This window comes from Elephas maximus, chromosome 9, assembly GCF_024166365.1.
Source record: "Elephas maximus indicus isolate mEleMax1 chromosome 9, mEleMax1 primary haplotype, whole genome shotgun sequence".
Lineage (NCBI taxonomy): Eukaryota > Metazoa > Chordata > Mammalia > Proboscidea > Elephantidae > Elephas > Elephas maximus.
Genome location: NC_064827.1, coordinates 104596055 through 104668143, shown reverse-complemented (window position 1 = coordinate 104668143; position 72089 = coordinate 104596055). Strand labels below are relative to the sequence as shown.

General features: G+C 40.4%; 1 long non-coding RNA gene across 1 annotated transcript; it reads right to left on the bottom strand.

Moving 5' to 3' along the window:
- Positions 1 to 13756: 13756 nt before the first annotated feature.
- LOC126082617 (uncharacterized) lies at positions 13757 to 25234 on the bottom strand. Its single transcript, XR_007518589.1, has 3 exons — positions 24309 to 25234; positions 15162 to 15540; positions 13757 to 13806 (listed from the first exon to the last, which is right to left on the bottom strand). It is a non-coding gene; the product is annotated as an uncharacterized LOC126082617 (long non-coding RNA).
- Positions 25235 to 72089: the final 46855 nt, after the last annotated feature.

Below are 72089 nucleotides of genomic sequence, written 5' to 3'. Positions count from 1 at the left end.
AACTTTAAAATGAAAGCCTGGAGGCTGGTAGGTGCTAACATAGTAGCATAATCGTAGTGGGAAATATGGGGTGAGGGAGGTTTGTCACACTGTACCCAAAGTTATCTCATGAACCTTCTCCCAACTAACCTACCATTGCCCACCAGATGTAAGTATCCTATAGCATTATGAGGGCCCTGGTGGTGCAGTGGTTAAGAGCTTGGCTGCTAACCAAAGTGTCAGCAGTTCACATCCACCGCTGCTCCTTGGAAACCCTATGGACAGTTCTACTGTGTCCTATAGAGTCACTATAAGTTGGAATCGAGCGGATGGCAATGGGTTTTATAGCATTATGACATCCCTGAGCAGAGAAAAATTTCATCTTTTCAACACAGTATGGTATATTAATCATGATAGTATGTGAGATAGCTATGGCATTAATTGAACTAAATGGGATTTAGCTGGGATTATAGTAAAATATAGGTTACATTTTCATTTGCTCTCATAAACATCACACCTCTTTATCACAATAGAAACTGTACTGGTTTCCTAGGCCTGCTGTAACAAAATATCACAAGGTGGGTAGTTTATCGTCTCACAGTTCTGGAGGCTAGAAGCCCAAATCAGGGTATCAGTCTTGTTGGTTCCTTCAGAGGGCTCTGAGGGAGAAACTGTCCCACGCCTCTCTCCTGTCCTGCAATCCTTGGTGTTCCTGGATTTATATCTGCTTCCATCATCACATGGCTGTCCTTCCTCCTGAGTGACTCTCTAGGTGTCTCCTCTTTTTTAAGGATGCCACTTATATAGGATTAGGACTCACCCTACCCCATGTTAACCTAACTGTTAACATCTCCAAAGACACTATGTCCAAACAAGGTCAACCCACAGATATTAGAGGCTAAGACTTCAACATATCTTTTTGGAAGACTCAATTCAATCTGTAACAGACTAAATAAGCATCGTCTCATGGAAAGGTCTGCTCTCAGAACTGGTCATGTTCAACTCGTCCCCAGAAAGAGGGATTAGATGTGAGGGAAGTGTGCCTCCGATTCTACTGTAGTGACACAGAGTATGCACTTAACCCTTCTTTTAGGAATTAGATACACGGCCTTGTGGGGTAAAAAGGATGCCTTTTGCAGGATTTTTTTTTAAAAAAGCAGGTTGGGTGGTTTAAATGACCTAATGGTAATTGCAGTAGGCATGAGGCAATGCCTCCACTCTAGCCCTGACCTCCTGAGTCCCAGGCCTGGGCTCCTTCTCCTATATCACACCTCACATCATAAATCACATGGCTTCTCCCTGGCTCTCCTGCATTAAATCAGCATCCCCAGACATTTACTTGCTTCATTATATTTAATCCCTTAAACTTTCGCCTGTGGTGGGAAGCTAAATGCAACTGGATATTGCTTTTCTCTTGTAAATATTTGGAAGAACTGTGCTGGAGGGTGAGAATAAGTGTCTGTTACTATTCAGAAGAAGGAGCCTTCAGAGGTGATGAGCCAAGGGCATTTGTCACCAGAACAATCCACATGTTACTTTGCCTGTAGAACCAGCGGTACCATCTAGAGTGTATTGCTCCACTTTTTTCTAAAGAACTCAGAGTAGTACTCAGAAGGCTACTTCAAATGGAGTTTATTGTAATTGCCAAATGAGATCAATGTTACTAAATAAGAGTCCTGGTGGCACAGTGGTTAAGAGCTCAACTGCTAACCAAAAGGTCAGCAGTTCGAATTCACCAGCTGCTCCATGAAAACCCTATGGGGCAGTTCTACTGTGTCCTATAGGGTCACTATGAGTTGGAACCAACTTGACGGCAATGAGTTTTATATTTCTTTACATATGATGGTTTAATTTTAATGACCACCACCCATCTGGCAGCTCGTCATACTCTGGTGGCTTGCATTTTGCTATGATGCGGGAAGCTATGCCACTGGTATTTCAAATATTAGCAAAGTCACCTCACCCATGGTGAACAGGTTTCAGTAGAGCTTCCAGACTAACTACAGACTGGGAAAAAAGGCCTGGAGAGCTACTTCTGAAAATTAGCCAATGAAAACCTTATGTATCTCAACAGAATGTTATCCAACTCCCTTACTTTGGACACCTCATAGGGAGGGATCAATTGCTGGAGGAGGACTTCCTGTTTGGTGAAGTCAAGAGCCAATGAAGGTGAGGGAGGCCCTTGGTGAGATGGTTCGGTGCGGTAGCCACAACGATGGACTCCATCATATCAGTGATCATGAGAATGACACAGGATCTGGCAACATCGCATTCTGTTATGCATAAAGTCACCATGGGCTGGAGTCAGCTCCATGGCATCTAGCAATAATTTTAATTAACATGGGCATGTTGTTTTATAAAATGTTCTGGTTTCTGTAGCAGGATGGGAAGGGCAAAACCATCACCAGGAAGCAGAGTGTTTAGAAAGAACTCTGGCAGGCACACGAGTTCCATATCCACTATAAAAGGGAGATGAGCAGCACAAAGAGGAAGCTGGCCCTTACAGAGGAAAATAGAATGAAGGAAGGATAAACAACCGAGAGAACAAGACAAAGGTGGACACAAACAAGCTACGTGGAGAAATAAGAGGTTTGATCAGACAAATCACAAGCGTGATCAGTATGTCCTGTCAGCTGAGTAGTAAAACTGTGTTTTACCATACTTTGTTTTTAATATCAGCTGAGAATTAATATAAAGCACAAATATAAAGCAGTTGGAAGGCATGACTAATTCTAGGAATAGACATACAAAGTGACACAGAAGCATTTGTTTTACCTTTTTTTTATTATTCTGTGTATGATGTATTTATTTGTATTCAGAATTAAATGCACTAATTTATCATATCTTTATTCCACTTTTTTTTTATTCCACAAATGAAATCACCCTCTTCTTTAAACTAGTGTTTCCTCCTGTATTATCTTTTCCATCTAGGACACCCCAATCCAGTGAAGCCCCCCAACTTGAAAGCTTGAAAAATATAAAAAAAGCACACTTCACTCACTGCCTAATTCCACACCCTAAATTGTTTCTTGAATCCCCCTCTCCATCCTATCTCTCCTTGCCCACTTCAGACCTTCGTGATATCTCACCTGGACCAATAATCCACCCCTCCTTCCTTGGCTTCTTTCACTCTTGACCCTCTCAATGCAGAAGTCAGTGTCTAAAACGAAATCTGAACAAGTCATTTTCTCAATGAAAAACTTTCAGTGGCCCTCCATCAGCAACAAAATAAATTTATTCCTCTTGCTCTGCCTTCAAGGAGCCCTGGGAGTCCAAACGGTTAAGTCCTCGGCTACTAACAGAAAAGATGGTGGTTCTAACCCACCTGGCAGTTCCTCAGAAGAAAGACCTGGCAATCTGCTTTCATAAAGATTACAGCCAAGAAAACCCTATAAGGCATTTCTACTCTGTAACACATGAGCTGCCATGAGTCAGAATCTATTTGAAGGCACCCACTACCAACAAAAGCTTTGCCTTTGTCTACTCCCATTCCTCATACAAGATTTAGCTCCAGGTTGGCATCATCCAAAATTTCAATGTGAAATAACTGTTGCTTCTTTTACTTCATTATTCTGTGCAAATCTTTCTCATTGTGTGCACCACAATGAATTGTAATTACCTGTGTAAGTTGTTTGTTTCTTTTACTAAATTATGAGTGCCTCAACAACAAGGATGTTCTATGTCTGATGAAAGTTTTAGGAGCCTAGTACAGTGTCTGGCCAATGGTTACTTGTTGAAAAATGATAATTGGACGAATGCTTTCTTTGTAAAAACAGTGTTGAGTGTGAAGTGATATGCAATCTACCATGCTTTTCCATGCACTGATTTGCCTATTTCTAAGTCAAATCATGCCTTAAAACTGAAGCAACTACATAGCAGAAACTAGAGATATATTCATAAGTTAAAGAACTAACAAAGTTCTCACTTTTAGTGTTAACATTAGAAAAAGAAAAGGAAAGAAAAGTGGCATTGATGTTCTAAATCAAGACATAAGATTGCCTTAGGAAGTAATTATTTTTTTAATATCAGCCTTATTAAGTTCAATTTATCAATTTTTTATTTCATCTCTCATGCTTTTGGTGTCATATCTAGGAAACCATTGCCTTATTGTTTGGGCATGATTCACCTTTGTTTTCTTCCAAAAATTTTTATAGTTTTCACTCTTATGTTTAGGTCTTTCATCTATTTTGAGTTTATTTTTGTATGTGGTGTGAGGTAGGGGTTCAGCTTCTTTCTTTTGCATTTGGTACATCCAGCTATTTCAGCACCATTTGTTGAAAAGACTATTCTTTTCACATTGAATTGTCTTGAAAACCTTGTAGAAAATCAATTGACCATAAATATAAGGGTTTATTTCCAGATTCTCAATTCTATCAATCTGTATGTTTACCCCTATGCCAGTACCACACTGTCTTGATTATTGCAGCCATTGTAAGTTTTGAAATCAGGAAACGTGACCCCTCTAACTTTGTTCTTCCTTTTCAAGACTATTTCAGCCATTTTGGGTCCCTTGCATTTTCGTGTGAATTTTAGGATCATCTTGACAATTTATGCAAAAAAAAAAAAAATTACAGCTGGCATTTAGATGAGGATTGTGTTAGATCTATAGAACAATTTGGGGAGTGCCTTAGGCTGGGCTCTCTAGAGAAGCAAAACCAGTGAAGTGTTTATATATATAAATATATACATATGTATGCACGTAGAGACAGAGACGGAGAAAGAGAGATTTGTATCAAGAAAATGGCTCACACACTTAATGAGGCAAAAAGTCCCAAGTCTGTGGGTCAGAACGGAGGCTTCTTCTGACTCTCGTGGCTGCAGGCGCTGGCGAACCCAAGATCCGCAGGTCAGACAAAGGTCTTTGGCTTAAAGGCCAGGGAGGCCAAACACATCCCAAGATCAGTAGGTAAACTGGCAGGCCACTGGCTCACAGATTGCAGAGGCTGATGAATTCCAAGATCAGCAGGTAAGCTGCTAGCTCAAGTCCCAAGAACTGGAGGTCAGATGAATAGGAGCCAGCTACAGGATCCTGAGTGAGCTAAAGCCCATGAGCCTTACCAGAAAGCCTACCTATATCGGATGCAGGCCCTACTCCCAAGGAAACTCCCTTTCAACCAACTGTCTACTCACAGCAGATACCATCATGGAGGTGATTACATCATTATGTTATTGTTAGGTGCTGCCGAGTAAGTTCTGACTCATAGTGACCCTATGCACAGCACAATGAAACATTGCCTGGTCCTGTACCATCCCCACAATTGTTACTATGCTTGAGCCCACTGTTGCAGCCACTGTGTCAATCCCTCTCATGGAGGGTCTTCCTCATTTTTGCTGACCCTCTACTTTACCAAGCATGTTGTCCTTCTCCAGGGACGGATCCCTCCAGATAGCCTGTCCAAAGTATGTGAGACATAGTATTGCCATCCTTGCTTCTAAAGAGCCTTCTGTTTGTACTTCTTCCAAGACAGATTTCTACATTCTTTTGGCAGTCCATGGTATATTCCATATTCTTTGCCAACATCACAATTCAAAGACATCAATTCTTCTTCAGTCTTCCTTATTCATTGCCCAGCTGTCGCATTTATATAAGGTAATTGAAAACACCATGGCTTGGGTCAGGCATATCTTAGTCTTCAAGTTGACATCCTTGCTTTTTAACACTTTAAAGAGATCTCTTGCAGCTGATTTGCCCAGTGCAATGCATTTTTGATTTCTTGACTGCTGCTTCTATGGGTGTTGATAGTGGATCGAAGTAAAGTGAAATCCTTGACAACCTCAATCTTTTCTCCATTTATTATGATGTTGCTTATTGGCCCAGTTGTGAGGATTTTTGTTTTCTTTACGTTGTGAGGCAATCCATAGTGGAGGCTGTGATCTTTGATCTTCATCACTAAGTGCTTCAAGTCCTTTTCACATTCAGCAATCAAGGTTGTGTCATCTACATAACGCAGGTCGTTAATGAGTCTTCCTTCAATCCTGATGCCCTGTTTTTCTTCATATAGTCCAGGATTATTTGCTCAGCATACAGATTGAACAGGTATGATGAAAAGATACAACCCTGATGCACACATTTCCTGACTTTAAACCATTCAGTATCCCCTCGTTCTGCTAGAACAATTGCCTCTTGATCCATGCACAGATTCCTCATGAGCACAATTAAGTGTTCCAGAATTCCCGTTCTCCACAATGTTATCCATAATTTGTTATGATCCACACAGTTGAATGCCTTTACATAGTCAGTATAACACAGGTAAACATCTTTCTGGTATTCTCTGCTTTCCAACAGGATCCACCTGAAATCAGCAATGATATCCCTCATTCCATGTCCTCTTCTGAATCCAACTTAAATTTCTGGAAGTTCCCTATCAATGTACTGCTGCAACCTTTTTTGAATGATCTTCAGCAAAATTTTACTTGTGTATGATGTTAGTGGGAAACCCTGGTGGTGTAGTGGTTAAGTGCGACAGCTGCTAACCAAAGGGTCGGCAGTTCGAATCTACCAGGTGCTCCTTGGAAACTCTATGGGGCAGTTCTACTCTGTCCTATAGGGTCACTATGAGTCAGAATCAACTTGTTGGCCGTGGGTTTGGTTTTGGTTTTGGTATGATGTTAATGATATTGTTTGGTAATTTCCACATTCTGTTGTATTACTTTTCTTTGGAATGGGCACAAATATGGATCTCTTCCAGTCGGTGGGCCAGCTAGCTGCCTTCCAAATATCTTGGCACAAATGAGTGAGCACCTCCAGTGCTGCACCTGTTTATTGAAACATCCCGATTTGTATTCCGTCAATTCCTAGAACCTTGTTTTTCACCAATGTCTTCAGGGCAGTTGGGACTTCTTCCCTCAATATCATCAGTTCTTGATCACGTGCTGCCTCCTGAAATGGTTGGACATCAACCAATTCTTTGTATTCCTTCCATTATGAATGAAGGATAAATTGCGGTTTCTTGAAGAGCCAAGAAGAAGAGATGAATGAAATACCCTATAAACCAATAAATGTGAGATACCCTTTCATTTAGCAACTTCCTTATTCTTTATTCAGCTTGTGACCTAATAAGCAGAGGACCCTGAATCATAGAGAGGAACCAGTTTGGAACAAGGCCATTTGCCCTGCCACCACTGGAGAAGTATAGTGAAACCTGGCTGCCCTGTTACCTATAGGCTGTGAGTTTGTTCTTCTGAGAATGCCGGAGAAAGGATAATGGGAAGAGTGTGTAGTGAGCAGATTACTCCCCTTTGTTCATTCTCTCCTCTCTGCCTCCAACCTAAACAACTATTCCAGCTACTTACACACACACACACACACACTCACACACTCACACACTATCCAAAATAGCAAATGCATTTTCCCTCTAGCCTGTGACTGGTCAGAATATCAAATTATTAACATCTCTAACTGGGCTGTCCAATTTTGTACAAAGAAGGTGCAGAGATTTTTCCCCCATCAACCTGCATCCAAATCATCTAATTAAGAAAATATCCAGTAAAAGAATCCCTGATTTCTGACTTAATGAGAAGCAAAGGGACTGTAATGGTTAAGGTTGTATGTCAACTTGGCTGGGACATGATTCTTAGTGGTTAGGCAGTTATGTAATGATGTAATTTGGCAGTAATGATGTAGTCATCCTCCATGATATGATCTGATGTGATCAGCCAATCATTTTTAAGAGGAGTTTCCTCAGGGGTGTGGCCTGCATCCAATATATCTGGATATTCTGGCAAAGATTGCTATCTTTTGCTCACTCTGGGTCCTGCATCTGACTTATCATCATCTGACCTCTAGTTCTTGGGACTTGAGTCAGCAGCCTACCATAATGCCTGCCAATCTCAGATCTGTCAGCTTCCACAGTCCATGAGCCAGCAGCCTGCCATCTGACCTGACGATCTTGAATTTGTCAGTCCCTGCAGCTATGTGAGGGAGAAGAAGCCTACAGCCTGATGCCTAACCTGTGGACTTGCCAGTTTCTACAGCCTCATGAGCCATTTCCTTGAGATAAATTTCTCTCTGTCTCTCTCTCTACACACACACACACACACACACACACACACACACTTCATTGGTTTTGCTTCTCTAGAGAACCCAGCCTAAGACAGAGACCCTGAAGCAAAAGTAATTATTTTAGAAAAGTATCTTTGTAGTTCAGAGAAAACTCCTGCTTACTTATGAAAAACTAATTTTCTCTAACTAGCACCTCTTTTCAACTGTTCTTTCTCCCAACCAGCGGAACCTAACCAAAGGAATGGCAAGGGATTGAGAATGGGAGTTATTTAATCCCCAGTGGTAGAATAGTCCATTCTCTATCTCGCCTATAAATTTTTGTACACATGGCCTTTTATAGTTTCCAGAACCCAACATTGCAAGAAAGAAATTAAAAAAGGAGGTTTGAAGAGGGAAACTGCAAGAAACAGCTGTGATCAGAACATTCTCTTAAAAAAAAAAAAATGGCTCTGACTGTGTTACTATTGTTTGTGTTATCCTAGGTGTGTGATGAAAAGTTGGTTCTTTCTTGTACATCCAGCCTAATTGATTGTAATGTCTGTCTTGTAAGACTGTCTCAGGGCTGAGTGACATCCAGTGCAGTGATCAGTTGATGGTGCCTGGATGCAGGAGGAGCTGTACTGTCCTTCCTTGATTCTTTCTCCAAGGTTAGTAGCATACTGCCCTCAGAAACGCCCATGAGATTGTTGTGGAGGAATCAACATAGGGAAGTTCAGGAGAAATGCTTCCTGCCCTGTGGAGGAGATCAGAGAGAGAGAGTAATTCCATGTAGAAGATGCTATAGACTGAGAAAAAAAGCAAGAAGCAGAAAAGTGAGTAACAGAGAGCCTGTCTGAGACTGAGAATGTACTTTGAGGTGTGACTGGAGTTTCTTGGGTGCAAATACTCTTGGATAAAATGCAGGAAAAATATGCTTTTCATGGTCTGGAGACTTACAGAGATGACTGCCTTAATTCTGATCTCCTTTCATGTTCTAGACATCACTGTGATTTCCTTCTGAACTAATAGTGACGTGGCTTTGTGACCTCAAAGAAGATGAGCCTCTTTCTCACGTGTGACTATCTAGAAGGATTCCTGGAATCCACCATCAGTTGTCATTGAGTCGATTCCAACTCAATGCAATCTCATGTGTGTCAGAATAGCACTGGGCTCCATAGAGTTTTCAATGCGTGATTTTCTGGAAGTAGATCACCAGACTGTTCTTCTAAGGTGCCTCTAAGTGGACTCAAACCTCCAACCTTTTGATTAGCAGCCAAGTATGTTAGCCATTTGCACCTCCCAGGGACTCCTGTCTCAGGGATGTTGTTGTTGTTGGTTGCCATCAAGTCAATCCTGACTCATATGAGGCCCTGGATGGCATTAATGGTTAAGTGCTCAACTATGAGCTGAAAAGTGGGCAGTTTGAACCCACCCAGAGGCAGCTCAGAAGACAAGCTTGGAGATCTTTTTCTGAAACGTCACAATCTTGAAAACTCTATGGAGCAGTTCTACTCTGCACATATGAGGTCACCACCCCTGGAATAACATGATATAAAAGGAAAGCAGATTCTTATTTTCCTCCCTGGCCACTCTACTTTGTCCAGGCTGTAAGAGATGCCTATGAGAAGCTCAGGTTGGGATAGCAACCAGGCAACAGCTCCCAACCAGTGTTATGGCAGATAGAAGCTCTGGGAGTCACACCAGTGGTGAGCAAGTGTTTTGCAAACCTGAAAGTAGCTCTTTCCGGGTGGTATGCTATGGAGGGAGGTCAGGACATGGTATGGGGAAAAGAAATATGGTTATGATCATATAATGGGCATGGGGAAGTCTTGGCGAAGTGTGTGCTCTCTAGATGCAGCCAGAAGGGATTTAAGTCCTGAGTGTGCACGTGTAATTTAGAAGGCTCTAGAGCCCTGATGGCGCAGTGGTTAAGAGCTATGACGAGCTATGGAGCTAACCAAACTTAAGCAGTTCGAATTCACCAGTAGCTCCTGGGAACCCCTATGGGGCAGCTCTAGGCTGTCCTATAAGGTCACTATGAGTCGGAATTGACTCAATGGCAACTGGTTTAATTGACATGCTTAGGAGTCCTTGGGTGGTACAAATGGTTAAAGTGCTCAGCTGCTGACAAAAAGGTTGGTAGTTTGAGTCCACCCAGAGGCACCTCCAAAAAAGGTTTGGCAATCTACTTTTGGAAAATTAGCTATTGGATAACCCTATAGAGCACAATTCTACTCTGACACACTTGGGGTCAACGTGAATCAGAACTGACTTGGCAGCAACCGGTTGCTTGGTTGACAGATGACATGTTACTTAACCTTAGTATTTTCTCATCTGTAAAAAAGAGATAACAGTTCCAGATGCACAGGAGTAAATGAAATTATAAATGAAAGAACATGTAACTGTGTGTGTGTGTGTGTGTGTATAACTTTTGTGTATATTTTACCAGATTTCATGTATGTAACATTTTAGGCAGAGGGGGCTACACATCCCCTGGGGTTTACTTTATTTGCTCAATACTAGGTTTTCTAGTTTAAAAAGGAACCAAATGTGAATCAGGGAAAAAATTACCTTCAGGCTAGAGAAAAGCAACTAAGGGAGGCTGGAGGAGCAGGGAGGAAAAGTTAGGAGAAATAGAGGAAATGTGCTTTTGTAATTTTTTCCACATAGTAACTGAATGAGCATTTCGTACCTCTGGGGCCCTGGCTAAGGAAGCAGCAGCTGCCTGGTGTCAACTCCTTACTATTTAGGGTAAAAACCTTCAGTCGTAGGCAGGCCCATTACATAGTCAGGTTTCACAGAGTCCTCAGGGCAGCAGTCGTACCTGACTATAAACCCCCACTCTCACTTGAAATGTGACATCTAGAACTTTCTTCAGCATTTGTGAAAGGGTCATTCGATGGACCTCAGTTGCAAAATTACAAAGATAAATGTTGGGGGCCTTGTTTTAACTGTCCTCGGTCTCAGGCTGTGCTCAAAACTCCTCACTTTCAGCTAGAAGGAGCTCTTGATTTACAATTACCCCGTGATGGATTACCTGAAAACTCAACCTCAGGCAAACCGTGATTAACTTGACCAAAGACATCTGGAAGAGGCATCTATGGCCTGAAATTATGACCTTCGTATTCCACCCTGAAACAAGACACCAGTAGAACGGCCTTCCTGTAAGACTCTGGCACTGGGGCCTCTGTTTGCTATCCCAACAGCTTTTTGCTTTTTTTCTTGCAGGAGTTCAGGAAAAAATCACCTCCACAGGAACAGTCCCTGAGGAAATGACAGCGACTTCCCAGCTGAGCAGAAGCTGCTTTTTCTGAAGCAAACTCCATCTTGCTCGGATCATGGGTGACATGCAATTAATGCCTCCGTGATTAGCAACTGTTGAATACGTAGGTTTGTCGTTGGCATGAACTAAATGTAAATTTTGGTGCTTGAAAAGTCATACGCTCGCAATTAGCTCGGGCTCCTCCGCTGCTGGATGCTGTAAAGTCACAACTCGCTGTCAGGATTCATTTTCTATTGCTGTTATCAGCAGCAAATAAAGGTTGAAGTGAAATGCAAAACAGACATACAGGTGTTAGCACCAGTCATTTATCAGCCGGAGACAGGCCGCCTTTTGTGTCCGGGAAGAGCCTGCAAGATTTTGCTGCCTCCTTTTGTGTTGCTGGGAGTGGAGGAGGCACAGAAGCAGGGCTTGTAAAGAAACTAAAGGAAATAAAGAAATATCACTGGGTCCTCCCGCCAATACTGTCAAGAAAGTATTTGGGCTTAAAAACTAAATTTTAGAGAGACGCCTCTCTCTCTCTCTCCCAGCCAAATGCATTGCTTTCTAAACTGGATCATTTGTTTTTAAGACAAGTATCCTTAAGAGGATTTGAAATGATTTTTATCTCCACAGGATGTAAAACACCACAGGCAAGAGGCCTATAGAGCATATGCACAGGGGCTGTGGAAGATATTGTTCATTTCCACAGAAGAAAAATTAAAAAATTCATTCATTCACTTTATGAGGGAGGGTCTAGAGGGCACAGCAAATTGCTGTTGAGTCAATTCCAACTTTTGAGGACCTTATATGTTACAGAATAGAACTGCTCCATAGGCATTTGTTGGTTGTAGTCTCTATGGGAGCAGATTGCCAGGCCTTTCTTTCACGAAAGTGTTGGGTGAGTTTGAACTGCCAACCTTTAGGTTAGTAAAAACCAAACCAAACCCAGTGCCGTCAAGTCGATTCCGACTCATAACGACCCTATAGAACTGCCCCACAGAGTTTCCAAGGAGCGCCTGGTGAATTCGAACTGCCGATCCTTTGGTTAGCAGCCGTAGCACTTAACCACTACACCACCAGGCTTTCCTTTAGGTTAGTAGTTGAGTGCAAATTGTTTGTACCAACCAGGGACCTATCTCGATTTATAAAATCAAGTTAATATTCAAAAAGCGACAGGAACAATGAAGCAGGAGAAAAGATAAGATCATTTGTACCCATGAAATTTTCAAGAAATTGTTCTGGAGTTTTTTCATGTTTTAAAAGATGAGTCAAACCCATCCTTTCAGAAGAAAATTAACATAAATTAACCTAGATAGATTGATTTATCTATCTCATAAGCATAATGGAGAATATTAAATGGCTTTGTAAACACTGAAGATTTTACTAGAGTTTAAATCCCTCAAATAAATTAGATGCATTTCCTTTTATTGCCACCCACCTGTCAGTTTGTCATACTGTGGTGGCTTGTATGTTGCTGTGATACTGGCAACTATGCCACTGGTATTTCTAATACCAACAAGGTCACCTATGGTGGATAGATTCCAGCAGAACTTCTAGACTAAGACAGACTAGGAGGAAGGTATTAGTGATCTACTTCTAAGAATTAGCCAATGAAAACTCTGAGGACTCCAACAAAATATTGTCTGAGGTTTTGACTCATTTTGAACGTATCTTCAGGAGTGACAGATGGCTGGAGAAGAACATCATGTCTCGTAAAGCAGAGGGCCAAGAAAGGTGAGGGAAACACTCAATGAGATGGATTGACACAGTGGATGCAACCATGGATTCAAACATACTAATGACCACGAAGATGGCGCAGGACCGTCCTGTTATACATAAGGTCACCATGAGTCAGAGCCTGCTTGACAGCAAGTAACAAAAACAACTTCTTTTTAATGAGAAATAACCAATGGGCATGGTCAGTAACAAATAGCCCTACCTCATGGAGGAAGTTCTCACATGGTGGTGGAAGAAGAAAAATATTGTGGAGAGAAGGCTTCTATGTAGTCAGAGCTCTTCAGAAATACACTCAATAACTTAGTTTTTTTCCCTCAATTTTTTAAAAATTTCCCTCAAAAGATTTAGTTCTTAATACACCTTTCTCAGTATTTAAACTTCTTTCCCAGTCAGCATATGCTATTTTAAAGCATGAAAACCTACATTTGAAATTAAAGATTTGCATTTCCACGTGATTATGAAGGTTTTTGTGTAAATAACTTAAATGAGGACATTTATTTTGGACCCTTAGAGGTATCAAGAATTTAAAAAGAATGTCCCAAAAGCGTTGTTGAAACCAAAAAAAACTGCCAACGGCAGATGCAGTCCCAGAAAAAATTAACTTGTTGAATATGCTCTAAAAATGCTAACTTCTTATTCACAGATTATCAGTAAATTTGGTGATTTTTAAAAGAAGGTACAAGCACCATTTTCTGAGGCTTGTTTTTAGAATAATGTATTAATATTTCTCTTTGTTTTAGTTTTTCATAGAAGACTCAGAGATCAAAACCGTCTCCTCATCAGCTCGCTTACCTTTGTGGTCCCCCAGGCTTCCTGTTCCAGCAGGAGTCATGAATACATAGGATTCCTTGGTGTAAAGAAAGTAGGTTGTTTCTGCAAATGTTTATAGTTGCCCCCCACTGTTTAAACAACTTTTTAAAAAATGTTTTTAGGTTTTAAATCCTAGCTGGTTTCTGAATGAAAATTCATGATGCAGTTTGACATCATGTTAAAAGAACATAGGATGGGGGCGGGGAGGGCAGGATTTAGTTTCAAATCATAGTTTCATTGGGCAAGTCTCCATAATAGCATCAATTTTCTCAGCTACAATCTGGGGATGACAATTATTACCTCACAATACTGTTGCAAGAATCAAAACGAAAAATGTCTTCTGAAGGTATCTCACACTACATTTAACTCCCCCCCCCCAAAAAAAACCAAACGCTTTGCTGTCGAGTTGATTCCAACTCATGGCAACCCTACAGGGCAGAGTAGAACTGCCCCATATGGTTTCCAAGGAGCACCTGGTGGATTCAAACTGCTGACCTTTTGGTTAGCAGCCATAGTTCTTAACCACTAGGCAAAGTGCTCTCCAAATAGGAGTCATTATCAGAGCTATTTGGGGGAGATAGGGGATGTATCACAGCTCAACTCTAGAAGCATTCAAAATTATGAAGTTGGACTAGAATTCCAGAACCTTCTTTTTGACAGTGACTTGTGTAACCTTAGCTCTTATCATGAAGGCAAAATGTGGTAGGTAGGTTCCTACAAATATGGTCTCACTCTTAGCTGATGGGAGTGGGACCCTGAGCAGCACAAATGGTTATGTGCTCCACTACTAGCTGAAAGGTTGGCATTTAAAATCTACCTAGAGGTGCCTCAGAAGATAGGCCTGGCAATCTGCTCCTGAAAACTCACAGCCTTGAAAACCCTATGGAGCAGTTCTACTCTGCACATGTAAGCTGCCATAGTCAGAACTGACTCGATAGCAACTAACAGCAACAACTTGTCCAGTGGGGCTCGCACACAGATTTCCAGAGAATGCTCAGTTGATTCTTTATTTTAGGTCCCTGTGACCTTTTCTTACCATATCAAGTCCACAGAAGGAGGAGGCCTGGGTATCTTTCTCTAATCCATTGAGCTCATACCCTGATTTTTGCAATGTGTGTGGCAGGTATGATAGTCCACTGGCACACATATTGGTAAGGCCATACTGTTAAAATATTGAAAAACTTACATAGTCACCAGCTGCCGTCAAGTTGATTCTGACTCACGTGTGTCAGAGTAGAACTGTGCTCCATAGGGTTTTCAGTGGCTGATTTTTCAGAAATAGTTTGCTAGGCCTTTCTTCCAAGGCACCTCTGGGTAGACCTGAACTGCTGACCTTTACAGTTAGCAGCTGAGCAAGTTAAACAATCGTACCACTGAGGGACACCAACTTACCTAAAGGTTGATGAATAGTCACTTCCTTGAGCCCCATTCACTGGGTGCTTCCCCTGACACAGCACATGGTGGCCCAGACTACTGTCAGAGATGCTCCCCTAAGCTTGCCAAGTAGGGTACAATGTCATGGTTGGCATCCTCTCTGATGGTCAGTACCAGCTTGTTAAAAGTTTTCAATATCACCCTTGGGCTGAAGGAGTTTGGTCCCCTAATTCTTGACACTTGCCATTTCCAGTCCTGAAGTTGGCAGGGTCTCTCCTCACACTTGGACCTTTCTTTTGTGCTTTTTCCCTTCAAAGGTCCATCCTCTCTGTGTCTGGCCTCCATTGTAGGTTTTGCTGATCATTCATTGTTGAACCCATGTGGGAAGAATGGGAAACTGAAAGAGGTGAAGGAGATAAGAGGTACAGACACTGTAGAGCAGACACAGGGGGGCATAACCAAAGTCAACAAGACCTTCTAAAAACCAAAATAAGAACATCTTGAGATCATAAACATTATATCACTCCAAATAGTGTGCTTCCTTCCTAGTCTTCAGTTACACCCAAAAGCCTCCATTCTATTCTCTTGACTTAGATAGAGAGCAGCTTTCATGAAGGGATAAAGGAGAATAAAAAATCTGTACTTGAAATAAAGATTTGCTTTCTCATGGAATCGTGAACACTTTCCTATGAATAATTTAATTTAGGATGTTAAATTTGGACCTTTTTGGTGTCAATAATTATAAAGACTATCCCTAAAGCAAAAGCACTAAGGCAGGGCCAAGATGGTGAATCGTCAGATGCTTCGTGTCATCCCTTTTACAACAAAGACCTGAAAAAACGAGTGAATTGGATATATGTGACAATCTAGGAACCTTAATCATCAAAGACAAAGGCGAAGAATAGGACTGAGTGCCAGGTGGAAGAACAGGCAACTCAAAAACAATGGAAACGGGAAACTACGGATCTCAGGATTTCCAATGTCCTGCTACTGAATCTGCACAGTGCACACAGGCTGAGGCAAGCAACAACATCCCATGCTGAAACCCACCCCATCTGGTGCAGCCAAATAGCAGCAAATCTGCAGACACCTCCAGAACACGAGTGACACCAGAACTGTGAAAGTTAAGTACAAGTTCCTGCACCACTGTGTGCACCATAACACTCCCCCGACCAGAGCTCCAGGGCCAAGGAGCACTCCTTTCTCCTCATCCAACCACCTCCTGTTCTGACTCCAGTCCAGCAGCGTTCAGTACTACCACACCCCCTAAGCTGAGAACTTGTGGCTCAGGTCAGGGGCACCTGCCCCTTTGCCCAGCCACTGACGTAGGGGGTCCACAGACTTGCAGCACCCTTCACCCCCACCAATCACCCATACCACCGCCTGGCTGGCTGAGCTGGCACAGCACACATTGAATAGGACAAAACAGGCAGGGCATGCACCTGAAGCCCATTTTCATTTGCAGCAGCCAAGTGGGAGCTGCAGATTTGTGACATTTGAAACCTCACCACTGCCTAAGAAGGGGTCTCACCCACCCACTTTGGGGGCTTGAGGGCTGGTGGTACCACCCACTCAATCAAGCTGCACATGACAGGGGCCTGAGAATTAGTGGCACCCCCAATCCCCCCCAGCCAACAGCACCAGACATCTGAGGACCAGCTGCAAAACTCCCTCTACTATGTGCTCTAGTGGACAGGGGCATGCCCTCCATCTGTCACATGAGGGCAGCCAACAGCCCCCTGCCATGCCCCCCCCCATTGCCCCCACTGCAGCTAGAGTCCTCTGCCTGCTCTGAACACCCTCACGCAGCCCTGCCTACCTAGGACTGTATGTGAGAGTTTCCACACCACACACTTAGTGACCAATGACTTGAGCACCTGTGCCCCAACCACAGCACACACGACACACACAACACTCAACCCAATGACAAGGGAGAATACCCCCCGCGCTAAAAGCCAAGTGACCAGCAGGACGGATTCATCACCTCACCAAAAATGCCACCTCCATCTTCAGCATCCCCACTAGAACAGTGAACAGACTCCTGGACTCACACACCTAGTAGCTGCTCCAACCATCTGGAGACAGGGGTTGAGAGCTTCAATAGCAAAAGAATAATGGTCAGAGTAGCACACACACCAAGCCTACCAAGTCATATCAAAGAAAAAAAAATTCAGGATGCAGTAAACAAAAATACAATAAATAAATATAGTAACTTATTGATGCCTCAAAGACAAAAGTCAATATCAAACCACGTAAAGAAGCAAGACAAGATGGCTTCAGCAAATGGCCAAAATAAAGACCGAGAAAAATTTCTGAAGGAAGATAAGGCAGTGGGACTATGCGATAAAGACTTCAAAAGACTAACATACAGAGCTCTCCAAGAGATCAAGAAGGGGATCAGGTAAAACACAGATGAAACCAAGGGAAACACAGACAAAGCAATAGAAGAATTCAGGAAAACAATACAAGAACAAAACAACAGAATAAATAGGTTGCTAGAAACCATACAAAAACAACAACTAGAAATCCAAAAGATTAACAATAAAATTTCAGAATTAGACAACTCAATAGAAGGTCATACATAGGAGCAGAATTGAGACAATGGAAGTCAGAATTAGTGAGACTAAAGATAAATCCCTTGACACCAATTTGTTTGAGGAAAAAAATCAGAAAAAAAGAATGAAGAAAGCCTAAGAATTATGTGGGATACAACTGAGAGGAAAAACCTACAAATGATCAGAGTACCAGAACAGGGGGAGATAACAGAAAAAACAGAGAGAATTGTGAAAGATATGCTGGCAGAAAACTTCCTTAATATCATGAAAGATGAGAAGATATCTATCCAAGAAGCTCAACAAACCTCATACAGGACAGACCCCAAAAGAAAGTCACCAAGACATATCATAACCAAACTTGCCAAAACCAAAGACAAAGAAAGAATTATGAGAGTGGCTAGAGATAAACAAAAAGTCACTTACAAAGGAGAACCAATAAGACTAAGCTCTGATTACTCAGTGGAAACCATTCAGGCAAGAAGGCAATTGTATGACACATATAAAGCCTTGAAGAAGAAAAAAATGGGAGCCAAGAATTATATCTCCAGCAAAATTGTCTCTAAAATATGATGCCAAAATTACGTCATCCAGATAGACAGAATTTAAGGGACTATGTAAAAACCAGACCAAAATTACAAGAAATATTAAAGGAAATCCTTTGGTTAGAGAACCAACAACATCAGACAACAATCCAAGACTAGGACACAGGACGGATCAACCAGATACCAATCCAGATAGGGAATTCACAAAAACAAAATGAAATTAAAAGACTGAAAATAGGCTAATACGTAAATGATAACAACATCAAAACAAAAAAGAGGGAAAAAACTGTATACTCACAGAACTTCCAAATGGAGAGGAAGTCAAGGTAATAACAAAAAATAAAAGACTGGTTTAAACATAACAAAATAGAGGTAAATTTCAAGGTAACCACAAAGGAAGCTAACAAACCTACACGTCAAAATAAAAAAGAAGAAAAACATAAAGACTCAGCAAACACAAAGCCAACAATAATGAGAGAGATGAAAAGAAAATACATAAATAAAAAAGAACTCAGTGTAGAAAATTAAGTGAAACAAAGAAGCCAACGACAACAAAATGACCGCAGTAAACCCATACCTATCAATAATTACATTGAAAGTAAATGGCCTAAATACCCCAGTAGAGACAAAGAGTGCCAGAAAGGATTAAAAAAACACACTCTATCTACATGCTGTCTACAAGATGTCTCTATAAGAGATAAAAGATGGAGTACAAAATTCACAGGATCAAATGAGAATGAAAACATATCTTGCCAAAACCTTTGGGACACAGCAAAATCCATGCTTAGAAGCCTACAAGAGACACAAAGACATTGACAAACTAAAACTCAGAGGATGGAAAAAAATATTTCAAGCAAACAATGACCAAAAAAGAGCAAGAGTCGCAGCAGTATTAATCCTCAGTCAAATAGGCTTTAAAGCAAAATCCATCATAAAGGATAAGGAAGGACACTACATAATGATTAAAGGATCAATACGCCAGGGGGATATAAATATAATAAGTACATATGCACACAATGACAGGGCTCCAAAATACGTATAACAAACTCCAACAGCATTGAAAAGAGAAAAAGACACTTCCACAATAATAGCAGGAGACTTCAAAATTCCACTTTCGGTGAAGGACAGAACATCTAGAAAGAAATTCAGTGAAGATACAGATGATCTAAATGCCACAATCAACCAACTCAACCTCCTAGACATACAGAACACTGTACACAACAGCAGCAAAGTATACATTCTTTTCTAGCGCACATGGAGCATTCTCCAGAATAGACCACATTTTAGGCTGCAAAGCAAGCCTTAAAATATCAAACAAGAAAATAATACAAAGCATCTTCTCTGATCATAATGCCATAAAAATAAAAATCAATAACAGGCAGAGAAAGGAAAAAAATCAAATACATGGAAGCTGAACAACCCAAAAGTCAAACCTGTTGTCCAGTCGATTCTGACTGATAGCAATCACTTGAAAACTACTAGGTAATATAAGGGATAAAGGTGGAGTAAAAAATTCACAGAATCAAATGAGAATGAAAACATGTCTTACCAAAACCTTTGGGACACAACAAAATCTGTGCTTAGAAGTCAATTTAGAACAATAAGCGCACATATCAAAAAAGAAGAAAGGGCTAAAATCAAAACATTAACCCTACAACTCAAACAAATAAAAAGAGAGCAGCAAAAGAAGCTGTTGGGCACCAGAAGAAAGGGAATAATAAAGATTAGAGCAGAGATAAATGAAATAGAGAACAGAAAAACAATTAAAAGAATCAACAAGACCAAAAGCTGGTTCTTTGAAAAGATCAACAAAACCGATAAACCATTGGCCAAACTGACAAAAGAAAAACAGGAGAGGAAGCAAATAACACAAATAAGAAATGAGACAGGTGATATCACAACAGACCCAACTGAAATAAAAAGGATCATAACAGAATACTATGACAAATTGTACTCCAACAAATTTGAAAACCTAAAAGAAATGGACAAATTTTTAGAAATACACTACCTACCTTAACCAACACAAACTGAGGTAGAAAAACTAAACAGGCCTATAACAAAAGAAGAGTTTGAAGAGGTAATAATAATAAAAAAAAAAATTCCAACAAAAGAAAAGCCCTGGCCCAGATGGCTTCACCTGAGAATTTTGTCAAGCATTCAGAGAAGAGCTGACACCAATACTACTTAAGCTATTTAAGAGCATAGCAAAGGGAGGAATACTCCTGAACTCACTCTATAAAGCCAGCATAACCCTGATACCAAAGCCAGGCAACGACACCACATACACACACACACACACACAAACTGCAGACTTTTATCCCTTATGAACATAGAAGCAAAAATTCTCAACAAAATTCTAGATAATAGAATTCAAGAGCATATAAAAAAAATAGTACCTTATGACGAAGTGAGATTCATACTAGGGGTAGTTCAACATTAGAAAATCAAACAACATAATCCATCACATAAATAAAAGGAAAGAATTACATGATCACATCAATCAATGCAAAAACATTTCACAAAGTCCAACACCCATTCTTGAGTCCAACTCTCAGCAAAATAGGAATAGAAAGGGAATTCTTCTATATGATAAAGGACATTTATACAAAACCGACAGCCAACATCATTCTAGATGCTGAGAGGCTGAGAGCATTCCCCCGAGAACAGGAACCAGACAAGGATGCTCTTTATCACCACATCATGCTGGAAGTCCTAGCTGGAGAAATAAGACAAGAAAAAGAAATAAAAGACATCCAAAGTAGCAGGATACAAGATTATACACAAAAATCAGTCGGATTCCTCTACACCAACAAAGAGAACTGCAAAAAGGAAATCACCAAATCAGTATCATTTACAATAACACCCAAGAAGGTAAAGTACTTAGGAATAAATCCAACCAGGAATGGAAAGATCTATACAAAGAAAATTATAAAACACTACTGCAAGGAACCAAAAGAGACCTACATAAGTGGAAAAATATATCATGCTCATGGATAGAAAGACTCAACATTGTGCAAATGTCAATTCTACCCAAAGCAGTCTACAGATATGATACAATATTGGTCCAAATTTCAACAGTATTCTTTAACAAGATGGGGAAACAAATCACCAACTTTGTATATGTCTTAGTCATCTAGTGCTGCTATACAGAAATACCACAAGTGGATAGCTTCAACAAAGAGAAATTTATTCTCTCACAATCGAGTAGGCCAAAAGTCCAAATTCAGGGCATCAGCTCCAGGGAAAGGCTCTGGGGGAAGGTCCTTGTCATCAATCTTCCGCTGGAAGTAGGAACTTCTCAGCACAGGGACCCGGGGTCCAAAGTGGCCCTCTACTCTCAGTGCTGCCCTCTTGGTGGTATGAGGTCCCCAACTCTCTGCTCACTTACCTTTTCTTTTATCTCTTGAAAGATAAGAGGTGGTGTAGGCTGTACCCCAGGGAAACTCTGTTTACATTAAATCAGGGATCTGATCTAAGAAAGGGTGTTTTATCCCACCCTAATCCTCTTCAACATAACCCAATCCTGCCTCATTAATCACAGGCAGAGATTAGGATTCACAACACACAGGAAGATTACATCAATCACAAAATGGAGGACAATAACACAACACTGGGAATCATGGCCCAGCCAAATTGACACATATTTTGGGGGGACACAATTCAATCCATGACAGTATGGAAAGGGAAGAGGCCCTGGGTAAGTAAAGCATTACTGAAGAAGAAGAACAAAATGGGAGGCCTCACACTACCTTATTTTAGAACCTATTATACAGTCACGGTAGTCAAAACAGCCTGGTAATTATACAACAACACACATAAAGAAATGGAATGGAATTGAGAACCCAGACCTAAATCCATCCATCTATGAGCATCTGATGTTTGACAAAGTGGTAAAATCCATTAAATGGGGAAAAGACAGTCTCTTTAACAAATGGTGCTGGCATAATTGGATGTCCATCTGTAAAATAATGAAACAAGATCCATACCTCACACCATACACAAAAACTAACTGAAACTGGGTAAAGGCCTAAATATAAAACCTAAAACTGTAAAGATCATGAAAGAAAAAATAGCTACAACCCTAGAGGCCCTAATACATGGCACAAATAGCATACAAGCCATAACTAACAATACACAAACACCAGAAGAGAAACTAGATAACTGTGATCTGCTAAAAATCAAACACTTATGCTCATCAAAAAACATCAAAAGACTTCACCAAAACAGTAAAAAGAGAACCTGCAGACTGGGAAAAAAATTTTGGCTATGACATATCCCACAAGGGTCTGATCTCTAAAATCTGCAAAATACTTCAATGCTGCAATAACAAAAAGACAAATAATCCAATTAAAAAACGGCCAAAGGATATGAACAGACACTTCACCGAAGAAGACATTCAGGTGGCCAACAAACGTTTGAGGAAATGCTTGTGATCACTATTAAAAAAAAAAAACTATTAGAGAAATGCAAATCAAAACTACTATGAGATACCATCTCATCCCGACATTACTGGCATGAATCAGAAAATAACAAATGTTGGATAGGTTGCAGGGAGATTTGAACTCGTAGGCACTGCTGGTAGGAAAGTAAAATGGTACAACCACTTTGGAAGATGATGTGGTGCTTCGTTAAAAAGAGAGAAATAGAAATACCAGATGGTCCAGCAACCCAATCCATGAGAATACACCTTACAGAAATAAGTGTCATCGCACAAATACATGTATGCACACCCATGTTCATTGTAGCACTAGTCACAATAGGAAAAAGATGGAAACAACCTAAATGTCCATCAGTAGATGAATGGATACGTAAATTATGGTACATGCACACAATGGAATACTATCCAATGATAAACAGCAATGGTGAATCCACAAAACATCTCACAGCTTGGATGAATCTGGAGGGTATCATACTAAGCAAAATAAGTCAGTCACAAAAGGACAAATATTGTATGAGACCACTATTATAAGGACACAATAAAAGATTTACACACAGAAAAACAAAACAACAACAACAAAAAATTTTTTTGATGTTTACGAGAGTGGGGAGGTAGAGGGAGGTGAAATCACTAATTAGTAGACAAGTGTCCACCTTGGTGAAGAGAAAGATGAAACACAATATCGGGGAAGTCAGCACAACTGGACTAAGCCAAAAGCAAAGAAGTTTCCTAGACACGTGCAAACACTTTCAGGGATGGTGTAGCTGGGGTTAGGGGCTGGAGACCATAGTGTAGGGGGAATCTAGGAATTGGCATAGCATGGTGAGTAGTGTCTCGGGTCTTAAAAGCTTGTAAACAGCCATCTAAGATACCTCTATTGGTTATATTCGGCCTGGAACAAAGGAGAATGAAGAAAACCAAAGACACAAGGAAAATATTAGTCTAAACAACTAAAGAACCACATGAACCAGAGACTCCACCAGTCTGAGCTGAGAAGAACTAGATAGTACCCGGCTACTACCACCAACCACTCTGAGGGGAATCACAGCAGACAGTCCTGGACAGAATGAGTGAAAAATGTAGAACAGAGTACAAATTCACAAAAAACAACCAGACTTACTGGTCTGACAGAGACTGGAGAGACCCTTGAGACTATGGCCCCTGGACACTCTGCTAACTCAGAACTGAAACCTCTCCCAAAGCCCACTTTTCAGACATAGATTAGACAAGCCTGTAAAACAAATAGTAACACAAGTGAGGAACTTGCTTCTTAGTTCAATCAAATTTATGAGACTGAAAGGGCAACTCCTGTCCAAAAGCAAGACGAGAACGCGGGAAGGGACAGGAGCTTGGATGAATGGACACAGGGAACCTGGGGTGGAAAGGGGGAGTGTGCTGTCACATTGTGGGGATTGCAGCCAACGTCGCAAAACAACATGTGTATAAATTTTTGAATGAGAAATTAACTTGAGCTGTAAACTTTCACCTAAAGCATAGTAAAATTGAAAAAAAAAAAAAAAAAGATATTGAAATACAAAGCCAGTTATGGCTCTCCCTTATATTTGTATAACAAAGGGGCCATGTACTAGAGGAATTTCAAGTTCAAACAATAATTTTAAGATGTTTTTACCTTATAGATTAGAAGAATAATCATATCTTCATCAGACATTTCTCTTAGGTCAGTGAAAAATTCTCCCTGCTTCTCCTCGGTCTGACACGAGACCAGCCTTTTCACTTGGATGCCATCAGAGAAAGGTAGGAAGGTGTCTTAGTCATCTAGTGCTGCTAAACAGAAATATCACAAGTGGATGACTTTAACAAAGTGAAGTTTATTTCCTCACAGTCGAGTAGGCTAGAAGTCCAAATTCAGGGCAGCAGCTCCAGGGGAAAGCTTTCTCTGTCAGCTCTGTCATCAATCTTCCCCCAGACTAGGAGCTTCTCGGCGCAGGAACCCGAGGTCTAAAGGATGCACTCTGTCCCCTGTCCTTTCATCTCTTGTAAGATAAAAGGTGTTGCTGGCCACACCCCACGGAAACTCCCTTCACATTGGATCCGGGATGTGACCTTAGTAAGGGTGTTACAGTCCCACCCTAATCCTCTTTAACGTAAAATTCAAATCACAAAATGGAGGACAACCACACAATACTGGGAATCATGGCCTAACCAAGTTGACAGGTATTTTTGGCGGGACACAATTCAAGCCATGACAGATGGGGAACAAAAGGGGGAAGCAGAAAGTGCCCTTGTTTGTGACCACACATATCCATAGGGCAAATCTCTGGCACTCCTTTCCCCCACTTCATCCTGAACACGATGGGTGTAAGAGGAGAGAGGCTGGTGAAAGATGAATGTTTCCTTTTTGGGTACAAAAGGAGACTCCAGATTTGTGTTCTTGCTCATGCCCCTGATAGATGTACAGGTGCTTTTCCAAGAGAAAAGAGAAACTGAGGACTGGATTGTCATGAGGCCATGGTAAAGCTGTGGAGCTTCTTATAGATCATCCTTTTTTGTTCCTGTTTTATGATAAAATATATGCGATCTTAAATTACTTATATAGTTGCAACTACCATATGGATGCTATGAATTGGAATCAACTTGATGGCAACCAGTTTACCATTAATAGGTAATACTCTTAGAAAGCTAATGATCCATTACATTTGAGAAAAATTAAGCTATAACCGGTGATATTTAACCAAGTTAAACATCGATGAGGAAGACCTTCGGTGCTGCTAACCGAAAGGTTTGAAGCTTGATTTTACCCAGAGATGCCTCAGAAAAAAGCCCTGGCAATATAATTCCGAAATATCAGCCATTGAAACCCCTGTGGAGGACAGTTCAGCTCTGACACGCCAGGGGTCACCATGAGTTGGAGTCGACTGGACAGCAGCTGGTTAGCATTGATGGAGTCCAGGAACCACACCCATTCAGTCTACCACTCTGGGCCCAGTACAGGATTCTGTCCACAGCAGAGTTCAATAAATGTTTGCTGTTGAGTTAAATGACTAGAATTTCACATAGAATAGTGGCCACATTTTAAACCAGTGGGAGAAAATAGATTTTTTTTTTTCAGGAAATGATGTTGGGTAGATTGGCTATTCATCTGAAGAAAATAAAGTTATACTTCACACCATATAGAAAAATGATTTTCAGATTAATGAATGGGCCAAATGTAAAAACCAGAATTATAAATGTATTAGAAGAAAACAAAGGAGACTCTGTAAGTTTGATATGGGGAAGGTCTTTCTAAGTAAAATACAAAACTTGGAACCCATAAAAAATATAATCAGATTTGAGCAATTCAGAAAAGGAAAATTTCTGCAGAATGAAAGACCATAAACAACATTGAAATACAAACAAACTCTGGGAGAAACTATTTGCAAAACACCAGTAAAACCAGTTGCTGTCAAGTCAATTCTGACTCATAGCGACCCCATGTGTGTCAGACTAGAACTGTGCCCCATAGGGTTTTCAATGGCTGCTTTTTCTAAAGTAGATAGCCAGGCATTTCTTTCCAGGCACCTCTGGATAGATTCGAACCACCAACCTTTTGATTAGAGTCGAGTCATTAACCATCTGCACCATCCACGGTCTCTGTTTGCAAAATACATAACCGTTAAAGGAAATGAAGACAAACTAACCAGTAGGAAAATGGTCAAGGGATATGAGTACCTGATCCTCAGAAGAAATACAAATAGCCGATAATATTTGAAAAGATAATCAACCTCACCAGCACTCAGGAAAATGCAGCTTATAAGAAAAATGAGATACTGTTTCTATATATCTGATTGGGAAAAAATTAAAAGATTGATAATCTTAAATCGGGGTACTGAAGACTCCCTTGTCCACTGCTGCACGGTGTTGCCATGAGCTGGAGTCGAGCTCGCAGCAGCTGGTACTGGGATGGTCATTAAACGTTCATCAAGAGGCATAGATTTCTGCTAAAAAAATGAACAAAGCAGAGATCTCATGTTTTCTTAAACAAATATGTATCACCAAGGTGCAAGAGGACTTAATCTGATGAAGGAACAGTTTGTCCTTTAAGGCTGAAGTCATACAGTTTGAGGACAAACGTGTGCGCAATTTGAAGACCGTGCTCTTCAAAAATAAAGGCAACGGCCAATGTTCTGACCCTCTCCTGAACCCTGGCATTTGCTTCTCCAAGACAATTGGTTGTCTCCTTCAAATTATGTATTTTGAATTGCACTTCAGTAATTCATAACTGCTTTTAATTTCTGTGGCAATTACTTAAAAAAAAATTTTTTTTTTAAAAATGCAAAAGATTTAAATAGGTATTAAGTACTATTTGACAGTGGATTCCTATGCTGTCAGATTTAAGGACTCAAATCATGCCATTTCCAGCTGTTTTAGATTTCAGAGCAGAGCTGAATCTGCCCTGAAAACTCTGTTCCAACAGAGAAGATCTTTTAACCCCAATTGGGAATATTCAGATTGGCTCCAAACTGGCTAATCTCCGAGCTGCTGCTCCAGGGAAAACTTTTTCTCATAATTACAGAAGATTTCAAACATGAAAAATAAAAGACAGGAGAAATGGAGGAGTGGATATTTCTGGAAATGTAATCTTGGTTAAAGAGAAAGAAACAACTGACAGAGAAAGCCAAAGCGATTGCCCCTTGTCTGCAAACAGTTCAGTCTTTCTGTTTTATTCTGTATCTCAGAGTGAGATAGCAATTGCTCACATGCTGAACTGGAATAAAGTTACCTTTTGTGACTTGTGGAAGCTCTAAGTTGTTTAGGGTTTCTACATGAGTGCATACTTATTGGAAAGGATTTTACTGTATCCAGGTTTTGAGTGTGTATTTTAATACTATTATTTTTTCTGGTTTAAAAGAGATTGATGGAAATCAATGGTCATTGCAGAGAATTTGGAATTTACTTAAGGGTACAAAGAAGAAAAAATGAAATCAGCTATAATCTCACTGCACCATTAACATACTGACATTATTTCCTTTTCATCTTTTCTCTATGCTTGTATAGTGACACCAGAGCCCCTGGATGGCACAAACAATTAAGTACTTGGCTACTAACAGAAAGGTTGGCAGTTCAAATCCACTAGGAAGCAAAGCCTGGCAATCTACTCCTGTAAGGTCGCAGTCATTGAAAATCCTATGGAACACAGTTCTGTTCTGCACACGTAGGGTCACCATGAGTCAGAATAGACTCAACAGCAATTGATTTATAGTGACTCCAAGAAAGGCCTAGTAATCTACTTCTGAAAATTAGCTGGTGAAAACCCTATATAGTCACTCCATGTACAACACAACAAGGCATTGTCTAGTCCTGCCCCATCTTCACAGTTGTTGGTATGCTCTAGCCTGTCATTGTGACCTCTGTGTATTTTGAGTGCTTACAACCTACACGGTTCATAATCCAGCCCTATATAGAGCAATAATCTGTTATGATCCTAGGGTTTTCACTGGCTAATTTTCAGAAGTAGATTATCAGACTTTCTTCCTGGTTTATCTTAGTCTGGAAGCTCCACCGAAACCTGTCCACCATGGGTGATCCTGCTGGTATTTGAAATATGGGAGGTATAGCTTTCAGCATCGTAGCAACATGCAAGCCACCACAGTATGACAGACGGGTGGTACTTCGCCACAGGTTATTCATGATGGCGTAAACAGTATCTCCACTGTCTGGTCATGCACCCCTAGAAGAAAAAACATTTTGAACATAAATAAATTGCATTTAGGCATCATTGTACAAATACTTAGAATGTGTTTTTAAAATATACAAAAATAAAAAGCAAAAAAACCAAACCCATTGTTGTCGAGTTGATTCCAACTCATAGTAACCCTATATGACAGAGTAGAAATGCCCCATAGGGTTTCCAAGGAGCAGCTGGTGGGTTTGAACTGCTAAGCTTTTGGTTAGAAGCCAAGCACTTAACCACTGCGCCACCAGGGCTCCCATTTTTGTACATGTATATAAATATATAAGCTCCAATATTTTCTTTATGCATCTCAGGGAATATTCATACATACCCATTTTTTGAAAACTGCTGGTTAAAGGATATATTCACTACCTTTAAATAGGTTCTAACTGAAAGTAGACATTTTTGACACAAAGAAAGTAAAGAGAATAATCCTACGGAGAATATCTAAATCATTCAAACAGCAGAATAAATAAGAAATACCCATGAATAAATAAATAAAACATGTACACAGCCTAAGTACAATGGCTGATTTCATACCTAGAGCTTCTATATAAGAAAGGGAGAGGAAGAACAAAGTTTTTCTTTGTTCAGGGAAGTCATGGTGCTTCAAGAAATCTGTGAAGGAAGGAGGAAGTGCTGGACAATGCATTGGTGGAGTCAAATTCCCAGCATGAAAGAGCGTGGGTGAAGACGTAGTCTTGTGAATGAAAAACCATATGAAAGCATAATGAAAATGCCAGATGGCCTGAGAGGGAGAGAGGGCTTTCAGTGGGTCCTCAGAAGAGACAGGACATTTTCAGGACATTAACAACTCATTCTCTTTCTAGATTATTGAGAAAAATTCATGTCTCGATCTATATTTTCTCTTTGCAGAGTTCCTTCAAGTTATAGTGCTTCAGACCAATTCTTCCAGAAGTAATAAATGCAAGTTTTCTGTTCAATAAAGCTAAAAGGGATTTCCATCATTGACTTCTTTTGAGGGGAATAACTATCCTGGGAGTTAAAGAGCACAGACGTCATGGTATGTGATGCATCAATGACTTTGCAGAAACCTGGATTTACAAAACAGCAATAGACAACAGCAGACAGTAGTTTTTGAAAAGAAATAGGTGAGAATAAGGTTGGGAATTCCAAGCCAAATTGTTCTACCTTATACCTTACAATATAAATGTTTCTTTTCGGCACTATTTGCTCCTCAGCGTTGGTCCACACTGAAGGCGTCCATCCAGCTATGCTAAGATGTTCTTGAAAATTATTCCTGGAAGAATCTCTATTGCTCCTGGTTCTATTCTTCCTCTTTTGCTTCCCACTAGAGTCCGACCAGGATGGTGACCTGCACTGGGTTTTACTAGCCCTCCAGGGAAAGGTGGAGGAAGGGCATGGTTCCACCAACACACATGAGCTCCATCACACTCCTGGGAGTTTATCTGAAATGTTTAGACTATAGGCACCTGGAGTACATTGGCTTTCTCTCTTTAAATGTTTAGATTTTCTTCTGTCTCAGTGATGGTTGCCTCCTCCTCACTTCCTGTCTTAGATCAAGATAAATGAGTTTTCCACCAAAAAAGGCATATGGATCTGTGAGGTTTTAAACCCTAATCCATCCTATCTCATCCATCGTTGCTAGCTTCTGTTGACTCATGGCAACTTTATGCACAACAGAACAAAAAGTTGCCAGTCCTGCATCATCCTCACAATTGCTGGCATGTTTGAGTTCATCATTTCAGCTATTATGCCAAGCTATCTCACTGAGGGTCTCCCTTGCTCTCATTGGCCTTCTGCATTTCACCAGATATGATGTCTTCCTCCAGTAATTGATCCCTACTGATGATGTATCCAAAGTAAGTGAGTCAAACAGTGTTCTATTACGATTCATAAGGTTTTCATTGGTTAATTTTGGAAGTAGATCACCAGACCTTTCTTCCTAGCCTGTCTTAGTCTGGAAGCTTTGCTAAAACCTGCCCACCAGAGGTGACCCTGCTGCTATTTGAAATGATGGAGGTATAGCTTCCAGCATCACAGCAACATGCAAGCCACCACAGGAGAACAAATTGACAGATAGTGGTGGATCTCATTCATTGCGTTTAGATTTTCAGGGGCTCATTTTATCCCTGCCTTTTTTTTTTTTTTTCAGTCTTTTCTTCTGAAGTTCCACATCCTTGGATGAGACCACAAGAGTCCCTCAAAAGCCCCCTTGTGCTAGTAGCTCTTCATTGTACCTCTTGTGTATTTCCTTCTCAGACAGAAGATTGAGTAACAGAAACTTTGGACCAACTTTTGACAAAGCAGAGATAAAAACAAATTATATGGGAATTAATTATTCATTTGTTCTTTTTACTCTATGGAATATTCCTTGTACGTTGGACCTCTCTGCCCCACCTCTCATGCAAGCATCCTTCAAAGACACCTCCAGAGGTCTTGCAGCCTTTAGTCCTGACTTGAATATAGGAATATCAAGAGAAGAGAGCTATCATTAGTAACCAGTTCCCAATATGGTATGATTTGGGACCTTGGGAAGGTCTTCTTTATCTATCATAGTCCTTAAAATTATATCAATAAAGATTTATCCCTTTGAGGTCTTAAAAGCTAGCAAATGGCCATCTAATATGCATCGATTGGTCCCAACCTACCTGGAGCAAAGGAGAATGAAGAGTACCAAAGATACAAGGAAACTCTGAGCCCAAGAGACAGAAAAGACCACATAAACCAGAGACTCCATCAGCCTGAGACCAGAAGAACTAGATGGTGCCCAGCTATCACCAATGACTGCTCTGACAGGGAACACAACAGAGAGTCCCCGATGGAGGAGGAGAAAAGTAGGGTGCAGAACTCAAATTCTAGTCAAAAAAGACCAGACTTAAAGGCCTAACCGAGACTGGAGGGACCCCAGAAGACATGGCCCCTGGACTCTTTGTTATTCGGGAACAAAAATCATTCCTGAAGCCAACTTTTCAGAAAAAGATTAGACTGGACTATAGGACATAAATTGATACTTGTGAAGAGTGTGCTTCTCAGCTCAAGTAGATACATGAGACTAAAAGTGCAGCTCCTATATGGAGGTGAGATGAGAAGGCAGAAAGGACAGGAGCTGGTTCAATGGACACAGGGAATACAGGGTGGAAAAGAGGAGTGTGCTGTCACATTATAGGGAGGGCAACTAGGGTCACATAACAATGTGTGTATAAATTTTTGAATGAGAAACTAACTTGAACTGTAAACTTTTAAAGTACAATTTTTTAAAAAAGATTCCTTTGAGTTAATGTTATTTAAAAAAAAAAAAAAAGCGGCAGTTTCCATTGAGTTGACTCCAAGTCATAGTGTGTGAGAGTTGAACTGTGTTCCATAGGGCTTTTAATAGCTGATTTTTTGGAGGCAGATTGCCAGCCCTTTCTTCCAAGGTGCCTTAGGTGGATTCCAACCTCTAAGCTTTCAGTTAGCAGCCAAGTGCATTAACCTTTTGCACCACCCAGGAACTCCTAAGCTAACATTAAGGTAAAGAAAAAAAAAAAAAAACCAGCATATTCCAAATCTAAAATTTGGATGTAGGGTATGGCAAGCAAGGATCGAATCGAATATGTAATACTCAAAGAAAATGTAACGCTTAAAGAAATTAATGTCCCTATCTTAAAGTGTGAACAGACCACTTGAAGTAGTATCTCCAGAATGGTATTAATCATCCTCACCTTAATGTGAATTAGTCTTATCATAAAATTGCTTTCCTGCTTTCAGTTAGTTCTAAGAGGGTAGGACATTTTTGAAATAAAGAGAAGATAACCACGAAGTATAGAGCCTTGTCTGCAGCAGTGTTGTCCAAGCACAGCATATAGACATCTGTGTAACATAAATCACCTGGTGGCACAGAAAGTTAAGTGCTCAACTGTCAACCAAAAGATTGGCAGTTCAAAGACACTCAGAGGCACCCCGAAGAAAGGCCTGACAACCTGCTTCTGAAAGATCACAGTCTTGAAAACCCTTCGGAGCACAGTTCTACTCTGCATACAAGGGGTCTGCCTGAGTCGGATTTGATGTGGCGGCAGTTGGTTGGTTGAGTAGCATAAGGGCACCACACACCTGTAGATCTCCTGATCCTCCAAAATGGGCAATTTGTGCAGTACATGAAGACTGGTACCTGAAGACAATGGCTCCAATAGACTATATTCTGCAGGAAGCAGGAAAGCCAATCCCTGTTTTGATTGTGAGAAATCCAGCAAAGACCTTTTTCTCTTTTCTCCATGATCTTGGCCAAAGATATCAATCTCATTGCTTTTAGAAACTTCCTAGTTTGAAGTTGTGGACAAAAACTGAAAAGAAGCAACACAAAAACAAATCAAAGAGGAATGTTGGCAAGGATGTGGGGAAATTGAAACCCTTATCCATTGCTGGTAGGAATGCAAAATGGCACAGCCGTTGTGGAAAACAGTGTGATGGTTCCTCAAAAAACTAAAACTAGACCTACCATATGGCCAGCAATTCTGCTCCTAGGGATATGCCCAAAAGACTTGAAAACAGAGACTCAAACAGAGACTTGTATGCCAATGTTCATTTCAGCACTATTCACAATAGCCAAAAAAGTGGAGAAATAACTTCAATGTCCATCGACAGACGAATGGATAAACAAAACGTGGTACATTATACAATGGAATAACTCAGCCAGTAGGAGAAATGAAGCCTTGATACATCTATAGTAAGGATGGAGCCAGAAGACATTACGCTGAGTGAAATAAGTCAATCACAAAAGGACAAATATTGTATGACCTCACTTATATAAAAAGACAAGAAAAGGTAAATGTATAGAGAGCAAAGTTTATAAGTGGTTACCAGAGGTGGGAGAAAGGGGAAAAGAAGGACTAACAGTGACTAGCATTGATTAAGGGTAGGGTTGTATAACCGATTATAGAAATTGCTATCAATAAGTTATACACCTGTAAAAAGTTGAATTGGCAAAGTTGTGTGACAGATATTTTTACAAAAAGGACAAAAAAAAAAAAGACATGTGGGCAGTGAGATTTCTTTTTGTCTGAGTTGTTCATCCATTAAGTTACCTTTTAGCAGTATATACATGATCAAATCCACAATGGCACTCTAATAAGTACTTTCATTTGCACATTCAGAATAAAAATTTACATATGATTTAGAAACAAAACGAACAAATAAAAATCAAAGAGGCCAGTTACTCAGTTAAAAACATACTGCAGTTTTACAAGGCTTTTTTTTTTTTCCCCAATTGTGTCATTTACTGCTTTGCCGAAGGGGAAAAAATTATTTTATACTCTTGCCAAAAAGAACTTAGGGGGAGGGCTAAGAAAGAATGTTGTGTTTTGGATTCTTTTCTGTATATGTGGAAATGAAAAAATTGGCAAAATGCTAGTCTTGCTGGCCCCATATTGGACTCTATCTTGAAAAGGCTGTTTATTAGATTATGCAGGGGCTCTTAAAAATTCAAAGAACTCTTACTTTGACAAAACATTTTTCCATCATCTGGTTGGAATTTCTGTGCCAGTTAACTCAGATCTGCTATTTCCTCCCCACGTGTTCCGCAAACCGTGGAAGGAGAGGGTCATTATTTTTCAGGCATCAGAAATAGATGCAATTATAGGGTCTGTGCACAGGACAGATGATACCTTCTCCAGGCCAGCCAGCATAGAAGGCTGTCTGTCTGCATTCAGGCCCTGCTGACTGAATTGGGCCTGGTCGATCCTACACGGGCCTTATCACCCAGCTCTCCTGTCTGTTTGTTTAGAAAGAGACTGTTGTGTGATGTGGTTATTCTACTGAAGGCTGCAGAGCAAATGCTGCCTTTGACATGATGAGCGCACACACACACACACGCACACATAGACATACATAGACACACACATACATACCACATACACAAAGACCACACACACATACTCACACACACATACATGCAGCACACACATATACATATATACTCACATACACAGACCACACATGGACACGCGTATACACATACATATATGCCACATACACACACACACTCATACATGCACCCTACACGTACACAAGTACATACATATATACACACATACACACACCACACACAGACACACACAGACACATACATACACACATAAACAGACCACACACAGACACACATATACATATATACCACACACACATCACACACAATACACTCATACACACGCACACGCACCACACATGTACATACATATACACGTACATGCATATCACATACACACATACACTCACACATATACATACACACACACCACACATATATACACACGCATACACAGACCCCACATATATACACACATGCACACATATACACACATCACACATACACACACGGCCCCAGAGGCCCTCCTGCCTGGCACAAGGGTAAAAGCCTCAGATTGGGCTCTGGGTCCCCGGATTTCAAGTAGACAGATTTGGAGCCAGCAGGAGCATTTGCCGTCCTCAGCCTTACCTGTAACATCTCGGGGAGAGTTTACGTTCAGAGCCCCAGTGTGCAGGAACGCTGGAATAACAGCGAGTTCTGGTCATTTGCATTTGTGCTTTCCTTGGCCTAATCGGCTTAACTGAGACCTGACTCTGGCCGGCTGCCAGCGAGCACAGAGCATCTGGGCACCACATTGATTTGCCTCTGTTCCCGTCAACTGAAAAATGACGTTCACCCACTCTGTTTGCCTCTCACCCCAGGGAAAGTCATATATGGAACCAACCAGTCTGAAAACTCTAACTTTCAGTAAATAAAGGTAAGGGAGTGAATGAACCCATTTTCCCTTTTATCCCTCATGCTCTAAAGTCTGAGACATGTTAACAAACACCCCACCTGAAACGGCAACCAATATTGGCAAAAGTCACTCAGAAGAGGGTTGAAGGAGATACTCAAATGCAACTGAGATATATATTGAGCAGGTCCTGTGATCAGGCAGTAATGGGAGCCCAGAAAGAGATCCTCAATTCCACTGATCTTTCTTAACTCCAGAAAGGGAGAGAGAGGTGTGCCCCGCAGGCTCACGCTGAAGGCCCGCATGGAAGAAGGTCTGTTTTAGAGATACAGCCATGTGTTCAGAGGAGGAATTCAACTTAGTTTTGGGGAATGTGGTAGGAAGGGTTCACAGAGGAGGCCTTTTCCATTAAGGGCACATGAGCAGCCTCATATACGTGACCTGACATGGAACAGCACAAAATAGAAAGCTACGTTCACTTTCCAGGTGTGTAAGTTGTGAGTTGGAACATACAGAGAGAGAGAGAGATGATATATGCATACACAGTGGAAAAGGAGCCCTGGTGGCACGGTGGCTGCCAACCAAAAGGTCAGCATTTCGAATCCACCAGCCACTTCTTGGAAACCCTGTGGGGCGGTTCTACCCTGCCCTATAGGGTCACTATGAGTCAGAATTGACTCAGCGGCAATGGGTTTGGTTTGGTTTTTGGTATAGTGGGAAAACTGTTGGTTTTTACTATTTGGAGGCAATGAGTTTGGGATTTTTTGGGGGGGTATGATAAATTTATAAGAAGAAATACAGTTAAGAAAATTTATGGGTAGATAAAATATGTATGTACCTGTATAAATATATGTACACAGAGGTGTGTGTGTGTATATATGTGTGACTGTGTGTGCACTATTATTGGCCAAGTGTATACATTTTTCATATAGAGAATAGACATAATTATCCACAGTGCCTATGGCTATATGTAGTAAGGGGACTATTGGCTTTTTTTTTTCTTTCACTGACACTACTTTGAGGAGCCCTTGTGGCATTGTGATTAAGCGCTCAGCTGCTAACCGAAAGGTTGGCAGTTCAAACCTACCAACTGCTCTACAGGAGAAAGATGTGGCTGTCTGCTCCTGTAAAGGTTACAACCTTGGAAACCCCACGGGGCAGTTCTACTCTGTCCTATTGGGTCGCTATGAGTCAGAATTGAAATTGACTCCACAGCAGTGGGTTTGGTTTTGGTTTTAACACTATTCAAAGGCATTTGGCTTTACCTTCAAATAATATGACTGATAACATCTAAATCTATGAGTTATATGTGGAGGCCACACCTTGAATGCTGAGTTAAGACTGCAGTGGTGGAGCCTAACTTTCCTAGTTCAAATCCTGGCTCTACCATGTCCAAGGTGCATGACCCTAAAGCTGCTTTAAGCCTTAATTTCCTTCTTCATAGAATAAAGATGATGATCATGCCCACACCACGTGTTGTAATGAGTCTTCAGGGAGACAATATATACAAAGCACTTTGCACATTTCCTTGGTACAGGGTAAGCATTCAATAAATGTTATCTAGTTTTATATAGAGAGCTCTGGTGGCGCAGCGGTTAAGAGCTATGGTTGCTAACCAAAAGGTCAGCAGTTCAAATCCACCAGCTGCTCCTTGGAAACCCTATGGGGGCAGTTCTACTCTGTCCTATAGGGTCGCTATGAGTCAGAATCAACTCAATGGCAATGAGTTTGGTTTTCAGTATTATATACACAGTGGAATAAAGACTTAGACAATAGAATTGCTTTTTTTTCTTAGAATCTTTATGCTGTATTTCACTAACTGGAAAGTACAATTAAATTATTAGAATATCATAGAGAAAGCAATAGACCAACACTTTCTTCCCTGTTTCTAGTATTGATTTCATTTCTGGCACTGCCATGGATTCAGACATGTTAATTTAGGAACAGAGAAATTTGTAAAGGCGGAATGAGGTGGCCATGCCCAGTTGCTGCAGCTTATTAAGACAGGTTACCATCCATTAGGACAAAGACAGTATTTTGAAGGTCCCATCATCCCACAGTGCTTCTGTCTGATAAATCCCTTGATGTAATTGCATAGAGGTACAAGCCATTTGCCTGTCCACAAACCTCCAATGATTCTCCCTAACCAAAGAATCAAGCCAAAACTCCTTAACCTGTATAGGAAAGGTCTGCAACCTTTTGGCAAAGTAATAGGCTAGGCTCTGTGAATACAAACAGTCGTTGTTACTTGCCATCAAGTTGGCTCCGACTCACGGTGACCCGTGTATAACAGAACAAAATGTTGCCTGGTCCTGTGCCATCTTCATGATAGTTGGTATGCTTGAGTCCACTGTTGTGGCTGCTATTTATTTTGGCTGCCTTCCAACCTACGGGGTTCATCTTCTAGCACTACAGTGGACAGTGTTCTTTTGTGCTTCATAACGTTTTTATTGGCTAATTTTCAGAAGCAGATCACCAGGCTTTCTTCCTACTTTGTCTTACTCATGAAGCTCTACTGAAACCATAGGTGAGCTGTTGGTATTTAAAATATCGGTGACATAGCTTCCAACATCACAGCAACACACAAGTCATCACAGTACAGCAAAGTGAGAGATAGGTGGAGATTAACGAAGAAGACAGACAGAAGAATGGATGCATTTAAACTGTGATGTTGGCAAAGAGTATAAAATATACTGTGGACTGCCAAAAGAAAGAACAAATCGGTCTTAGAATAAATACAACCAGAATGTTCCCTAGAAGCAAGGATGGGGGGACTTTGATTTGCTTACTTTTGACAGGTCATTGTTGTTAGATGCCATCAAGTCGGTTCCGACTCATAGCCACCCTATGTACAACAGAATAAACACTGCCTGGTCCTTAATGACAGGTTATTAGGAAAGACTAATTGCCAAAAATGGTAAGGTGAAGGGCCAACAAAAACAAGGGAAACTCTCAACGAGATGGACTGACACAATAGCGGTAGCAATGGGCTCAAACATACCAATGATCGTGAAGATGATGTGTTGTTGTTAGGTGCCGACGAGTCAGTTCCAACTCATACCAACCCCACGTACAATAGAAACACTACCCCATCCTGGTACATGCAAGTATGGATCTCTTCCAGTCATTGTTATGCTTGAGCCCATTGTTGCAGTCACTGTGTCAATCCATCTTGCTGAGGGTCTTCCTCTTTTTCACTGACCATCTACCTTACCAGGACTCTACCTATATGGTCGCTATGAGTCAGAATTGACTCCACGACAATGGGTTTTTGGTTTTCTACCTTACCAAGCATGATGTCCTTCTCCATGGGAACTGATCCCTCCTGATAACACATCCAAAGTACAAGAGATGAAGTCTCACCACCCTCGTTTCCAAGAACTGTGGCTGTACTTCTTCTCAGACAGACCTCTTTGTTCTTTTGGCAGTCCGTGGTATATTCAATATTCTTTGCCAACACCGTAATTCAAAGGCATCAATTTTTCTTCGGTCTTCCTTATTCATTGTCCAGCTTTCACACGCATACGAGGCAACTGAAGATACCATGGCTTGGGTCAGGCGCATCTTAGACCTCAAAGTGACATCTTTGCTTTTCAACACTTTAAAGAGGTGTTTCGCAGCAGACTTGCCCAATGCAATATGTCATTTGATTTCTTGACTGTTCCTTCCATGGGTGTTGATTGTGGGTCCAAGTAAAATGAAATCCTTGACAACTTCAATCTTTTCTCTGTTTACCATTATGTTGCTTATTGGTCTGGTTGTGAGGACTTTTGTTTTCTTTCTTTATGCTGAGGTGTAATCCATACTGAAGGCTGTGGTCTTTGATCTTCATCAGTAAGTGATTGAAGTCCTCTTCACTTTCAGCAAGTAAGGTTGTGTCATCTGCATATCACAGGTTGTTAATGAGTCTTCCTCTTATCCTGATTCCACATTTTTCTTCATATAGTCCAGCTTCTTGGACTATTTGCTCAGCGTACAGATTGAATAAGTATGGTGAAAAGATACAACCCTAATGCACACGTTTCCTGATTTTGAACCATGCAGTATCACCTTGTTCTGTCCAAATGACTGCCTCTTGGTCTATGTACAGGTTCTGCACAAGCACAATTAAATGTTGTGGAATTCCCATTCTTTGCAATGTTATCCATAATTTGTTATGATCCACACAGTCAAATGCCTTTGCATAGTCAATAAAACACAGGTAAACATCTTTCTAGTATTCTCTGCTTCCAGCCAAGATCCATATGACATCAACAATGATATTCCTCATTCCATATCCTCTTCTGAATCCAGTTTGAATTTCTGGCAGTTCCCTGTCAGTATACTGCTGTAACTGCTTTTGAATGATCTTCAGCAAATTTTACTTGTGTGTGATATTAATGATATTGTTCAATAATTTCCTTTTTCTGTTGAATCACCTTTTTTGGAATGGGCACAAATATGGATCTGTTCTAGTACATTAGCCAGGAAGCTGTCTTCCAAATTTCTTGGCATAGACAGGTGAGCACCTCCAGCATTACATCTGTTTGTTGAAACATTTCAATTAGTATTTTGTCAATTCCTGGAGCCTTGTTTTTCACCAATGTCTTCAGTGAAGCTTGGACTTCTTCCTTCAATACCATTCGTTCTTGATCATACACTATCTCTTGAAGTGGTTGAATGTTGGCTAATTCTTTTTTGGCTCAATGACTCTGTGTATTCCTTCCATCTTCTTTGATGCTTCCTGCATTGTTCAATATTCTTACCCATAGAATCCATCAAAATTGCAACTCAAGGCTTGAATTCTTTCTTCAGTTCTTTCAACTTGAGAAATGCTGAGTGTGTTCTTCCCTTTTGGCTTTGTAACTCCAGGTCTTTGCACATATCATTATAATACTTTACTTTATGTTCTTGAGCCACACTTTGAAATCTTCTCTTCCACTCTTTTACTTCATCATTTCTTCTGCTGCTTTAGCTACTTGATGTTCAAGAGCAGGTTTCAGAGTCTCTTCTTATACCCATTTTTGTCTTTTCTTCCTTTCCTGTCTTTTTAATGACCTTTGCTTTCTTCATGTAAGATACCCTTGATGTCATCCCACATCTTGCCTGGTCTTCAGTCATTAGTGTTCAGTGCATCAAATCTGTTCTTGAAACAGTCTCCAAATTCAGGCGGGATATGCTCAAGGTCATTTTTGGGCTCTCATGGACTTGTTTTAATTTTCTTCAGCTTCACCTTGAACTTGCATATGAACAACTGACGGTTTGTTCTGAAGTTGGCCCTCGGCTTGTTCTGACTGATAATACAGAGCAACATCTAGTTTTGTTATTACATAAGGTTGTCATGAGTTGGAGCCAACTCAACAGCAACTAACAACAAAGCTACTTAGCCACTTTCTTTTTTAATGTTTGAAACACACTTGCTAAGTTTACAGCATAGAAAAAAATCCTTAGTCTCTGTCCCATGTTGTATTTTCCAGGGAGCAGATAGTGAGAGAGAGTTTATTAAGAGGGTCCTTGGATCCAACCCTGCGGAAGGAAGGAAGAGTGGGCAGAGAAGGAAGCTGAGCATTGGTGCAGGCTGCATGATAGCCTTGACTGGCCCACAGGGAGATTCCTGGAGCTAGAAGGGCCCTTCAGAGCTGTCCAACAACAGGTTGAGACGATCAGGCCTTTATCCCCAGCCTTTATCAGTTGTTGGGTGTGGGCCACCCCTGGAATGGCACGACAAGAAGCTTGGATAAGGCTCCTTACAGCTAAGGTAATCCCTGGAGGCACTGAATGCTAAAGACTGTCTGCGTCAGCACCCCGAACGGCTGGGGCACAGAGCCTCTGAGGAAGAGGAACCTGGAGTCATATCCATACACACCACCGCCTTTCAGAACAATGACATCTCTCTTGATTCTGTGAACAAAAATGCTTTTCTCTGGGCTCCTGCGTGGTCTCCCTACGCATATGTGCTATAGTTTCGTCTCCTGAGATACACTTTAGCATTTTTAAAAATTTTCAGCCTTGTCGGGAATCTTAGTTCTCAACCAACCTGGAGTCAAATGTATAAGCCGTTTGTGACTCCAAGGAGGTCCCATGAGAAGATATCTCAGGACTTTTCTTCCTCTGTTTTGGGCAAGATTTGGAGTTTGTCAGATGTGGTGGGAGGAGCTGACTAGCCATGTGATCCTATCTGCTTTCCCAGAATGCATTTGTTAAGCAAGCAGTTGAAGGCCTACCCCATGGGAGTGGGGAAGAAGAATCTAAGCACCCTAGTTTGCCCAGCGTGATAGCATGATTAAATATTAAATCTGCCCAAACTCTTTTTTTTGTCTCACTTAATAGACTTTATTTCTTTTGTATAATCTTTTTGCTTTTATCTGTTTTTTTCACAAGAAATTTGTTAATTAAAAAAATTAAAAACACATCTAAATGAAGAGATAATATCCATAATCCCACCTCTCTCAGTGTTAGCGTTTTGGTGGGCATCCTATCAGATTTTTTTGTATCTATTTACTTTGTTTGTTTTACAATACTGAGATCATGCTATATATACAGGTTTGTTATCTGCTTTTTATGCCTGAATGACATAAGAATTTTTTTTTCCTGTCAGTAAATGAATTATAACATTTTTTTAAATTGACTTTATATTTCAGAGCAGTTTTAGGTTTACAAAAAAACTGTGCAGAAAATATACAGAGTCTTCACACACCCTTTCTCCTCCCTGCACACTATTTTTTCAGTTGTTAATATCTTATATTCTTGTGGCACTTTTGCTATAACTGATATAACAAATCAATACATTATTATAAAGTGAAGTCCATAATTTACATCATTATGGCTGACTCTTTGTGTTGTACAGTCCTATGGGTTTTGGCAAATGCATAATATCACATGTCCAAGCCCAAGCTTTTTAATTCATTAGCATGTGTGGTTGCCATAGGAATAGGAGAACTGCTGTCAATTGGTGTGGTCAAGAAACTAATGGATGATAACTTTTTTTTTTTAACTTTGGTGAAGGGTAAGACAGTACACAATACTGGAGAAGACAGCACTACTTGACAAAGTCAAGGTCTTGGAAGCTCCATAGACACATCCAAACTCCCGAGGGACCAAATTACTGGGCTGAGGGCTGTGAAGGCCATAGTCTCGGGGGACATCTAGCTCAATTGGGATAACATAATTCATAAAGAAAATGTTCTACAACCTACTTTGATGAGTAGTGTCTGGGGTCCTAAAAGCATGTGAGTGGCCGTCTAAGATGCTCCACTGGTCCCACACCGTCTGGAGCAAGGGAAAATGAAGGAAAACAAAGACATGAGGGAAAAATTAGTCCAAATGACTAATGGACCACAACTACCACAGCCGCTACCAGACTGAGTCCAGCACAACTAGATAGTGCCTGGCTAACACCACCACCAACTGCTCTGACAGAGATTGCAATAGAGGATCCTAGACAGAGCTGGAGAAAAATGTAGAACAAAATTTGAACTCACAAAAAAGGACCAGACTTACTGGTCTGACAGAGACTGAAGAAACCCTGAGAGTATGGCCCCCGGACGTCCTTTTAACTCAGTAATGAAGTCACTCCTGAGGTTCACCCTTCAGCCAAGGATTAGACAGGCCCATAAAACAAAACAAGACTAAATGGGTACACCAACCAAGGGACAAGAACGAGAGGACAGGAGGTGACAGGAAAGCTGTTAACAGGTAACCCAGGGCCATGGAGTTGGCAACAAATGTCACAAAACAATATGTGTATTAATTAATGAGAAACTAATTGGCTCTGTAAACCTTCATGTAAAGGGGGGAAAAAAAAATGCAGACCATTATTACACCTGAAAAAAAGAAAATAATGGATGCAAGTATTCCAAAAACTCACCAACTATGGGCCTGCATGAGGGAGTTGCATGGTCTGTCCCCCTTTCTGGAATGTTCTTCCTCCACTTGTTCACAGGACATGCTCCCTCCCCTCTTCAGGTTTCTGTGCAAATGTCACTATGCAGAGAACTTCCCTGACCCCCACCCATGCTGGCACACCTAACCCCCACACCTCAACCTTTCTTTTTCTCCTTAGTGCTTATCATAACCTTGCATGTTATATATTTGTTTCTCATTGTTTGTGCCCACCAGTCCCCACACCTTTCAGAACCTATGCTCCAAAAAGGCCGAGATTCCTTCATTTGTTTCACTGCTTATCCCCAGCATCTAGAATAGCGTCTGGCACAAAGTAGGTGCTCAATAAACAAGCAATAAATAAACGGTTAAGTGATTTTTTCCCAGAATCTGATAACAAACTTATAGCATCCACAAAAATAATATTTCGGTTCCTAACAGTAATACTTAGGAAGCATCGGTTAACTTGGATGGAAGCCAAAACTTTGGGTCAAATTGATGACTCTGTGAAAAACATTATTTTTCCTACCCTAGTGGTATTTAGTGGTAACTCTACTAGCTATGAGGCCGGGGACTTTAGACAACTAACCCAATCTCTACAGATCTCACTTTATCTATTAAAAAAGTCAATTGGTATGGGTCAAGAAAGGTTGGACTAGGGTCCCTTTTGGCTCTAGAATCCAATGGTTCTACAAAACAAAACAGCTGGTCAATTCAGTTGACAGAAGCTGTCGTTTTTTTTTAGGAGAAAAGGCAGTTAAAGAATTTTATTTTTAGTAAATTGACCAGACAGTTCAGTCAAAACAACAATTCTGGTACTGCGGGACATAACAACCCAACAGAAAAAAATGAATAAGTAAATAAACAGTAGGGCAGAGATGGCTTGGACTTGCATAATAGTAAAATGTCTCATTGGTTCAGTCAGTTGGGGGGGGGGGAGTACTCAAACCACTTGTTTGTGCCCATGGAGACTAAACAATTTGTTAATGAATTGTTAACCACATATACAATTGTCCTTATGAGGCTGTGTAGACACAGCTGTTGGCAAACAAAAGGCACTCTAAGTTAGGTCCGTGATGTTCAAGTGATTTGTATGTGACAAAAACTATGTAGTTGGCCTTAGGCAATCTGCTATTAAATATTTAGCTACTTTTTTTTTTAGTTTTGGTCATCTGGATGCTCAGAAAATATGAGAAAGCATATAGTATGGAATAAAAGAGAACCAGAACTTTTCTAAAACTAGAAGTCCTGATGAACGTTCATACTAAAATTACAGAAGAATGCAAACCACAGTCAGCTTTAGGAACCCACACATAGCAAAAAAAAGTATATTATTCAGTAAGACTATAAAAATGAAAGAGAGAGAGGGAAAAACAAACCCATTTGCGAGGAGAAAATAACGCTGGAGTTTATTATGACAGCAAGTCTGTAAACGTGTTATCAACACGCAGTGCAGACCTCAGGTTTATATTCTTTTCACTATTAAAAATAAAACACAAAACAAAGTTGCAAAATTACACATGGCATGAAGTTTTGGCATGGACAGCTTAGAAAGAGGACCTGGGCACCCCCTCGAACCTCCTTGTCTTTCTAAGCATGTTACCATTGAAGATGCAAACATGGGTATACGTTAGCCGTGCCTACACTACAGAAGTTCAGAATATGCCACTCCAAAAGATTTGATTGCCTTCTTTAAATACATCTTTATCCTATTTATCTTTATTCTTTATTTAAATCTCAAAATCCATTAAAGTATGTGTGGTGTGTATGCATATGCGTGTAATGTGTGGTGTGGTGTGCATACGCATAATGTATGTGCGTGCGGTATATGTGTGGGGGGTATGTGTTTACTAGGTCTAGACGTAAGATATATTTCATTATATTCTTTCTAGTGAAAAAATATGGAAAACAGGGCTTTATCCCAAGTGCACTGGGAAACCATTGAGGGAATTTAAGTCCAAAGCGATGTGGAAAAACCTGCATTTGGTAGCACTCTGGTTGGAGAAAGAAAATGGATCGAACTAGAAGCAAGGGAGATCACCGCAATTCTGCAGGCGGTCAGCTATCCACCGCACAGATACTGAGAGAGATACTAAGAACAATGGTACTGTCAAAGGCTAAACATTATGATTATTTGTTTGGGAAATAACGACACCAGACAAACAGCCTGCTTGTGGAAGAGAAAGTGCTCCGGAAAATATAAGGGAAATCTTAATAGCGAAGAGAAGCTTAAGGAGTAAAAGGGTCAAATCCTGGTTCTGCTCCTCTGGGCCTCTGTTTCTTCATTTGTAAAATAGGCTTAATAACACCCACCTCCTTGGGTTGTTGTGGGGATGAAATGGAAACAATATATGCAATGCATTTTATCAGTGTACTCCTTAACTCTTCCATATGCGTTAGCTGGCAGGGAAGAAGGCCAGGCTTGGCTTTAAGAGTCCCAGGGCTGCCAGGACTAATGTTCTCACCCAAGATGACAGGGCTTTAGGTGGCAGAGTCAGGACTTGAACCCAGGTAGTCTGACTCCAGAGTCCACAGCCTGAACCACTAGGCTAATTCAGCCACTATATAATTGGAAGACTAAAACACAAAGCAAAATATTAAGTACTTAAAATAATTAACAAAATTATCCCTTTGATAACATGACTATAAATGTCACTTCTGCTTATACGCTGAATTTTTTTCTTGCATTTAGAAAACAACTGTATCAAATTATTTTATTTCTAATGAATGTGATGTGATTTTAAACTCCATTTAAAAACTGATAGACCCACTGCTAACATCATACTTAACCATGCAAGACTGAAGCCTTTCTCCCTGAGATCAGCCATAAGACAAGGAGGTTTGCCTGTACACAAAAGAAGGCATGGGAAGAAATGAGGGACAAAAGGCATGAGGCTTACAAAAATCAATTAGCAAACCAAACCAAAAAACCAAACCCATCACTGCCAAGTTGATTCCAACTCACAGAGACCCTGTAAGATAGTAGAACTGCCCTATAGGGTTTCAAAGGAGCAGCTGGTAGATTTGAACTGATAATCTTTTGGTTAGGCAGCGGGAAGCTTAACCACTGTGCTACCAGGGCTAGGGCAGAAATAAGTCCTTCCTTATTAGTAATTCCTTTACTACCACCACCACCAGCTGCCAATGAGTCAATTCCAATCACGGTGACTCCATGTGTGTCGGAGTTCAGCTGTGCCCCATAGGGTTTTCAATGGCTGGTTTTCCCCAAGCCTTTCTTCCCAGGTGTCCCTGGGTGGACTTGAACTCCCAACCTGTCAGTTAGCAGCTGAGCACATTAACTATTTGCACCATTCAGGCGTTCCACTTACCATATACACGACAGGACATTGCTCAGTCATAAAGAGAAATGAAGTCCTGGTGCATTGTTGCACCTTGCAAGTGTTGTGCTAAGTGAAACATCAGACATGAAAGAACAAATATTGTATGCTCTCATTTATGTTAAGTATTTAGAACAGGCAAATACATAGAGATAAAAGCAGATTGCTGATTACCAGGGGCTCGAGGGGAAGGAACTGGGAGTTACTGCTTAATGGGAACAGAGTTTCTGTTTCAGGTGACAAAAAAGTTTTGTAGGTGGGTGGTGGTGGCGGCTGTACAACATGGTGAGTGTAATCAATGTCACTGAATTATACACTTAAACAATGGTTAGAGTGGCAAGTTCTGTGTTACATATGTACCACCACAGTAAAAAACAAATTTAAGAAACCCTAAGAAAATAACAAGAGAAGTCCAAAACTGGAAGAAGACATATGCCACATATATGACTGACAATAACCTAACATCCAAAATATATATTGAATTTATATGAATCAATAAGAGGCAATAGAACCACAAGGAAAAAAAAAAATGAGAAGAGACATAGAAAAAGCATTTCACAGAGGAAAACACAGGAATGGCCCATGAATGAATAAATAAAAACATCTGACTTCATTACAAATAAGTGAAATGCATATATTATCAGGAGGGACCAGTCCCTGCAGGAGGACATCAGGGTTGGTAAAGTAGAGGGTCAGGGAAAAAGAAGAAGAACCTCAACAAGGTGGTTGACACAGTGGCTGCAACAATGGGCTCAAGCATAACAACGATTGTAAGAACGGGGCAGGGCTGGGTGGTGTTTCATTATATTGTACATAGATCACTATGAGTAGGAACCAACTGGATGGCACCTAACGATAACAGCAACAACATTAAACTCCAATGAGATAGCATTTCTCACACCCTAGATTGGCAAACATTTAAAACGTCAGACAAAACCAAGTATTGGTGCGAATATGGAGCAACAGGAGCTCTCATAGACTGCTGGCGGGAGTGTCACTTGGTTCAGCCACTTAGAATATTGTTTGGTCTTAGGTAATATATTGAATATATGCACACCCTAGGGTCCAGCGATTTTATTTACTATATATACTAGAGAAATTTTTGTGCATGTGCACCAGGAGTCATAAATAAAAATGCTCACAGTATCATTTTCAATGTAGCAAAAACTAGAAACAATGTAAATGTCTCTCAACAACAGATTGGATAATAAATTGAAAGTTTCTCATATCATAGACTATCATACAACCATATACACTAAGGAACTTCAGTCACATACAACAAAATGGATAAATCTCACGAACATAGTATTAAGGGAAAGAGATAAGTTGCCAAATTAATTCATCCCTATGCTTTAATTTATCTTAAGTTCAAAAAAAGGCAAAAACTATTCAGTTTTACTTAAGAAATTACTTTTCAGAAAAAGAAAGGTTGGCACAGAATTTAGGAAACTACTGGCCTCCTGAAGGTGGAAGAGGGAATGGAATCAGTAGGGTGTATCCAAGGCAGGAGGAGCCAAATGTTTTCTGCAAAAGGGCCAGAAAGTAAGTACCTTTGTCTCTGCGGGCCATATAGCCCCTGTCGCAGCTATCAGCTCCACTATTGTAATAAGAAAGCAGCCATAGCCAATTCATTAACAAGTGACCATGGCTGTATTCCAATAAAACTTTATTTGTAAAATCTGGCAGAGAGCTGTAGATTTGACCCCTGGGTCATAATTTGCCAACTCCTGACCTAAGGCATTAGTAATGGATTTATGAGTGTTCAATAATTATTACTAAAAAAAAGTACATACATACATACATAATATATACCTTTACATAGATTCACTATGTACATGTGCTGTAATTCATAGTAAAAACCTTTTAAAAATAAGCTAGAAATATGTTCTAAAGAAAGCCTAGCCAAAGGCTGCCATGTTGACTTCTTAGGCAAAGCTGCAGAGGGACAGTCAATTTTCCTTCCTGAGCTCACACCACAAATACCCCATAAATGGCAGATGTGGTCCAAGACTGCCCATAGGGTGTAAAGCCACATGTAACCTGAATAGAAGTTTATTCTCTTTATTCATTCATTCCTCCATTTGTTTATTCATTCACAAACAGGTATGAAATACTACCTATGTGCAGAGTTCCTGGGTGGTGGAGATGGCTACATGCTTGATTGTTAACTGAAAGGCTGCAGGTTCAAGTCCACCAGGAGGGACCTCGGAAGAAAGGCCTGGGGATCTACTTTTGAAGAACTAGTCATTGAAAACCCTGTGGAGCAGACTTCTACTGTCACACGCATGGGGTCTCCATGGCTGCGAGTCAACTCCACAGCAGCTGGCTTGGTACCGGGTGACTCAGTGGTAGAATTCTTGCCTTCCATGCAGAAAACTCGAGTGTGATTCTCGGTCAACGCGCCTAACGTGCAGCCACCACCCGTCCGTCAGGGCAGACTTGCGTGTTGCTGGACAGATTTCAGCACAGCTTCCAGAGCAAGATGGACTAGGAAAAAAGGCCTGGTAATCTGCTCCTGAAAATCACAACTGCCTGATGGGGATGGCTCAGGAGCAGCCAGCGTTTGTTTTTGTATTGTGTGCGGTTGCCATGAGTCCCGGGTGACTCCATGGCAACTAACAACAACAACATGTGCAAAGCCCCTTGTAAAGCCTGACCTTCAGCCAAGAACGCCAATGCCCTCTAGGGAGTTAGCTCTCGTCACAATGCACAACAAGTCCAGTTACAGAGAAACTAAGAAACACAAAAGCTGCAGACCAAGACTGCAGATCAGATAAGAACCCAGTGCTAAAAAGAAGAGAAGATGGGAATCAAACACAAATACACCCAGGGCCTGGCACAAAATCAACACCAATTCCTAGAATTATTATCATTTTCGTATTTCCCAGCCATCCTAAACCTCGATGGCCATTCTCCAGCTGAATTCTCTCAGCTTCACACCCTCCACGTCAGCCACCTCATACATGGGACCTCTCTTCCCTCTCTGAAGGTCCTGTCGCTGGTAATTCCCAGCTCTTTAAAGACACTTTTGGTCAATTTGTGGTTCTACCACCTAGTCACTTGGGACAAATTAGTTAAACTCTGGCTCTCAGTTCCTTCATCAGCCAGGTAGGACTCATAATAGTTCTTATCTTAAGGTTGTAACAAGAATGAAATAAGTTAATGCATGTGAAGTGCTGGGGACAGTGTGTGGTACATAATAAACTATAGATAAATTTTAGTTATTATCATTATTATGGATACCTTAAGTAAATTTACTCTATGAACACCAACGATTTTAATATCAGTTCTCATCACTGCAGAGGTTGCCTCCCTTAGGAAAGGAGAGCTGTATGACATAGCTACCTCAGATCTCCTGCACAACTGGATTTAAAAAAAATTCCAAGGTGTAACCTAGACTGGCTGATTCGAGTTTATTTTCATGAGTTGTACTTCACTCTCTCTGCCTGCCTCCCTTATTTCTTACTTTTCTATTATTGTTGGTGGAAGCATGATAAAAATTATCCACATCTGTTCTTTATCGTTCCATCCTGGGGCCAGGCAAATGTGTCTAGTTCCCCTCAAGGTAACAGGAACCATATGGAGTCCATGGAATTATATGTCTTATCAGTTTACAAATTCAAACATCTCCAAAGATTGTCCACCAGCAGCCCAGGGCTCATGGGTGCAAGTGTTTGCACGGGGATGTTTATATCCAGCAAACATATTGGTATAAAACACACTTGCAGCTGGTGCCTCACCAGAGTGACGGGGCTCAGCCATGGCTCCCAGTGGTGCTCGAACTTGGTCGCACATTAGAATTGCCTTGAGTGGGGACGGCAGGGTGGGCTTGTACAATTTCTGATGTTCAGGCCATACCTCTTCCCAATCAAGTTCAAATCTGTGGGGTAGAACCAGAGACGTCAGTATTTTTTTCATTTCTCCAGATGATTCCAATATGTAGGCATGTTTGAGACCCAGCAAGAGCTTTAGATGAAAAAATAAAGTTCTCGTTATTTGACCACTATAAGGTGAACACCTGGGAACCAAATACACTCACATTTTGAGCCATTTTTGCCATCCTAATTAGATGACACACTTTTCCAGGTACAAATTTTATCCCACTCAAATCCCAGTTACCAACCCTGAAGCCCCATAGCTCAAGAATATCCTTCTTGAAAACAGCAAGCCTTGATTGGACTAGGCCTAGATATTTTAATCTTCCTCTATTAAAAAGAAAAGGAAAAGAAAACTCAATCTATTTGTCCAATTTTCAAGTCAATTGCTATTCATTCAACAAGTTACATCCTGGGCTTCACACAAGCCTGTCTGTTACCTTCAATCCCATGCAGTTGGTCTTCAAGCAAAGATCAGAAGGTGATGCCCAAGGTGAGTCCCAGGCCACAGCTGGCTCCAATTCAGTGTCCTAGAAAGAGCTATGCTGAAGAGTAGGTCACTTTTCAGAGGATGTCCTCCTGGACGCTGCTCAGAAAACAGTTTGCTTTGATCTCGCCCTAGCCTCATCGCTCTCCTGAAAATCTCTGGGCCCTGCAGCTCCCTACAATGGTCTCAGTGTCTATACAATATTTTCCCAAGCTGTCTTCTTGTTGCAGAGAAACAACACAACACTTGAATTTACTGTCAGGAATTGGATCTCTCGTCTTGTTTTGTTCTTAATAGAAATACTATATCAAACACCACCATGCCATGGAAATATAAAATTGCTCTGCTGCATAGAATCAGCTCCTAATTGGTTCAGAAAAATGATTTCAGGTGAGGAAATCAATTGCCTTCTCCGTAAAATAAGAAATTTCAATAGCATGATCTCAGAGGGCAGTGCTAGTTCTTAAGTCTAAGCTTTCCTGACTCTCAGCATCTAGAGGTGGCTCGTGGAGTATCGTTGAAGCCAGACAAACAAAGGTTCAAGTATCAATTTCACTACTTATCTTGAGCAAGTTACTTATCCTTTCTGGGCCTCAATTACTGCAAATATAAAAGGAGCTTGTTATTATACTTTCCGCCTAGGTCTGGAAAGTCAGTATAGCTTGACGGCTAAAAGCATGGGCTCCAGAAATCAGTCTGCCTGGTTGAACTCAGCCCAGACTCAGCTATGTCACTTGGAGCAAGTTACTCAACATTCCCAGGTCTCACCTCCTTCACTTATAAAACTGTGTTGTTTACAGTGAATATTTCATAAGGTTATCATGAAGATCAAAAAAAGTTGATGTATATTAAACTTTGTGCAGAACTTGGCAAATCATAAACATCTAAAAATAAAACTTATCATTATCAGAAAGGGCCACATAAACCAGAGACTACATCAGCCTGAGGCCAGAAGAACTAGGTGGTGTCCAGCTACCACCAATGACTGCCCTGACAGGGAACACGACAGAGATTCCCTGATGGAGCAGGAGAACAGTGGGGTGCAGATCTCAAATTCTCATAAAGAGACCAGACTAGGGGGACCCCGGAGGTCATGGTCCCTGGACCCTTTGTTAACCCAAGACTGGAACCATCCCTGAAGCCAACACTTCAGACAGGGATTGGACTGGACTATAAGATAGAAAATGATACTGGTGAGGAATGAGCTTCTTGGCGCAAGTAGACACATGAGACTATGTGGGCAACTGCTGTCTGGAGGCTAGAAGAGAAAGCAGGGGGGAGAGGAGTTGGTTGAGTGGACTTGGGGAATACAGGGTGGAGAGGAGGAATGTGCTGTCTCATTAGGTGAAGAGCAGCCAGGAGTACATAGCAAGGTGTGTATAAGTTTTAGTATGAGAGACTGACTTTATTTGTAAACTTTCACTTAAAGCACAATAAAAAACAAAAACAAAACTTATCGCTGTCGTCATCATATCATCAATGTAAAATAAGACAGCATGAATAAAGTACCTTTAAGGAGCTCTGGAGGTACAATGGCTAAATTCTCAGCTGCTAACTGAAAGGTTGGTGGTTCAAACCCACGCAGCAGCTCTGCAGTAGAAAGGCCTGGCAATCTACTTCCATAAAGATTACAGCTAAGAAAAGTCTATGAGGTAGTTCTGCTGTCACATGGACAAGTTTAAGTAAATTGTCCAAAGTGACATGGGGTCCTTATGAGTTGAAAATTGACTCAATGACACCCAATGACAACAAGTACTTGAGATGTGCACATTCTCATCCTCCTCAGTCTCCCTTATGTCCAGGGAGCCCTCAACCCAAAGGCCTTCCTACCGTCCCAGACCCAACCTGTAGGCTCCCTGAGGACAAGGATAATTGGTTGGTCTTTCACTGTCCAACAACCAGCACCATTCTTGATGCTCAACAAATACTCAGGGAATGAACACATATATGAATAAAAAGGTCTGTAAATTAAGTGAAAGACATGATAATTAGGAAAGTGATCAAGCATTGAGGATTACAGACAGAAGCCTCATAAAAGAATTTTGAAATTATTTCTATATAAAAAACAAAAACAAACCATTGCCATCAAGTTGATTCTGACTCATAGCAACTCTATAGGACAGAGTAGAACTGTTCCATATGGTTTCCAAGGAGTAGCTGGTGGATTTGAACTGCCGACCTTTTGGTTAGCAGCTGAGCTCTTTTCACTGCACCATCAGGGCTCAATTTGTACAGAAGAGAGGAGGGAAAAAAAGTCAATAGATAACAAAAGTTCTCAAGGTACATATTGCAAACAAGTCAAACCTTCCTTTCTAAGAATCTGCCTAATGAAGTAAGTAATTATCTGCGGAATTAAGCAGATCTCACACTTGTGGGTTGTGTGGCCATCAAGGAGCTTTTTGTGGGAGATCATAGTTGCCCTCCATGATGTCAACATAGAAGTCTAAATTTTCACCTTACGTATTATAACTGGTGCCTTGGTGGTGCAGCAGTTAAAAGCTTGGCTGCTAACCAAAAGGTTGGCAGTTCGAATCCACTAGCCAATTCTCAGAAACCCTAAGGGAAGTTCTACTCTGTGATGGGACACCATCTAGTTGTTCTGAGCTCAGTCTGGTAGAGGTTGTGGTAGTTGTGATCCATTAATCCTTTGGACTAATCTTTCCCCTGTGTCTTTGGTTTTTCTTCTTTCTTCTTTGCTCCAACCGAGATGGGACCAGTAGATGTACCTTGGCTGCTTACATCCTTTTAAGACCCCAGATGCTACTCACCACAGTCAGATGCAGAGCATTTTCTATATAGACTATTTTATGCCAATTGAGCTAGATGCCAATTGAGCTAGATGAAACCATGGCCCCCAGCCCTCAGCCCAGTAACTCGGTCCCTCAGGGTGTTTGGATGTGCCTGTAAAGCTTCTGTGACTTTTCCTTGGTCAGGTTATGCTGACTTCTCCAGTACCGTGTACTATCTTATCCTTCACAAAAGTTGCCACTTAGAGGTGGAGCCAAGATGGCGGACTAGGCAGACGCTACCTCGGATCGCTCTTACAACAAAGACACGGAAAAACAAGTGAATCGATCACATACATAACAATCTACGAACCCTGAACAACAAACACAGATTTAGAGACGGAGAACGAACTAATATGGGGAAGCAGCGATTGTTTCCAGAGCCTGGAGCCAGCGTACCAGTCAGGTACGGCACAAGCACAGAAAGCGGCTCCACCCCCCTGAACTAACCCCGGGAGGGGGACCAACCAGTTCCACGGGCGGTGTGGGACGCAGCCGGTAGGAGAAGTCCCCGGGAGGCAGTGACTGGTCTTGGAGCAGAAAGAGCAGCGTCCGAGCCGGGGAACCGTCCCGCAGGGATTTGGACTGGACGCAGGTACGGCATAAACACGGAGAGTTGCTCCACCCCCCTGAACTAACCCTTGGAAGGGGACCAGCCGGGTCCCGCGGGTGGCGTGGGACGCAGCCGGTAGGAGAAGTCCCTGGGAGGCAGTGGCTGGTATTGGAGCGGGGAGAACAGCTTCCCAGCTGGGACACTCGGTCACGGCACAAGCACGGGGACCTGCTCCATCCATCTGAACTAACCCTGGGAGGAGGCCCAACTGGTTCTCGGAGGCGGCACGGCCACGCGGCTGGAGGGACGAGAAGTCCCCGGGAGGCAGCGACTGATTTTGGAGTCGAGAGTGCACTGTCCCAGTAGGGGAGCCTTGACGCTGGGCGTGGGGCTGGAAGCGGAGGATCTGACCGTGACTCCAGCGGGCCAGACCCCCCGGGGGCAATCTCCACACAGCCAGCACACATAGGCGACGTGCCCCTCGGGAGTCTCAGATATAATAGTCATTCCAAGCAAGACAAGCAACTCTGGCTATATTCTGAGGTGCTACTCTCCTATCTCTCTGTTCCCTCCTCCACCCTCCCCAGGCGGCTTCATTAACATCTGAATAGCCTGAGCCAGAGGGAGAACTCTGATAGGGATCTGACTGCATTTTTTTTTAGCGGATTTTCTGGAAAAACTAGTTTCCCAGTGATGGCTCGGAGACAACAATCCATATCAAACCACTTAAAGAAGCAGACCATGACAGCTTCTCCAACCCCCCAAACAAAAGAATCAAAATCTTTCCCAAATGAAGATACAATCTTGGAATTATCAGATACAGAATATAAAAAACTAATTTACAGAATGCTTAATGATATCACACATGAAATTAGGATAACTGCAGAAAAAGCCAAGGAACACACTGATAAAACTGTTGAAGAACTCAAAAAGATTATTCAAGAACATACTGGAAAAATTAATAAGTTGCAAGAATCCATAGAGAGACAACATGTAGACATCCAAAAGATTAACAATAAAATAACAGAATTAGACAACGCACTAGGAAGTCAGAGGAGCAGACTCGAGCAATTAGAATGCAGACTGGGACATCTGGAGGACCAGGGAATCGACACCAACATAGCTGAAAAAAAATCAGATAAAAGAATTAAAAAAAATGAAGAAACCCTAAGAATTATGTGGGACTCTATCAAGAAGGATAACCTGCGGGTGATTGGAGTCCCAGAACAGGGAGGGGGGACAGAAAACACAGAGAAAATAGTTGAAGAACTCCTGACAGAAAACTTCCCTGACATCATGAAAGACGAAAGGATATCTATCCAAGATGCTCATCGAACCCCATTTAAGATTGATCCAAAAAGAAAAACACCAAGACATATTATCATCAAACTCACCAAAACCAAAGATAAACAGAAAATTTTAAAAGCAGCCAGGGAGAAAAGAAAGGTTTCCTTCAAGGGAGAATCAGTAAGAATATGTTCTGACTACTCAGCAGAAACCATGCAGGCAAGAAGGGAATGGGACCACATATACAGAACACTGAAGGAGAAAAACTGCCAGCCAAGGATCATATATCCAGCAAAACTCTCTCTGAAATATGAAGGCGAAATTAAGATATTTACAGACAAACACAAGTTTAGAGAATTTGCAAAAACCAAACCAAAGCTACAAGAAATACTAAAGGATATTGTTTGGTCAGAGAACCAATAATATCAGGTAACAGCACAACACAAGGTCACAAAACAGAACGTCCTGATATCAACTCAAAAAGGGAAATCACAAAAACAAATTAAGATTAATTAAAAAAAAAATACACATAACAGGGAATCATGGAAGTCAATAGGTAAAAGATCACAATAATCAAAAAGAGGGACTAAATACAGGAGGCATTGAACTGCCAGATGGAGAGTGATACAAGGCGATATAGAACAATACAAGTTAGGTTTTTACTTAGAAAAATAGGGGTAAATAATAAGGTAACCACAAAAAGGTATAACAACTCTATAACTCAAGATAAAAACCAAGAAAAACGTAATGACTCAACTAACATAAAGTCAAGCACTATGAAAATGAAGATCTCACAATTTACTAAGAAAAACGCCTCAGCACAAAAAAGTATGTGGAAAAATGAAATTGTCAACAACACACATAAAAAGGCATCAAAATGACAGCACTAAAAACTTATTTATCTATAATTACCCTGAATGTAAATGGACTAAATGTGCCAATAAAGAGACAGAGAGTCACAGACTGGATAAAGAAACACGATCCATCTATATGCTGCCTACAAGAGACACACCTTAGACTTAGAGACACAAACAAACTAAAACTCAAAGGATGGAAAAAAGTATATCAAGCAAACAATAAGCAAAAAAGAAGAGGAGTAGCAATATTAATTTCTGACAAAATAGACTTTAGACTTAAATCCACCACAAAGGATAAAGAAGGACACTATATAATGATGAAAGGGACAATTGATCAGGAAGACATAACCATATTAAATATTTATGCACCCAATGACAGGGCTGCAAGATACATAAATCAAATTTTAACAGAATTGAAAAGCGAGATAGATACCTCCACAATTATAGTAGGAGACTTCAACACACCACTTTCGGAGAAGGACAGGACATCCAGTAAGAAGCTCAACAGAGACACGGAAGATCTAATTACAACAATCAACCAACTTGACCTCATTGACTTATACAGAACTCTCCACCCAACTGCTGCAAAATATACTTTTTTTTCTAGCGCACATGGAACATTCTCTAGAATACACCACATATTAGGTCATAAAACAAACCTTTGCAGAGTCCAAAACATCGAAATATTACAAAGCATCTTCTCAGACCACAAGGCAATAAAACTAGAGATCAATAACAGAAAAACTAGGGAAAAGAAATCAAATACTTGGAAAATGAACAACACCCTTCTGAAAAAAGACTGGGTTATAGAAGACATTAAGGAGGGAATAAGGAAATTCATAGAAAGCAACGAGAATGAAAATACTTCCTATCAAAACTTATGGGACACAGCAAAAGCAGTGCTCAGAGGCCAATTTATATCAATAAATGCACACATACAAAAAGAAGAAAGAGCCAAAAGCAGAGAACTGTCCCTACAACTTGAACAAATAGAAACTGAGCAACAAAAGAATCCATCAGGCACCAGAAGAAAACAAATACTAAAAATTAGAGCTGAACTAAATGAATTAGAGAACAGAAAAACAATTGAAAGAATTAACAAAGCCAAAAGCTGGTTCTTTGAAAAAATTAACAAAATTGATAAACCATTGGCTAGACTGACTAAAGAAATACAGGAAAGGAAACAAATAACCCGAATAAGAAACGAGAAGGACCACATCACAACAGAACCAAATGAAATTAAAAGAATCATTTCAGATTATTATGAAAAATTGTACTCTAACAAATTTGAAAACCTAGAAGAAATGGATGAATTCCTGGAAAAACACTACCTACCTAAACTAACACATTCAGAAGTAGAACAACTAAATAGACCCATAACAAAAAAAGAGATTGAAATGGTAATCAAAAAACTCCCAACAAAAAAAAGCCCTGGCTCGGATGGCTTCACTGCAGAGTTCTACCAAACTTTCAGAGAAGAGTTAGCACCACTACTACTAAAGGTATTCCAAAGCATAGAAAATGACGGAATACTACCCAACTCATTCTATGAAGCCACCATCTCCCTGATACCAAAACCAGGTAAAGACATTACAAAAAAAGAAAATTATAGACCTATATCCCTCATGAACACAGATGAAAAAATCCTCAACAAAATTCTAGTCAATAGAATCCAACAACACATCAAAAAAATAATTCACCCTGATCAAGGGGGATTTATACCAGGTATGCAAGGCTGGTTTAATATTAGAAAAACCATTAATGTAATCCATCACATAAATAAAACAAAAGACAAAAACCACATGATCTTATCAATTGATGCAGAAAAGGCATTTGACAAAGTCCAACACCCATTCATGATAAAAACTCTTACCAAAATAGGAATTGAAGGAAAATTCCTCAACATAATAAAGGGCATCTATGCAAAGCCAACAGCCAATATCACTCTAAATGGAGAGAACCTGAAAGCATTTCCCTTGAGAGCGGGAACCAGACAAGGATGCCCTTTATCACCGCTCTTATTCAACATCGTGTTGGAAGTCTTAGCCAGGGCAATTAGGCTAGACAAAGAAATAAAAGGTATCCGGATTGGCAAGGAAGAAGTAAAGTTATCACTATTTGCAGATGACATGATTATATACACAGAAAACCCTAAGGAATCCTCCAGAAAACTACTGAAACTAATAGAAGAGTTTGGCAGAGTCTCAGGTTATAAAATAAACATACAAAAATCACTTGGATTCCTCTACATCAACAAAAAGAACACCGAAGAGGAAATAATCAAATCAATACCATTCACAGTAGCCCCCAAGAAGATAAGATACTTAGGAATAAATCTTGCCAAGGATGTAAAAGACCTATACAAAGAAAACTACAAAGCTCTACTACAAGAAATCCAAAAGGACATACTTAAGTGGAAAAACATACCCTGCTGATGGATAGGAAGACTTAACATAGTAAAAATGTCTATTCTACCAAAAGCCATCTATACATTTAACGCACTTCCGATCCAAATTCCAATGTCATATTTTAAGGGGATAGAGAAACAAATCACCAATTTCATATGGAAGGGAAAGAAGCACCAGATAAGCAAAGCACTACTGAAAAATAAGAAGAAAGTGGGAGGCCTCACTTTACCTGACTTCAGAACCTATTATACAGCCACAGTAGTCAAAACAGCCTGGTATTGGTACAAGAACAGACACATAGACCAATGGAACAGAACTGAGAACCCAGACATAGATCCATCCACATATGAGCAGCTGATATTTGACAAAGGACCAGTGTCAATTAACTGGGGAAAAGATAGCCTTTTTAACAAATGGTGCTGGCATAACTGGATATCCCTTTGCAAAAAAATGAAACAGGACCCATACTTCACACCATGCACAAAAACTAACTCCAAGTGGATCAAAGACCTAAACATAAAGACTAAAATGATAAAGATCATGGAAGAAAAAATTGGGACAATCCTAGGAGCCCTAATACAAGGTATAAACAGAATACAAAACATTACCAAAAATGATGAAGAGAAACCCTATAACTGGGAGCTCCTAAAAATCAAACACCTATGCTGATCTAGAGACTTCTCCAAAAGAGTAAAAAGACCACCTACAGACTGGGAAAGAATTTTCAGCTATGACATCTCCGACCAGCGCCTGATCTCTAAAATCTACATAATTCTATCAAAACTCAACCACAAAAAGACAAACAACCCAATCAAGAAGTGGGCAAAGGATATGAACACACATTTCACTAAAGAAGATATTCAGGCAGCTAACAGATACATGAGAAAATGCTCTCGATCATTAGCCATTAGAGAAATGCAAATTAAAACTACGATGAGATTCCATCTCACACCAGCAAGGCTGGCATTAATCCAAAAAACACAAAATAATAAATGTTGGAGAGGCTGAGGAGAGATTGGAACTCTCATACACTGCTGGTGGGAATGTAAAATGGTACAACCACTTTGGAAATCTATCTGGCGTTATCTTAAACAGTTAGAAATAGAACTACCATACAACCCAGAAATCCCACTCCTAGGAATATACCCTAGAGATACAAGAGCCTTCATACAAACAGATACATGCACACCCATGTTCATTGCAGCTCTGTTTACAATACCAAAAAGCTGGAAGCAACCAAGGTGTCCATCAATGGATGAATGGGTAAATAAATTGTGGTATATTCACACAAGGGAATACTACGCATCGATAAAGAACAGTGACGAATCTCTGAAACATTTCATAACATGGAGGAACCTGGAAGGCATTATGCTGAGCGAAATGAGTCAGAGGCAAAAGGACAAATATTGTATAAGACCACTATTATAAGATCTTGAGAAATAGTAAACCTGAGAAGAACACATACTTTTGTGGTTACGAGGGGGGGAGGGAGGGAGGGTGGGAGAGGGTTTTTTATTGATTAATCAGTAGATAAGAACTGCTTTAGGTGAAGGGAAAGACAACACTCAATACATGGAAGGTCAGCTCAATTGGACTGGACCAAAAGCAAAGAAGTTTCCGGGATAAACTGAATGCTTCAAAGGTCAGCGGAGCAAGTGCGGGGGTCTGGGGAACATGGTTTGCGGGGACTTCTAAGTCAATTGGCAAAATAATTCTATTATGAAATCATTCTGCATCCCACTTTGAAATGTGGCGTCTGGGGTCTTAAATGCTAACAAGCGGCCATCTAAGATGCAGCAATTGGTCTCAACCCACCTGGAGCAAAGGAAAATGAAGAACACCAAGGCCACACGACAACTAAGAGCCCAAGAGACAGAAAGGGCCACATGAACCAGAGACCTACATCATCCTGAGGCCAGAAGAACTAGTTGGTGCCCGGCCACAATCGATGACTGCCCTGACAGGGAGCACAGCAGAGGACCCCTGAGGGAGCAGGAGATCAGTGGGATGCAGACCCCAAATTCTCATAAAAAGACCAAACTTAATGGTCTGACTGAGACTGGAGGAATCCCGGCGGCCATGCTCCCCAGACCTTCAGTTGACACAGGACAGGAACCATCCCCAAAGACAACTCATCAGAAATGAAAGGGACTGGTCAGCGGGTGGGAGAGAGACGCTGATGAAGAGTGAGCTAATTATATCAGGTGGACACTTGAGATTGTGTTGGCGGCTCTTGTCTGGAGGGGGGATGGGAGGATGGAGAGAGAGGGAAGCCGGCAAAATTGCCAAGAAAGGAGAGACTGAAAGAGCTGACTCAAGAGGGGGAGAGCAAGTGGGAGTAGGGAGTGAGATGTATGTAAACTTATATGTGACAGACTGATTGGATTTGTAAATGTTCACTTGAAGCTTAATAAAAGTTATTAAAAAAAAAAAAAGTTGCCACTTAGATAAGTTAGTGTTTTTCCCTCCCCACCACTCCCCTTCTTGGTAACCATCAAAGATTGTTTCTTTCTGAGTGGAAATATTTTCATGTGTTTTTACAATAGCGGTTTCATACACTATTTGTCCTTTTGCAACTGACTTATTTCACTCAGCATAATGCCCTCCAGATTCACCCATGTTGTCACATGTTTTGTACATTCATCATTGTTCTTTATTGCTGCATAGTATTCCATTGTGTGTATGTACCATAGTTTCTCTATCCATTCATCTGTTGATGGGCACCTAGGTTGTTTCCATCTTTTTGTTATGGTGAACAATCCTGCAATGAACATGGGTGTGCATATGTTTATTCGTGTGATGGCTCTTATTTCTCTAGGATATATTCCTAAGAGTGGAATTGCTGGATCATATGGTATTCCTATTTCTAGCTTTTTAAGGAAGCACCATATAATTTTCCAAAGAGGTTGCATCATTTTGCATTCCCACCAGCAACACATAATATTCCAATCTCCCTGAAGTATAAATCTAGGAAAATTGGAAATTGTCAAAAATGAAATGGAATGCAGAAACATCGATATCCTAGGCAATAGTGAGCTGAAATGGACTGGTATTGGCCATTTTGAATCAGACAATCATACAGTCTACTATGCTAGGAATGGTGTTGCATTCATCCTCAGAAAGAACATTTCAAGATCTATCCTGAAGTACGATGCTGTCAGTGATAGGATAATATCCATACACCCACAAGGAAGACCAGTTAATACAACTATTATTCAAATTTATGCACCAACCGCTAAAGCCAAAGATGAAGAAAGTGAAGATTTTTACCACCTTCTGCAGTCTGAAACTGATCAAACATGCCATCAGGATGCATTGATAATTACTGGAGATTGGAATGAGAAAGTTGGAAACAAAGAAGAAGGGTCAGTAGTTGGAAAACCTGGCCTTGGTGATAGAAACCATGCCAGAGATCACATGATAGAATTTTGCAAGACCAATGGCTTGTTCATTGTAAATACCTTTTTTCACCAACATACATGGAAACTATGCATGTGGACTTCATCAGATGGAATACACAGGAATCAAATCTACTACATCTGTGGGAAGAGACGATGGAAAAACTCAATATCATCTGTCATTACAAGGCCAGGGGCCAACTGTGGAACAGACCATCAATTGTTTATATGCAAGTTCAAGATGAAACTGAAGAAAATTAGAACAAGTCGACCAATGCCAAAGTATGACCTTGAATATATCCCACCTGAATTTAGAGACCATCTCAAGAATAGATTTGACAGATTGAACACTAATGACTGAAGACCAGATGAGTTGTGAAATGACATCAAGGACATCATACGTGAAGAAAGCAAGAGGTCATTAAAAAGATAGGAAAGAAAGAAAAGACAAAAATGGATGTCAGAGGAAACTCTGAGACTTGCTCTTGAACATCAAGTAGCTAAAGTGAAAAGAAGAAATGATGAAGTAAAAGAGTTGAACAGAAGATTTCTAAGGGCTGCTCAAGAAGACAAAGTATTATAATGACATGCGCAAAGACCTGGAAATGGAAAACAAAAAGGATGAACATGCTCTGCATTTCTTAAGCTGAAAGAAGTGAAGAAAGAATTCAAGTCTCGAGTTGCAATATTGAAGGATTATACGGGCAAAATATTAAATGATTCAGGAAGCATCAAAAGAAGGTGGAAGGAATACAGAGAACCACTATGCCAAAAAGAATTGGCCAATGTTCAACCATTTCAGGAGGTACCATACGAACAGGAACCAGTGGTACTGAAGGAAGAATTTCAAGGTGCACTGAAAGCATAGGCAAAAAGCAAGGCTCCAGGAGTTGAGGGAATACCAACTGAGATGTTTCAACAAACAGATGCAGTGCTGGAAGTGCTCACTTGTCTATGTCAAGAAATTTGGAAGACAGCTACCTGGCCAACCGACTAAAAGAGATCTATATTTATGCCTATTCCCGAGAAAGGTGATCCACCTCATGCAGAAATTATCAAAAAATGTCATTAATATCACATACAAGTAAAATTTTGCTGAAGATCATTCAAAAGCAGCTGCAGCCGTATATGGACAGGGAACTGCCAGAAATTCAGGCTGGCTGCAGAAGAGGATGCAGAACCAGGGATATCACGGCTGATGTCAGATGGATTCTGGCTAAAAGCAGAGAATACCAGAAAAATGTTTAACTGTGCTTTATTGACTGTGCAAGGCATTCGACTGGGTGGATCATAACAAATTATGGATAACATTTTGAAGAGTGGGAATTTCAGAACAGTTAATTATGCTCGTGAAGAACCTGTACATAGATCAAGAGGCAGTCATTCGAACAGAGCAAGGGGATAGTGCATGGTTTAAAGTCAGGAAAGGTGCCCATCAGGGTTGTATCCTTTCACCATACCTATTCAATCTGTATGCTGAGCAAATAATCCAAGAAGCTGGACTATATAAAGAAGAACAAGGCGTCAGGATTGGGGGAAGACTCATTAACAGGCTACGTTATGCAGATGACACAACCTTGTTTGCTGAAAGTGAAGAGGACTTGAAGCACTTACTAATGAAGATCACAGACCACAGCCTTCAGCATGGATTGCAGCTTAACATAACCAAAACCAAAAACCAAACCCAGTGCTGTCAAGCTGATTCTGACTCATAGCGACCCTATAGGACAGAGTAGAACTGCCCCATAGAGTTTCCAAGGAGTGCCTGGCAGATTCGAACTGCTGACCCTTTGTTTAGCAGCCGTAGCACTTAACCGCTACGCCACCAGGGTTTTTCCTCAACATAAAGAAAGCAAAAATCCTCATATTTGGTCCAATAAATAACATCATGATAAATAGGGAAAAGACTGAAGTTGTCAAGGATTTCATTTTACTTGGATCCACAATCAACACCCAAGGAAGCAGCAGTCAGGAAATGCATTGCGTTGGGCAAACCTGCTGCAAAAGACCTCTTTACAGTGTTGAAAAGCAAAGATGTCACCTTGAAGACTGAGGTGCACGTGACCCAAACCATGGTGTTTTCAACCCTATGCATGTGAAGGCTGAACGATGAATAAAGAAGACCAAAAGAGAATTGATGTCTTTGAATTGTGGTGTTGGAGGAGAATATTGAATATACCAGGGACTGCCAAAAGAATGAACAAATCTGTCTTGGAAGAAGTGCAACCAGGATTCTCCTTAGAAGCAAGGATGGCAAGACTACGTCTCACATACTTTGGACATGTTGTCAGGAGGGATCAGTGCCTGGAGAAAAACATTATGCTTGGTAAAGAGGAGGGTCAACAAAAAAAGGGGGAGACCCTCAAGGAGATTGACACAGTGGCTGCAACAATGGGCTTAAGCGTAACAACAATTGTGAGGATGGCGCAGGACCCAGCAGGCAGTGTTTCCTTCTGTTGAACATAGGGTAGCTATGAGTCGGAACTGACTGGATGGCACCTAACAACAACATTTGTCTTTTTATTGTAGAGGTGTTGGATTTTTTTTTTTATAGATTTTAGAGATTAGACCTTTGGTTTTGGCTATACATCATAGCCAAATTTTTTTTCCCAGTCTGTAGGTTCTCTTTTTACTCTTTTGGTGAAGTATTTGATTAAGCATAAGTGTTTAATTTTCAGAAGATCTCATTTAACTAACTTATCTTTTGGTGTTTGTGTATTGTTAATTATGATTTGTATCCTGTCTCTGCCATATATTAGGGACCCTAGTGTTGACCCTATCTTTTCTTCTGTGGTCTTCATGATTTTCGGTTTTATATTTAGGTCTTTGATCTAAATTTTGAATTAGTTTTTGTGTATGGTGTGAGGTATGGGTCCTGTTCCATTTTTTTACAGATGGGCATCCAGTTCTGCCAGCACCATTTGTTAAAACGATTGTCTTTTCCCCATTTATTGGACTTTGGGCCTTTGTCAAAGACCAGGTGGCCGCAGATAGATGAATTTACATCTGGGTTCTCAATTCCGTTCCTTTGATCAACGCGTCTGCCATTGTACCATGACTAGACTGTTTCAACTGCCACAGCTGTATAGTAGGTTCGGAGGTCGGGTAGTGTGAGGCCTCCTACTTTGTTCTTCTTCAGTAATGCTTTACTTATCTGGGGCCTCTTTCCTTTCCATGTAATGTTAATGATTAGTTTTCCCATCTCATTAAAGAATGCTGTTGGTATTTGGATTGGGATTGCATCGTATTTGTACATTGCTTTAGGTAGAATTGACATTTTCAAATTTTGAGTCTACCTATCCTTGAGTGTGATGTTTTTCCATTTATGTAGGTCTGTTTTGATTTCTTGCAGTAGTGTTTCTGTAGTTTTCTTTGCATAGATATTTTACATACCTGGTTAGATTTATTCCTAAGTATTTAATTTTTGGGAGGAGGGTATTATAAATGGTATTGCACTCTTAATTTCCTTTTCATAGTTCTCCTTACTGATGTATAGGAATCCAATTGATTTTTGTATTTTTATCTTGTACCCTGCTACTAGGTTGAATCTTTTTATTAGGTCCAGTAGTTTTCTTGTGGAGTCTTTTGCGTTCTCTATGTATAAGAATCATATCATCTGCTAATAAAGATAGTTTTATTTCTTCCTTACCAATTTGGATGCCCTTTATTTATTTTTCTTGCCATATTGCTCTAGCTAGAAGTTCCAGCACAATGTTAAATAGAAGTGGTGATAAAGGGTATCCTTGTCTTGTTTCCGTTCTCAGGAGAAATGTTTTCAGCCTTTCTCCATGGAGAATGATTTTGGCTATTGGTTTTTTACGGATGCCCTTTATTTATTGAGGAATTTCCCTTCTGTTCCTATTTTATCGAGAGTTTTTACCAGGAATTGTTGTTGGGCTTTATCAAATGCCTTTTCTGCATCAGTTGAGATGATTGTGTGATACTTTTGTTTTATTTATGTGGTGGATTACATTGATCGATTTTCTAATGGCAAACCATCCTTACATACCTGGTGTCAATCCCACTTGGTCGCAGTGTTTTTTGTTTGTTTGTTTTTCCAGTATGTTACTGAATTCTATTAGTTAGAATTTTGTTGAAAAATTTTGCGCCTATATTCACGAGAGATATTGGTCTTTAGTTTTCTTTTTGGGGGAATGTCTTTCCCTGGTTTTGATATCAGGCTTAGGCTGGCTTCATAGAATGAATTTAAAAGTATCCCTTCCTTTTTTATGTTCCAAAATAGTTTGAGTAGTACTGGTATAAGCTCTTCTCTGAATGTTTGGTAGAATTCTCCAGGGAAGCCATCTGGGCCAGGACTTTTTTGTTGCTGAAAAAAAAATTATTACATTTTCAATCTATTCCCTTGTTATGGGTCTGTTCATATTTTCTACCTCAGTTTCTGTTAGTTTAGGTAGGTAATGTGTTTCTAGAAATTTGTTCATTTTCTCTAGGTTTTCAAATTTGTTGAGGTTTTTTATAATACTGTGTTATGATCCTTTTTATTGCAGTTGGGTCTATTGTAATGTCACCATTTCATTTCTTATTTGGGGTATTTGTTCCCTCTCTTGTTTTGCTTTTGTCAATTAGACCAGTGGTTTGTCAATTTTGTTGATCCGTTCAAAAAACAAATTTTGCTTTTGTTGATTCTTTTTTTTTTAAATAATTTTTATTGTGCTTTAAGTGAAACTTTACAAATCAAGTCAGTCTCTCACACAAAAACCCACATACACCTTGCTACACACTCCCAATTACTCCTCCCCAATGAGAAACCCTGCTCTCACCCTCCACTCTCTCTTTTCATGTCCATTTCGCCAGCTTCTAACCCCCTCCACCCACTCATCTCCCCTCCAGGCAGGAGATGCCAACCTAGTCTCAAGTGTCCACCTGATCCAAGAAGCTCACTCCTCACTAGCATCCCTCTCCAATGCATTGTCCAGTCCAATCCATGTCTAAAGAGTTGGCTTCAGGAATGGTTCCTGTTCTGGAGCAACAGAAGGTCTGGGGGCCATGACCACCGGGGTCCTTCCAGTCTCAGTCAGACCATTAAGTATGGTCTTATGAGAATTTGGGGTCTGCATCCCACTGCTCTCCTGCTCCCTCAGGGGTTCTCTGTTGTGTTCCCTGTCAGGGCAGTCATCGGTTGTAGCTGGGCACCATCTAGTTCTTCTGGTCTCAGGATGATGTAGTCTCTGGTTCATGTGGCCCTTTCTGTCTCTTGGGCTCGTAATCACCTTGTGTCCTTGGTGTTCTTCATTCTCCTTTGATCCAGGTGGGTTGAGACCAGTTGATGCATCTTAGGTGGCTGCTTCCTAGTGTTTAAGACCCCAGATGCCACTCTTCAAAGTGGGATGCAGAATGTTTTCTTAATAGGTTTTATCATGCCAATTAACTTAGATGTCCCCTGAAACCATGGTCCCCAGACCCCTGCCCCTGCTACTCTGGCCTTCGAAGCATTCAGTTTATTCAGGAAACTACTTTGCTTTTGGTTTAGTCCAATTGTGCTGACCTCCCCTGTATTGTGTGCTGTCTTTCCCTTCACCTAAAATAGTTCCTATCTACTATCTAATTAGTGAATGTCCCTCTCCCACCCTCCCTCCCTCCCCCCTCTCGTAACAACAAAAGAATGTTTTCTTCTCAGTTTAAACTATTTCTCAAGTTCTTATAATAGTGGTCTTATACAATATTTGTCCTTTTGCAACTGACTAATTTCAGCATAATGCCTCCCAGGTTCCTACATGTTGTGAAATGTTTCACAGATTCCTCACTGTTCTTTATCGAAGCATAGTATTCCATTCTGTGAATGTACCATAATTTATTTATCCATTCATCCGTTGATGGGCACCTTGGTTGCTTCCATCTTTTTGCTATTGTAAACAGTGCTGCAATAAACATGGGTGTGCATATAGCTGTTCCTGTAAAGGCTCTTACTTCTCTAAGATATATTCCAAGGAGTGGGATTGCTGGATCGTATGGTAGTTCTATTTCTAGCTTTTTAAGGAAGCGCCAAATTGATTTCCAAAGAGGTTGTACCATTTTACATTCCCACCAGTAGTGTAGAAGTGTTCCAATCTCTCCACAGCCTCTCCAACATTTATAATTTTGTGTTTTTTGGATTAATGCCAGCCTTGTTGGAGTGAGATGAAATCTCATTGTAGTTTTGATCTGCATTTCTCTAATGGCTAATGATCTTGAACACTTCCTCATATATCTGTTAGCTACCTGAATGTCTTCTTTAGTGAAGTGTCTATTCATATTTTTTGCCCATTTTTTAATTGGGTTATTTGTCTTTTTGCAGTTGAGTTTTTGCAGAATCATGTAGATTTTAGAGATCAGGCACTGACCAGAACTGTCATAGCTAAAAACTTTTTCCCAGTCTGTAGGTAGTCTTTTTACTCTTTTGGTGAAGTCTTTGGATGAGCATAAGTGTCTGATTTTTAGGAGCTCCCAGTTACCTAGTTTTTCTTCTACGTTCTTTACAATGTTTTGTATACTGTTTATGCCATGTATTAGGGCTCCTAACATCCCTATTTTTTCTTCCATGATCTTTATTGTTTTAGATTTTATATTTAGGTCTTTGATCCATTTTGAGTTAGTTTTTGTGCATGGAGTGAGGTATGGGTCTTGTTTCATTTTTTTGCAGATGGATATCCAGTTATGCCAGCACCATTTGTTAAAAAGACTGTCTTTTCCCCATTTAAGTGTTTTGGGGCCTTTGTCAAATATCAACTGCTCATCTGTGGATGGATTTATGTCTGGATTCTCAATTCTGTTCCACTGGTCCATGTATCTGTTGTTGTACCAGTACCACATAGTTTTGACTACTATGGCGGTATAATAGGTTCTAAAATCAGGTAAAGTAAGGCCTCCCACTTTGTTCTTTTTCAGTAATGACTTATTTACCCAGGGCCTCTTTCCCTTCCATATGAAATTGGTGATTTGTTTCTCCATCTCATTAAAGAATGTCCTTGGGATTTGGATCGGAATTGCATTAAATGTGTAGATCGCTTTCGGTAGAATAGACATTTTTATAAAGTTAAGTCTTCCTATCCATGAGCAAGGTGTGTTCTTCCACTTATGTAAGTCTCTTTTGGTTTCTTGCAGAAGTGTACTGTAGTTTTCTTTGTATAAGTCTTTTACATCTCTGGTAAGATTTATTCCTAAGTATTTCATCTTCTTGGGGGCAACTGTAAATGGCATTGATTTGGTGATTTCCTCTTCAATGTTCTTTTTGTTGGTGTAGAGGAATCCAACTGATTTTTGTGTGTTTATCTTGTATCCTGATACTCTGTTGAACTCTTCTATTACTTTCAGTAGTTTTCTGGAGGATTCCTTAGGATTTTCTGTGTGTAAGATCATGTCATCTGCAAATAGAGATACTTTTACTTCTTCCTTGCCAATCTGGATCCCCTTTATTTCTTTATCTAGTCTAATTGCTCTGGCTAGGACTTCCAGCGCAATGTTGAATAAGAGTGGTGATAAAGGGCATCCTCGTCTGGTTCCCGATCTCAAGGGGAATGTTTTCAGGCTCTCTCCATTTAGGGTGAGGTTGGCTGTTGGCTTTGTATAAATGCCCTTTATTATGTTGAGAAATTTTCCTTCTATTCCTATTTTGCTGAGAATTTTTATCATGAATGAGTGTTGAACTTGTCAAATGCCTTTTCTGCATCAATTGATAAAATCATGTGATTCTTGCCTTTTGTTTTATTTATGTGGTGGATTACATTAATTGTTTTTCTAATGTTGAACCATCCCTGCATACCTGGTATGAATCCCACTTGGTCATGGCGAATTATTTTTTTGATATGTTGTTGAATTCTGTTGGCTAGAATTCTGATGAGGATTTTTGCATCTACATTCATGAGGGACATAGGTCTATAATTTTCTTTTCTTATGGTGTCTTTACCTGGTTTTGGTATCAGGGATATGGTGGCTTCATAGAATGAGTTTGGTAGTATTCCACCCTTTTCTATGCTCTGAAATATCTTTAGTAGTAGTGGTGTTAAATCTTCTCTGAAAGTTTGGTAGAACTCTGCAGTGAAGCCATCAGGACCGGGGTTTTTTTTTGTGTGTTGGGAGTTTTTTGATTACCTTTTCAATCTCTTCTTTTGTTATGGGTCTATTTAGTTGTTCTACCTCTGTTTGTGTTAGTTTAGGTAGGTAGTGTGTTTCTAGGAATTCATCCATTTCTTCTAGGTTTTCAAATTTGTTTGAGTATAGTTTTTCATAATAATCTGATATGGTTCTTTTAATTTCAGTTGGGTCTATTGTAATATCGCCTGTCTCATTTCTTATTCGGGTTCTTTGCTTCCTCTTCTATTTTTCTTTTGTCAGTTTGGCCAATGATTTATGAATTTCCTAGAGTTTTTCAAAAAACCAGCTTTTGGTCTTGTTAATTCTTTCAATTGTTTTCGTGTTTTCTATTTCATTTAGTTCAGCTCTAATTTTTATTATTTGTTTTCTTCTGGTGCCTGTGGGTTTCTTTTGTTGCTCTCTTTCTGTTTGTTCAGGTTGTAGGGATAGTTTTTTGATTTTGGCCCTTTCTTCTTTTTGCATGTGTGCATTTATTGATACAAATTGGCCTCTGAGCACCACTTTTGCTGTGTCCCAAAGGTTCTGATAGGAAGTGTTTTCGTTCTCATTGGATTCTATGAATTTCTTTATTCCATCCTTAATGTCTTCTCTAATCCAGTCTTTTTTGAGCAGGGTATTGTTCAGTTTCCAAGTGTTTGATTTCTTTTCCCTGCTTTTCCTGTTATTGATTTCCACTTTTATGGCCTTATGGTCAGAGAAGATGCTTTGTAATATTTCAATGTTTTGGATTCTGCTAAGGCTTGCTTTATGACCTAATATGTGGTCTATTCTAGAGAATGTTCCACGTGCACTAGAAAAGAAAGTATAGTTGGTTGCTGTTGGGTGGAGTGTTCTGTATATGTCTACGAGGTCAAGTTGGTTGACTGTGGCATTTAGATCTTCGGTGTCTTTATTGAGCTTCTTTCTGGATGTCCTGTCCTTCACCGAAAGTGGTGTGTTGAAGTCTCCTACTATTATTGTGGAGCTGTCTATCTCACTTTTCAATGCTGATAGAGTTTGTTTTATGTATCTTGCAGCCCTGTCATTGGGTGCATAAATATTTAATATGGTTATATCTTCTTGGTGTATTGTCCCTTTAATCATTATATAATGTCCTTCGTTATCCTTTCTGATGGATTTAACTTTAAAGTCTATTTTGTGAGAAATTAATATTGCCACTCCTGCTCTTTTTTGATTGTTGCTTGCTTGATATATTTTTTTCCGTCCTTTGAGTTTTAGTTTGTTTGTGTCTCTAAGTCTAAGGTGTGTCTCTTGTAGGCAGCATATAGACGGATCTTGTTTTTTAGTCCATTCTGCCACTCTCTGTCTCTTTATTGGTGCATTTAGTCTATTTACATTCAGGGTAGTTACGGATAGGTATGAATTTTTCCACTTGAATTTAGTGCTATCATTTTGATGTCTTTTTTTGTGTATTGACAGCTTCTTTTTCCCACTTGATTTTATGTGCTGAGTAGATTTCTTTATATATTGTCCTTTCCTCATATTTATTGTTATTGATCTTGTTTCTGCTGGGTCTGTATTTTTGCCTCGTATTTTATTTTGATGAGTAGGATAGTTTGTCTCCTTTGTGGTCACCTTATTATTTACCCCTATTTTTCTAAATTTATAACTAACTTTTATTTCTTTGTATCGCCGTATCTTCCTCTCCATATGGAAGGCATATAATTACATTTCTTAGTCCCTTTTTATTATTTTTATGTTGTCTTTTATATAATAACATGGCCGTTACCCTGTGTTGAGCTTTTTTTTTTTTAAATCTTGCTTTTTTTTTTTTGGATTTCCCTGGCTGGGCTGACTTCTGGTTGCTCTGCCCAGTGTCCCAGACTTGGGTTGATACCTGATATTCTAACCAAAGAACTCCTGTTAGTATTTCTTGTAGTTTTGGTTTGGTTTTTACGAATTCCCTCAACTTGTGTTTATCTGGAAATGTCTTAATTTCACCTTCATATTTAAGAGACAGTTTTGATGGATATATGATTCTTGGCACGGAATTTTTTTTCCTTCAATTTTTTAAATATGTCATACCACTGCCTTCTTGCCTGCATGGTTTCTGCTGAGTAGTCCGAGCTTATTTTTATTGG